The sequence below is a fragment of the Ranitomeya variabilis genome, chromosome 1, assembly GCF_051348905.1.
Source record: "Ranitomeya variabilis isolate aRanVar5 chromosome 1, aRanVar5.hap1, whole genome shotgun sequence".
Taxonomy (NCBI): domain Eukaryota; kingdom Metazoa; phylum Chordata; class Amphibia; order Anura; family Dendrobatidae; genus Ranitomeya; species Ranitomeya variabilis.
Genome location: NC_135232.1, coordinates 65271067 through 65343155, shown reverse-complemented (window position 1 = coordinate 65343155; position 72089 = coordinate 65271067). Strand labels below are relative to the sequence as shown.

The 72089-nt window shown below is 45.8% G+C and overlaps 1 protein-coding gene across 2 annotated transcripts; it reads left to right on the top strand.

Annotated features, from left to right (window-relative positions):
• Nucleotides 1-17241: 17241 nt before the first annotated feature.
• DCAF12 (DDB1 and CUL4 associated factor 12) lies at nucleotides 17242-45414 on the top strand. 2 transcript variants are annotated; one of them, XM_077284419.1, is made up of 9 exons: nucleotides 17242-17584; nucleotides 23144-23398; nucleotides 24460-24666; nucleotides 26209-26269; nucleotides 27654-27847; nucleotides 29006-29071; nucleotides 31942-32104; nucleotides 32423-32595; nucleotides 44387-45414. In XM_077284419.1, exons 1-9 carry the CDS (start codon nucleotides 17522-17524, stop codon nucleotides 44543-44545), a joined length of 1341 nt encoding a protein of 446 aa, XP_077140534.1. In that variant the 5' UTR covers nucleotides 17242-17521; the 3' UTR covers nucleotides 44546-45414. The 2 variants fall into 2 exon arrangements, with proteins under 2 accessions (XP_077140534.1, XP_077140526.1); XM_077284411.1 differs by having other exon boundaries at nucleotides 17320-17584; nucleotides 31939-32104.
• Nucleotides 45415-72089: the final 26675 nt, after the last annotated feature.

The window sequence follows — 72089 nt, the reverse complement described above, 5'->3', positions numbered from 1 at the left end:
ACCCCAAAAGTTGGATACAAGCCCCCAACAAATGGTGAGGTAAGAAGAAAAGACAAACGTAAGAATGAACTAGGTTTTTAGCAAAGAGAGGCCCACTGACTAATAGCAGAATATAGGAAGATGACTTATACGGTCAGCAAAAACCCTATCAAAATTTCCATGCTGAATATTCAAGAACCCCCGAACCGTCTAACGGTCCGGGGGGAGAATATCAGCCCCCTAGAGCTTCCAGCAAAATCAGGAATCACATTTAGTACAAGCTGGACAAAAATAAGAGCAATGCAAATAACCAAAAAATAAAAGGAAGCAGGACTTAGCTTATTTTGCAAGAACCAGGACCAGCAGACAGGAGCAAACAGAAAGGAACTGATTACAACGATGCCAGGCACCAGACTGAAAATCCAGGAAGCTTAAATAGCAACACCCCTGGACTAACGAGCCAGGTGGGTACCAAGCTGAGGAAAGAAACTCAAAGTGTCATGTCGCTAGTGACCACAAGAGGGAGCCAAAAATCCAATTCACAACAGTACCCCCCCCTTAAGGAGGGGTCACCGAAACCTCACCAAGACCACCAGGACGATCAGGATGAGCAGCGTGAAAGGCACGAACCAAATCGGCCGCATGAACATCAGAGGCGACCACCCAGGAATTATCCTCCTGACCATAGCCCTTCCACTTGACCAGATACTGAAGCCTCCGTCTGGAGAGACGAGAATCCAAGATCTTCTCCACCACGTACTCCAACTCGCCCTCAACCAACACCGGAGCAGGAGGCTCAACAGAAGGAACCACAGGCACAACGTAGCGCCGCAACAAAGACCTATGGAACACGTTGTGAATGGCAAACGACACCGGAAGATCCAAGCGAAAGGACACTGGATTAAGGATTTCCAAAATCTTATAAGGACCGATGAAGCGAGGCTTAAATTTAGGAGAGGATACCTTCATAGGAACAAACCGAGAAGACAGCCACACCAAATCCCCAACACGAAGTCGGGGACCCACACCGCGGCGGCGGTTGGCAAAACGCTGAGCCTTCTCCTGTGACAACTTTAAGTTGTCCACCACATGATTCCAGATCCGCTGCAACCTATCCACCACAGAATCCACCCCAGGACAGTCAGAGGGCTCAACATGTCCAGAGGAAAAACGAGGATGAAAACCAGAGTTGCAGAAAAATGGCGAAACCAAAGTAGCGGAACTAGCCCGATTATTAAGGGCAAACTCAGCCAATGGCAAGAAGGTCACCCAATCATCCTGATCTGCAGAAACAAAACACCTCAAATAAGCCTCCAGTGTCTGATTTGTTCGCTCCGTTTGGCCATTAGTCTGAGGATGAAAGGCAGACGAAAACGACAAATCAATGCCCATCTTAGCACAAAAGGATCGCCAGAACCTGGAAACAAACTGGGATCCTCTGTCAGACACGATATTCTCAGGAATGCCATGCAAACGAACCACATTCTGAAAGAATAAAGGAACCAGATCGGAAGAGGAAGGCAGCTTAGGCAAAGACACCAAATGGACCATCTTGGAAAAGCGATCACATACCACCCAGATGACAGACATGCCCTGAGACACCGGAAGATCAGAAATGAAATCCATGGAAATGTGTGTCCAAGGCCTCTTCGGGACAGGCAAGGGCAAGAGCAACCCGCTGGCACGAGAACAGCAAGGCTTAGCTCGAGCACAAGTCCCACAGGACTGCACAAATGACTGCACATCCCGTGACAAGGAAGGCCACCAAAAGGACCTAGCCACCAAATCTCTGGTGCCAAAAATCCCCGGATGCCCTGCCAACACCGAGGAATGAACCTCGGAAATGACTCTGCTGGTCCATTTATCAGGAACAAACAGTCTGTCAGGTGGACAAGAGTCAGACACAAAGCTCATTGAAAGAGCATCAGCTTTCACATTCTTTGAACCTGGTAAATACGAGACCACAAAGTCAAAACGGGAGAAAAACAATGACCAACGGGCCTGTCTAGGATTCAGGCGTTTAGCAGACTCGAGATACATCAGATTTTTGTGATCAGTCAAGACCACCACACGATGCTTAGCACCCTCGAGCCAATGACGCCACTCCTCAAATGCCCACTTCATGGCCAACAACTCCCGATTGCCAACATCATAATTCCGCTCAGCAGGCGAAAACTTCCTAGAAAAAAAAAGCACATGGTCTCATTACAGAGCAACCAGGGCCTCTCTGCGACAAAACGGCCCCTGCCCCGATCTCAGAAGCATCCACTTCAACCTGAAAGGGAAGTGAGACATCAGGCTGGCACAAAACAGGCACCGAAGTAAACCGGCGCTTCAGCTCTTGGAAAGCTTCCACGGCTGCAGGAGCCCAGTTAGCAACATCAGAACCTTTCTTGGTCATATCCGTCAAAGGTTTAACAACGCTAGAAAAGTTAGCGATAAAACGACGGTAGAAGTTAACAAAACCCAAGAACTTCTGAAGACTCTTAACTGACGTGGGTTGAGTCCAATCATGAATAGCTCGGACCTTGACTGGGTCCATCTCCACCGCAGAAGGGGAAAAAATAAAACCCAAAAAGGGAACCTTCTGTGTTGTGAATTCTGTTTGTGGGCTCCCCCGGTGGTGTTTTATGGTAGTGCCACTTATTTGCCTTCTTCTATCCCTGATCACCTGTTGCCACCCATTAGGGGAGTTTCCTATTTAAGGCTGCTTGGCTGTTAGTCCTATGCCGGCCAACAATGTATCAGTAGCATTCTGTTGCATTCTCCTGCCTCAAGTTCCTGTTCAGCTAAGTTGAATTTTGTTTCTAGTTTATGCTATTTCTTGTCCAGCTTGCTGCAATGTGACTCTCTGTAGCTGGAAGCTCTTGTGGACTGAAATTGCCAGTCCAGTGGCATGAGTTGTCACTGGAGTTTTAAAGTAATTTCAGGATGGTGTTTTTGAGTAGTGTTTTGAAGTTGACCGTGAAGTAACTCTTTCCTATCCTTCTGCTATCTAGAAAGCGGACCTCACTGTGCTAAATCTGCTGTTCATCCTACGTATGTCTTTTCCTCTTAACTCACCGTCAATATCTGTGGGGGGCTGCTATCTCCTTTTGGGGTTCATCTCTGGAGGTAAGGCAGGCCTGTATATTCCTCTGATAGGGGTAGTTAGATCTCCGGCTGGCGCGTGATGTCTAGGGCATCGTAGGAACACTCCCCGGCTACTTCCAGTGTTGTGTCAGGTTCAGGTCACGGTCACTTTAGTTTCCATCACCCGAGAGCTAGTCCGTTTTGTTATTTTTATTTCCCTGCCATTGGGGTAATCATGACAGTTTGGCCGGCCGCAATGTGTTAAAACTATGCACTAAAGCAGGAAAGGATGTGAAAAGGTTTTTTTTTTTTTTTCTGTGTTTGGAAAGTGCACCCTAGTTTGCTCATTTGTACTCCTTGCTTAAACTGCAGTCTTCAGCCTTTTTTTTTTCCTCTCCTCTTAATCTCTGAATGGCTTTGGTTACACCTGTTTGAATCATGGATCCACAGAGTTTGGTTGCAGGTCTGAATAACCTGGCTACAAAGGTCCAGAACTTACAAGATTTTGTTATACGTGCTCCAATGTCTGAACCTAAGATCCCTATGCCTGAATTTTTTACCGGAGACAGATCCCGTTTTTTGAATTTCAGAGAGAATTGTAAATTGTTTTTGTCTCTGAGATCTCACTCTGCTGGTGATCCTGCACAACAGGTTAAAATTGTTATTTCTCTACTGCGGGGTGACCCACAAAGTTGGGCATTTGCATTGTCGCCAGGGGATCCTGCGTTAGTAAATGTAGATGCGTTTTTTCTGGCTTTGGGGTTGCTTTATGAAGAACCTAATTTAGAGATTTTGGCTGAGAAAGCCTTGATAGCTCTTTCCCAAGGGCAAGATGAAGCTGAGATATATTGCCAAAAATTTCGTAAATGGTCGGTGCTTACTAAATGGAATGAGTGCGCTCTAGCAGCTAATTTCAGAGAAGGTCTCTCTGATGCCGTGAAGGATGTCATGGTGGGGTTCCCTGTGCCTACAGGTCTGAATGATGCCATGAAATTGGCTATCCAGATTGATCGGCGTTTACGGGAGCGCAAATCTGTGCACCATATGGCGGTATCTTCTGAGCAAAGACCTGTGCACCATTTGGCGGTGTCCTCTGAGCAAAAACCTGTGCACCATATGGCGGTATCTTCTGAGCAAAAACCTGTGCACCATTTGGCGGTGACCTCTGAAAAGGCACCAGAGCATATGCAATGCGATAGTGTTTTGTCTAGAGGCGAACGACAGAATTACAGACGCAAAAATGGGTTGTGCTTCTACTGTGGAGATCCAGCTCATGTTATATCAGCATGCTCTAAACGCATAAAAAAGGTTGATAAAAAGGTTGATAAATCTTTTTCTATGGGTACCTTGCAGTCTAAATTTCTTTTGTCCGTGACATTGATTTGTACTTTGTCATCTGTTACCGTGGATGTTTATGTGGATTCTGGCGCCGCTCTGAGTCTCATGGATTGGTCCTTTGCCAAGCGTTGTGGGTTTGATTTAGAGCCTCTGGAAGTTTCTATTCCCCTAAAGGGTATTGATTCTACACCTTTGGCTAGCAATAAACCACAATATTGGACACAAGTGACTATGCATCTTACCCCAGACCATCAGGAGATTATTCGTTTCCTTGTGTTATACAATCTACATGACGTTTTAGTACTTGGATTACCATGGTTACAAATTCATAATCCAGTCTTGGACTGGAGATCAATGTCTGTGTTGAGCTGGGGATGTCGGGGGATTCATGGGGATGCACCTTTGGTTCCCATTTCTTCATCTACTCCCTCTGAGATCCCAGCATTTCTGTCAGATTTTTATGATGTCTTTCAGGAGCCTAAGATTGATTCTCTCCCTCCTCACAGAGAGTGTGACTGCGCTATTGAGTTGATTCCCGGTAGTAAATTTCCTAAGGGTCGCTTGTTTAATTTGTCTGTACCTGAACATACTGCTATGCGGGAGTATATCAGAGAATCTTTGGAAAAGGGTCATATTCGCCCCTCGTTGTCTCCTCTAGGGGCAGGGTTTTTCTTTGTGGGTAAAAAGGATGGTTCATTGAGACCTTGTATCGACTATCGACTTCTGAATAAGATTACAGTTAAATACCAGTACCCGTTACCTTTACTGACTGATCTGTTTGCTCGCATAAAGGGGGCTAAGTGGTTCACTAAGATCGATCTACGTGGTGCGTATAATTTGGTGCGGATTAAGCAGGGGGATGAGTGGAAGACCGCATTTAATACGCCTGAAGGCCATTTTGAGTATTTGGTAATGCCTTTCGGTCTCGCGAATGCCCCTTCCGTTTTTCAGTCCTTTATGCACGATATTTTCCGTGAATATCTGGATAAATTTATGATTGTGTATTTGGATGATATTCAGATTTTTTCGGAGGACTGGGAATCTCATGTTCAACAGGTCAGGAGAGTTTTTCAGGTTTTGCGAGCTAATTCTCTTTTTGTAAAGGGCTCAAAGTGTATTTTTGGGGTTCAGAGAATTTCATTTCTGGGATATATTTTTTCCCCTTCATCTATGGAGATGGACCCTGTTAAGGTTCAGGCTATTTGTGATTGGATACAACCTACTTCTCTAAAGAGTCTTCAGAAATTCTTGGGATTTGCTAATTTCTATCGCCGATTCATAGCGGGTTTTTCTGCCATTGCTAAACCTTTGACTGATTTGACCAAAAAGGGTGCTGATGTTGCTAATTGGTCCTCTGCGGCTGTGGAGGCCTTTCGGGAGCTTAAGCGCCGCTTTTCTTCTGCTCCTGTGTTGCGCCAGCCTGATGTGTCGCTCCCTTTCCAGGTTGAAGTAGATGCTTCCGAGATCGGAGCAGGTGCAGTTTTGTCGCAGAAAGGTCCTGACTGCTCAGTGATGAGACCATGTGCGTTTTTCTCTCGAAAGTTTTCGCCCGCTGAGCGAAATTATGATGTTGGAAATCGGGAGCTCTTGGCCATGAAGTGGGCATTTGAGGAGTGGCGTCATTGGCTTGAGGGTGCTAGACACCAGGTGGTGGTCTTGACTGACCACAAGAATCTAATTTATCTTGAGTCAGCCAGGCGTCTGAATCCTAGACAGGCGCGCTGGTCGTTGTTTTTCTCCCGATTTAACTTTGTGGTTTCATATCTGCCTGGGTCTAAGAATGTGAGGGCGGATGCCCTCTCTAGGAGTTTTGAGCCTGACTCGCCTGGTGATTCCGAACCTACTGGCATCCTGAAGGATGGGGTGATATTGTCAGCTGTCTCCCCAGACCTGCGGCGCGCTTTGCAGGAGTTTCAGGTGGATAGGCCTGATCGCTGTCCGCCTGGTAGACTGTTTGTCCCTGATGACTGGACCAGTAGAGTTATCTCGGAGGTTCACTCTTCCGCGTTGGCAGGTCATCCTGGAATTTTTGGCACCAGGGATTTGGTGTCTAGGTCCTTCTGGTGGCCTTCCTTGTCTCGAGATGTGCGTATTTTTGTGCAGTCTTGTGATGTTTGTGCTCGGGCTAAGCCCTGCTGTTCTCGGGCCAGTGGGTTGTTGTTGCCCTTGCCTATTCCTAAGAGGCCTTGGACGCACATCTCTATGGACTTTATTTCTGACCTTCCTGTTTCTCGTAGGATGTCTGTCATCTGGGTGGTGTGTGACCGTTTTTCCAAGATGGTTCATTTGGTACCTTTGCCCAAATTGCCCTCCTCCTCTGAGCTGGTCCCTCTATTTTTTCAGAATGTGGTGCGTTTGCATGGTATTCCTGAGAATATAGTGTCTGACAGGGGTACTCAGTTTGTGTCTAGATTTTGGCGGGCGTTCTGTGCCAGGATGGGCATCGACTTGTCTTTTTCGTCTGCATTCCATCCTCAGACTAATGGCCAGACTGAGCGTACTAATCAGACTTTGGAGACTTACTTGAGGTGTTTTGTGTCCGCTGATCAGGACGATTGGCTTGATTTTTTGCCATTGGCAGAGTTTGCCCTTAACAATCGGGCCAGTTCTGCCACTTTGGTTTCTCCATTTTTTTGTAATTCAGGGTTTCACCCTCGCTTTTCGTCCGGTCAATTGGAGTCTTCGGATTGTCCTGGAGTAGATGCTGTGGTTGATAGAATGCATCAGATTTGGGGACAGGTTGTGGACAATCTGAAGTTGTCCCAGGAGAAGACTCAACAGTTTACTAATCGTCATCGGCGTGTTGGTCCTCGTCTTTGTGTTGGGGACCTGGTTTGGCTGTCTTCTCGATTTGTTCCTATGAAGGTCTCGTCTCCTAAGTTTAAGCCTCGGTTTATCGGCCCTTATAGGATTCTGGAGGTTCTCAATCCTGTGTCCTTTCGTTTGGACCTCCCAGCATCTTTTACTATTCATAATGTTTTTCATCGGTCATTATTGCGGAGGTATGAGGTACCGGTTGTTCCTTCTGCTGATCCTCCTGCTCCTGTGCTGGTTGAGGGTGAATTGGAGTATGTGGTGGAAAAGATCTTGGACTCCCGTGTTTCCAGACGGAAACTTCAGTATCTGGTTAAGTGGAAGGGCTATGGTCAGGAGGATAATTCTTGGGTGACAGCATCTGATGTTCATGCTCCTGATTTGGTTCGTGCATTTCATAGTGCTCATCCAGATCGCCCTGGTGGTTCTGGTGAGGGTTCGGTGCCCCCTCCTTAAGGGGGGGGTACTGTTGTGAATTCTGTTTGTGGGCTCCCCCGGTGGTGTTTTATGGTAGTGCCACTTATTTGCCTTCTTCTATCCCTGATCACCTGTTGCCACCCATTAGGGGAGTTTCCTATTTAAGGCTGCTTGGCTGTTAGTCCTATGCCGGCCAACAATGTATCAGTAGCATTCTGTTGCATTCTCCTGCCTCAAGTTCCTGTTCAGCTAAGTTGAATTTTGTTTCTAGTTTATGCTATTTCTTGTCCAGCTTGCTGCAATGTGACTCTGTAGCTGGAAGCTCTTGTGGACTGAAATTGCCACTCCAGTGGCATGAGTTGTCACTGGAGTTTTAAAGTAATTTCAGGATGGTGTTTTTGAGTAGTGTTTTGAAGTTGACCGTGAAGTAACTCTTTCCTATCCTTCTGCTATCTAGAAAGCGGACCTCACTGTGCTAAATCTGCTGTTCATCCTACGTATGTCTTTTCCTCTTAACTCACCGTCAATATCTGTGGGGGGCTGCTATCTCCTTTTGGGGTTCATCTCTGGAGGTAAGGCAGGCCTGTATATTCCTCTGATAGGGGTAGTTAGATCTCCGGCTGGCGCGTGGTGTCTAGGGCATCGTAGGAACACTCCCCGGCTACTTCCAGTGTTGTGTCAGGTTCAGGTCACGGTCAACTTTAGTTTCCATCACCCGAGAGCTAGTCCGTTTTGTTATTTTTATTTCCCTGCCATTGGGGTAATCATGACACTTCTGTACTCCAAAGAGACACTTTGAGCCCTTAACAAACAAAGCATTCTCACGCAAAACCTGAAACACCATCCTGACCTGCTTTACATGGGAGTCCCAATCATCAGAAAAAAACAGAATATCATCCAGATAAACAATCATAAATTTATCCAGATACTTCCGGAAGACATCATGCATAAAGGACTGAAACACTGAAGGAGCATTAGAGAGCCCAAAAGGCATCACCAAGTACTCAAAATGACCTTCGGGCGTATTAAATGCAGTTTTCCATTCATCTCCTTGCTTAATGCGCACAAGGTTGTACGCACCACGAAGATCTATCTTGGTGAACCACTTGGCACCCTTAATCCGGGCAAACAAGTCCGACAACAGAGGCAAAGGATACTGAAATTTAACAGTGATTTTATTCAGAAGCCGATAGTCTATACAAGGTCTCAAAGATCCGTCCTTCTTGGCCACAAAAAAGAATCCCGCACCAAGAGGGGAAGAGGATGGACGGATATGCCCCTTCTCCAGAGACTCCTTGATATACGAACGCATTGCGGTATGCTCAGGTACAGACAGATTAAATAATCTTCCCTTAGGAAATTTACTACCTGGAATCAAATCTATAGCGCAGTCACAGTCCCTATGAGGAGGAAGAGCACTGGACCTGGACTGGCTGAATACATCCTGATAATCAGACAAATACTCAGGAACTTCCGAAGGAGTAGAGGAAGCAATAGACACCGGCGGGGAATCACCATGAATTCCCTGACAGCCCCAACTTGACACAGACATTGCCTTCCAATCCAAGACTGGATTATGGGTCTGTAACCATGGCAGACCCAAAACGACCAAATCATGCATTTTATGCAGAACAAGAAAACGAATCACCTCCCGATGTTCAGGAGTCATGCACATGGTTACCTGTGTCCAAAACTGCGGCTTATTTTCCGCCAATGGCGTAGCATCAATACCTCTAAAAGGGATAGGATTTACCAACGGCTCAAGAACAAAACCACAGCGCTTGGCAAATGACAGATCCATAAGACTCAGGGCAGCACCTGAATCCACAAACGCCATAACAGGGTAGGAAGACAATGAGCAAATTAAAGTCACAGACAAAATAAATTTAGGTTGCAAATTACCAATGGCGACAGGACTAACAACCCTTGTTAGGCGTTTAGAGCATGCTGATATAACATGTGTAGAATCACCACAGTAAAAACACAACCCATTCTGACGTCTATGATTTTTCCGTTCATTTCTAGTCTGAAGTCTACCACATTGCATTAAATCAGGTGTTTGTTCAGACAACACCACCAGAGGATTAGCGGCTTTGCGCTCCCGCAAACGCCGGTCAATTTGAATAGCCAGCGCCATGGAATCATTCAGACTTGTAGGAATGGAGAAACCCACCATCACATTCTTAATGGCTTCAGAAAGGCCATTTCTGAAATTTGTGGCCAGAGCACACTCATTCCACTGAGTAAGCACAGACCATTTCCGAAATTTTTGGCAATACACTTCAGCTTCATCCTGGCCCTGAGAGATAGCCAGCGAGGCTTTTTCTGCCTGAATTTCAAGATTGGGTTCCTCGTAAAGCAACCCGAGCGACAGAAAAAACGCATCAATATTTGCCAATGCCGGATCTCCTGGCGCTAACGAGAAGGCCCAATCCTGAGGGTCGCCCCGCAAGAAAGAGATAACAATTTTAACTTGCTGAGCTGAGTCTCCAGACGAACGGGGTCTCAGAGATAGAAACAATTTACAATTATTCCTGAAATTCCTAAACTTAAATCGGTCTCCAGAGAACAGTTCAGGAATAGGTATTTTAGGTTCAGACATAGGACTACTGGTAACAAAATTTTGAATGCCCTGCAGACGAGCAGCAAGCTGATCCACACTAGTAATCAAAGTCTGGACATTCATGTCTGCAGCAAGCTCAAGCCACTCAGAGGTAAAGGGGAGGAAGAAAGAGAAAAAGAAAAAAAAAAAAAACAACTCAGAATTTCCTTTCTTATTATCCCACTTCTGCAATGCATTAAACATTCACCTTCGGCCTGGCATACTGTTATGACCCCAATGGCAGAGGGTCTCAGAAGTTATTACCAAGTCTGCAAACACAAAAACCAGCTCATAGGGCAGTGGTAACTAGGCTGACCGTATACCTGATCCTAGCACCACAAATAGCAGCAGCCGGGGAACGTACCTACGTTGGTTCTAGACGTCTCGCGCCAGCCGGAGAACTAACTAAGCTAAAAGCACAAAAAGAGGATTCAGAGATCCTCCAAAAATGAGAAAAAACAGCAAAACATGGCAGAGATGCTTACCTGCCTAGGCCTCCAAACAAATGCACTATCAGGATGCAGTGGACCCATGTGGTTAAGATGAAAAAAACAGGAGAACTAACTAACCCTAGAAGGGAAAAGATAGACCTTTCTTGCCTCCAGAGAAAAGACCCCAAAAGTTGGATACAAGCCCCCAACAAATAATAACGGTGAGGTAAGAAGAAAAGACAAACGTAAGAATGAACTAGGTTTTTAGCAAAGAGAGGCCCACTGACTAATAGCAGAATATAGGAAGATGACTTATACGGTCAGCAAAAACCCTATCAAAATTTCCACGCTGAATATTCAAGAACCCCCGAACCGTCTAACGGCCCGGGGGGAGAATATCAGCCCCCTAGAGCTTCCAGCAAAATCAGGAATCACATTTAGTACAAGCTGGACAAAAATAAGAGCAATGCAAATAACCAAAAAATAAGGAAGCAGGACTTAGCTTATTTTGCAAGAACCAGGACCAGCAGACAGGAGCAAACAGAAAGGAACTGATTACAACGATGCCAGGCACCAGACTGAAAATCCAGGAAGCTTAAATAGCAACACCCCTGGACTAACGAGCCAGGTGGGTACCAAGCTGAGGAAAGAAACTCAAAGTGTCATGTCGCTAGTGACCACAAGAGGGAGCCAAAAAATCCAATTCACAACACTAGCCCCCTTAATCCTGGGAAACAAATCGGAAAGCAAAGGTAAAGGGTATTGAAACTTGACCGTGATCTTATTCAAGAGGCGATAATCAATACAGGGTCTCAAGGAGCCATCCTTCTTAGCAACAAAAAAAAATCCCGCTCCCAACAGTGAAGAAGATGGCCGAATATGCCCTTTCTCCAAAGACTCCTTAACATAACTCCGCATGGCGGTATGTTCTGGCACAGACAGGTTGAAAAGTCGGCCCTTAGGAAACTTACAGCCTGGAATCAAGTCAATAGCACAATCACAGTCCCTATGCGGTGGAAGGGAACTGGACTTGGGCTCATCGAATACATCCTGAAAATCAGACAAAAACTCTGGAACTTCAGAAGAGGAGGAAGAGGAGATTGACATCACAGGAACGTCATTATGAACCCCCTGAGAACCCCAACTAGTCACAGACATAGACTTCCAATCCAACACAGGATTATGTATCTGCAACCATGGAAAACCCAGCACAATAGCATCATGCAAATTATGCAACACCAGAAAACGACAATCTTCCTGATGGGCTGGCGCCATGCACATGGTCACCTGTGTCCAAAACTGGGGTTTATTTTTAGCCAAAAGGTGTAGCATCAATGCCCCTTAAAGGAATAGTGTTCTGCAAAGACTGCAAGGGGAAACCACAACGCCTGGCAAATTCAAAGTCCATTAAGTTCAAAGCGGCGCCTGAATCCACAAACGCCATGACAGAAAATGACGACAATGAGCAGATCAAGGTCACAGATAACAGAAATTTAGGTTGTACAGTTCCAATGGTAACTGAACTAGTGATTCTTTTTGTACGCTTTGGGCAGACTGAAATGACATGAGAAGCATCACCATAATAAAAACACAACCTATTCTGACGTCTGACTCCTTGTTGTTCCGTTCTAGACAGAATCCTATCACACTGCATTGGCTCAGGCATCCGTTCTGAGGACAACGCCACAGCACGCACAGTTCTGCGCTCCCGCAAGCGCCAATCAATCTGAATGGCCAGAGACATAGAATCACTCAGACCAACAGGCGTGGGAAACCCCACCATAACATCTTTAACAGATTCAGAAAGACCCTTTCTGAAAATTGCCGCCAAAGCATCCTCATTCCATTTAGTCAGCACAGACCATCTTCTAAATTTCTGACAATACAATTCTGCCGCTTCTTGACCCTGAGACAGGGCCAACAAGGTCTTCTCCGTTTGATACTAAAAAGAAATGTGGCACTCACCCCAATGCGCTGCTGAGTTAATGTCCTTTATTCATTTTTAAGATAAAACAAACGTCATGCGGAGAGGCGGCTGGGGTTGGGAGACGGTGTGAGGAGGAGAGGACGACGGCCGTTTCGCTTCCACGGGTGGACCCGTGGAAGCGCATCGGCGCGAAACGGCCATCGTCCTCTCCTTTCCTCCTCACACCGTCTCCCGACCCCAGCCGCCTCTCCGCATGACGTTTGTTTTATCTTAAAAATGAATAAAGGACATTAACTCAGCAGCGCATTGGGGTGAGTGCCACATTTCTTTTTAGTATCTATGGACATTTACCGCTATTTCATGTTGAGCACCCCCGTTTATGCCTGCGATTTTACTTACTACATGAGACCAAACGAACTCCGGTGCTAACTTAAAAAGAAAAAGTCTGTATTAATATAGCCTAGTGCCGTCCGCACGCCTCATAACTTTTCTTCTCCGTTTGATCCACAGAATTTGGTTCATCATATAATAACCCTAGAGCCTGAAAAAAGGCATCTACATTAAGCAAGGCCGGATTCCCAGATTCCAGGGAAAATGCCCAATCTTGAGGGTCGCCACGCAGCAGGGAGATGACAATTTTAACCTGCTGAATGGGATCACCAGAGGAACGAGGCTTCAGAGCAAAAAACAGTTTACAATTGTTTTTAAAACTCAAAAATTTGGACGTGTCCCCAAAAAACAAATCAGGAGTAGGAATCCTAGGCTCTAAAAGCGGAGTCTGAACAATATAATCAGAAATACCCTGTACCCTAGCAGCAAGCTGGTCTACACGAGAAACTAATCCCTGAACATCCATGCTAGCACAAGACTCCTCAATCACCCAGAGGAAAAGAGGGAAGAAAAGACAAAGCAGGCTACAGAAAAAAAAATGGCTCTTTCTTCCCTTCTTCTGAGATGCATTTAACTCATTGTTGGCCAGTTGTACTGTTATAATCCGGTGACCTTGGAGCCGCATGAGACTTTCTCAGGAGTAGGTGGTACCTGTACTGACCGCAAACCCTAAACTAACACCACAACTAGAAGTAGCCATGGGATGTACCTAACACGTCCTAGACACCTCGACACAGCCGGAGGACTAAATACCCCTATAGATGGAAATGGGAATTCTATCTTGCCTCAGAGCAGAACCCCAAAGGATAGGCAGCCCCCCACAAATATTGACTGTGAGTATAAGAGGAAAGACACACGCAGGCAGAAAAACAGGATTTAGCAAAAGAGGCACTTCTAGCTAAATAGAAAAGGATAGGACAGAATTCTAAGCGGTCAGTATTAAAATCCTAAAAATATCCACAGCAGATAATACAAATATTCTACATCTAACTAAAGACATAGAAAGTATATCTGCATCTCCTGAGAATCCAGCATGACTGAAAAATCCAAACAAAATCTAAGCTGGACAAAAACACAATGAATTGCAAAGCACACAGCATGTGTGCACAGAGACAAAAAAACAGACACTTATCTTAGCTGAATTGGCAGCAGGTCATGAGGAATCAGAGAGAGATGCAATCCCTCCAAGAACAATGGACAACTGGCAAGGACTCATGGATCCTGCACAGCTAAATACCTAATAGAGCTGCAATCAGCAGAAACACCTGCCCTGGATTACAACCCCAAGACAACTGCACTACCACCAACAACCACCGGAGGGGGCCCAAGAGCAGAATTCACAACAGGTCAGGTATCCTCCCGTCAGAGGTCACAGGGGTTCATGCGGTCACCGGCAACGCTGTGAGAAAATTCTCACACAGCAGTGCCATAAAGTGACAGCATGAACTCCAGTGAACCCTAAGTGATAACACTGTAGGAGACATTAACTCCTGTCAGTGTGTCACTGGAGGCCTATAGTGCGGTCACATTTCATGATGTGACTGCTCTATAGGGGAGATCGTCATCGGACACTCGATATTAAATGGACTAAGCCGGAACAGGGAGTATTTGTGTTGGTTTATTATTTTTTTTTTTTTACAGGTAATCGAGGGCGTCACATGGATTAGGCGTAATAATAAAGATGGGAAACTGTGTTTATTGTTTTATTTCATTAAAATACTTTATTCTGGCTGTCTTTATTTAACCCCTTAACTAAAGGATTAGTAATGGATAGGTGTCTTATTGACTAAGCCGGCTTGATGACACCTTACAATACAAAGGTGAAATCAACCCCACAAATATTACCCCATAAGCCACCACTACAGGGCAGTGGGAAGAGAGAGGCTAAGTGCCGGAATTGGCGCATCATAGAGACATTTCTGGGGCAGCTGTGAGCTGGTGTTTGAAGCCGGGAAGGGGCAATATCCATGGTGCCTTCCTAGGCTATTAATATCAGACTGCAGCTGTCTGCATAGCCTTTTCTGGCTATTAATTATAGGGGGACCCCACGTCATTTTTTGCAGGGTCCCCCTATTTTAATAGCCAGTAAGGGCTAAATTTACAGCTGCGGGCTGATATACAAAGCCTGGGAAGATCCATGGGTATTATCCCCTTCCTAGGCTATAAACATCGGCCCCCAGTTGCTGGCTTTCCCTCTCTGGCGCAGAAAATTGCACGGGAGTCCACATTTTTTTTTTTAATTAAACAGATATTGCGTTTAAGGCCGGGGTCACACTTATGAGAAACTCACATGAGTCTTGCACCTCAATACCCGGCACTGCAGCCTGCACTCGGGACCGGAGTGTGCGGCAGCATGTATTTCTATGTACTTGAACGCTCTGGTCCGAGTGCCGGGTATTGAGGTGCGAGACTTGTGCGAGTTTCTTGCGTGACCCCCACCTAATGCAGATTTTGTGCATGTGTGTCTTTATCTCTTTATGTACCATTTTATGATGTTTATTACTAAACATCGGACTTGGTATTATCTATCTATAGATCTATCTATCTATTCTATCATCAATCTAGCTGTGTGTGGAAACATTCTTCTTCAATGGAGTATGTAAAAGAAGAGGTTGGACAAGAAATGACATCACAATTCTTTTTGTGTTAAATAACAGATCTTTATTTAGCGTACAAAAGCGCATACAATCCGCATGAAAAAAATACGCATGAAAATCTGCATCAAAAACGCATCATATCCGCGGGGATTCTTACCTGCGTTTTCTGCCACGAGATGCGGAATCGGCTCAGAAAATTCCACAGGCAAATCTGCAACGTGTGCACATATCACTATTCAAAATCCCCCCATAAGGACATGGGAAGAATTGAGGCAACAACCAAAATGAGCATATGATATAAAATTTAATGATTTATTTCACATACAAAAATTTTAATAACAAAGGGAATATCACAAACAAACAGCTGAGGGTAGTACAGTGACCAGGAATTGGATGTAAGCAAGCATATGTAATATTAACCAGTATTACTGCACCAAACTGCCTTAATATCTACTGCCAACAACTATGTACCTACTTTGCACAAAGCACTGCCACTTTCCAACTAGGATCCTGACATAGAGCAGTTTCCATTTTGAGTTGTTGGCAGTAGATATTAAGGCAGTTTGGTGCAGTACTACTGGTTAATATTGCATATGCCTGCCTACACCCTAATCCTGGTCACTGTACTACCCTCAGGTGTTTGTTTGTGATATTCCCTTTGTTATTTTAAGTTTTGTATGTGAAATAAATAATACAATTTTATATGACATGCTCATTTTGGTTGTTGCCTGAGGTCTTCCCATGTCCTTATGGGGGGATTTGGAATAGTGATATTTGGTTGGAGGTATTGCCTCACAGTTTGGAGTTTTGATATGTATAACGTGTGCACATAGCCTTAACCCGATCAGTAAACACCATGAATAGAAAAAGTTTCACAAACTACAAAATGTTATTTTTACAGACTTTTGAAAAAAAAAAAATCACCATTAAAATAAAAAATAAATCTTCACGTCTTTGGTTCGGCCATAGTCGTTCCGGAGATTCGCGTTTCTGGGGCCTTTTTTACCGTAAGGGTATGTGCACACGTCCGGAAAGTATGCAGAAATTTCCGGAGAAAACCCTGAGGTTTTGAGCAGGAATTCTGCACTCGTTTTTGTTGCGTATTTTTCTAGAAGTTCCCAATGCAATAATATAGTGGGAAATCTGCAAAATGAATGAACATGCTGCGCATTTTTCCGCATTCATTTTCTTCTGCGGAAAAATACGCAACATGTGCACAAAAATTGCGGAAACCATTATAAATGATGGGATGCACATGTATGCTTTTTTAAGCTTTTTTTTAAGCGTTTTGGTTGTGAATAAACGCGCAAAAAACGCGAAAAATCCGGAACGTGTACACACAGCCTAAAGTGTATGCCGTAAAACAAATAAAGAAAAACAATGGCGGAATCATATTTTTCTTCTCCATTTCACCGTATCTGGAATTTTCTTTCATGTTTTTCAGCAAAAAGAAAATTACAACTCGTCCAGGAAAAAAAAAACCCTCGTATGGCGACGGCAATAGAAAAAATACAAAGTTATGGCTCTTGGAGGAAGGACAGTAAGAATGCAAACAGGAAAAAAGGAAAACCAGCTGCATCCCTCAGAACTGGAAGCCAATGGTTTATCACTAGTCGTGCTCCGCTCTTCCGTTATCTTCACATACAAAACGGACACAACACCCGCAGGAAAAGCGCCACACTTACGTCACAGCAGAGCGCGGACACGCCCACTACTACAATTACCATATCTCCGCCTCCTCGCCGTTGCCAGGAGACGCAGGCGTGGCCAGCTTATTGCGTGTTATGACGTGGGCGCCGCTCGGGGTGAGAGGTCACGTGGCGTCCGTCGCTGTTTTTTTTTATGTTGCTGGATGTGCTCTGTGCGGCTCTCGGTTCCTCCTCCCGTTATATGAGAGATCTTCCGGCTGCCCGGGCCTTCCCCATGCGGGCGCGGGAGCTGTGCGGGCGAGAGCATGACCCGAAGAGCAGCTAGCAGGAAGAGGAGGGCGGCGCCGGGAGCAGGCCCCGGGGAACCGGTAGGTGAGGGGACGGCGGGAGGAGGGGATGTCCGGTATACAACCGAGGGGAGAGCTGCAACAGACAGAGGGGGAGCAACGGAGACCGGGCGGACTGGCGGTGTATAGAGATGGCTCTGTAGGGAGCTGCTCACTATGGAGGCGGCACTGCGGGCAAAGCTCATGTGTGCACACAGCACCGAGCCTGCGTTATACCCCAGAGCTGCACTCCCTATTCTGCTGGTGCAGTCACTGTGTACATACATTACTGATCCTGAGTTACATCCTGTATTATACCCCAGAGCTGCACTCACTATTCTGCTGGTGCAGTCACTGTGTACATACATTACATTACTGATCCTGAGTTACATCCTGTATTATACCCCAGAGCTGTACTCACTATTCTGCTGGTGCAGTCACTGTGTACATACATTACATTACTGATTCTGTACTGATCCTGAGTTACATCCTGTATTATACCCCAGAGCTGCACTCACTATTCTGCTGGTGCAGTCACTCTGTACATACATTACATTACTGATCCTGAGTTACATCCTGTATTATACCCCAGAGCTGCACTCACTATTCTGCTGGTGCAGTCACTGTGTACATACATTACATTACTGATCCTGAGTTACATCCTGTATTATACCCCAGAGCTGCACTCACTATTCTGCTGGTGCAGTCACTGTGTACATACATTACATTACTGATCCTGAGTTACATCCTGTATTATACCCCAGAGCTGCACTCACTATTCTGCTGGTGCACTCACTGTGTACATACATTACATTACTGATCCTGAGTTACCTCCTGTATTATACTCCAGAGCTGCACTCACTATTCTGCTGGTGCACTCACTGTGTACAATAATTACATTACTGATCCTGAGTTACATCCTGTATTAGGCTAGGTTCACATTGCGTTAGTGGGTGATCGCTAACGGACAGCGTTGCACGGCGAAAATGTCGCAATTAACGCCGTGCAACGGGTCCGTTAGCGCACCCATTGACAGCAATGTAAATTTCGCCTGCAGCGCATCACTAGCGCGTGCCTTTTTCGGCTCGCGCTAGTGATGTGCCGTTCTTCTGTGACGCGCCTCGGACGCTGCTTGCAGCGTCCACGGCGCGCCCGAGGTCCGTTCCCTGCTCTCGCAGATCGGGGATCTGCGAGAGCGGGGACGTTAACGCGACCCCTGAACGCGGCCCCTACAAAAACATTGCGTTAGCGCAATCCGCTAGCGCTAAACGGATTGCCCTAACGCAATGTGAACCTAGCCTTATACTCCAGAGCTGCACTCACTATTCTGCTGGTGCAGTCACTGTGTGCATACATTACATTACTGATCCTGAGTTACATCCTGTATTATAGCCCAGAGCTGCACTCACTATTCTGCTGGTGCAGTCACTGTGTGCATACATTACATTACTGATCCTGAGTTACATCCTGTATTATAGCCCAGAGCTGCACTCACTATTCTGCTGGTGCAGTCTTTGTGTACATACATTACATTACTGATCCTGTACTGATCCTGAGTTACATCCTGTATTATACCCCAGAGCTGCACTCACTATTCTGCTGGTGCAGTCACTGTGTACATACATTACATTACTGATCCTGAGTTACCTCCTGTATTATACCCCAGAGCTGCACTCGCTATTCTGCTGGTGCAGTCACTGTGTACATACATTACACTATATGGTGGCCCGATTCTAACGCATCGGGTATTCTAGAATATGTATGTCCATGTAGTATATTGCCCAGTTACATTGTGTATTGCCCAGCCACGTAGTATATTGCCCAGTTACATTGTATATTGCCCAGTGACGTAGTATATTGCCCAGCCACGTATGACACAGGTTAAAAAAATAAACATATACTCACCTTCCGCAGGCGTGTTGTAGCTCTGTCGCCTGTGTGCGGTGCAGGCGGCAGCTTCTGGTCCCAGGGTATGATGACGTCGCGGTCACGTGACCATGTCGTTACGGCAGGTCCTTGTCGCGCAGGACCTGTGATGACGTCGCGGTCACATGACCATGTAGCGGTCACATGACCGTGACATCACGGCAGGTCCTTTCCGCGCAGGACTTGTGATGACGTCGCGGTCACATGACCGTGTAGTCATGGCAGGTCCTTCTGCCAGACCATCCTTGCCACCGGAACGTGCCGCTTGCATCGCGTGGAGCGGGAAAGGCCGCGTAGGTGAGTATATAATCATTTTTTATTTTTTTTTAACATTAGATGTTTTTACTATTGACGCTGCATAGGCTGCGTCAATAGTAAAAAACTTGGTCACACAGGGTTAATAGCAGCGGTAACGGAGTGCGTTACCCGCGGCATAACGTGGTCCGTTACCGCTGGCATTAACCCTGTGTGAGCGGTGACCGGAGGGGAGTATGCGGGCGCCGGGCAGTGAGTGCGGGGAGTAAGGAGCTGCCATTTTCTTCCGGACTGTGCGCGTCTCTGATTGGTCGTGGCAATGGTCGTGGGCGTTTTGCCACGACCAATCAGCGACTTGGATTCCATGACAGACAGAGGCCACGACCAATGAATATCCGTGACAGACAGACATACATTACATTACTGATCCTGAGTTACATCAGGGCAGCACGGTGGCACAGTGGTTAGCATTGCAGCCTTGCAGCGCTGGAGTCCTGGGTTCTAATCCCACCTTGGACAACATCTGCAAAGAGTTTGTATGTTCTCTCCGTGTTTGCGTGGGTTTCTTCCAGGCACTCCGGTTTCCTCCCACATTCCAAAGACATACTGATAGGGAATTTAGATTGTGAGCCCCAATGGGGACAGTGATGGTAATGTGTGCAAACTGTAAAGCGCTGCGGAATATGTTAACGCTGTATAAAAATAAAGATTATTATTATTATTATTATTATTACATCCTGTATTATACCCCAGAGCTGCAATCACTATTTTACTGGTGCAGTCACTGTGTACATACATTACATTACTGATCCTGAGTTACATCCTGTATTATACTCCAGAGCTGCACTCACTATTCTGCTGGTGCAGTCACTGTATACATGCATTACTGATCCTGAGTTACATCCTGTCTTATACTCCAGAGCTGCACTCACTATTCTGCTGGTGCAGTCACTGTATACATACATTACTGATCCTGAGTTACATCCTGTATTATACTCCAGAGCTGCACTCACTGTTCTGCTGGTGCAGTCACTGTATACATACATTACTGATCCTGAGTTACATCCTGTCTTATACTCCAGAGCTGCACTCACTATTCTGCTGGTGCAGTCACTGTGTGTCTGTTACTTTGTTCTACGCCTTGGTTCTGCTCCATTTTGTCCCTTTAATGGCAGTGACCTGATGGGTCTCATGTCAGTCTTCGTTAAATAAACTCCTGGTTTGTCCCCCTCCATCCAATTAATCACTACTTGGCTATAAACATAATGAATGAGGTTTTCCTTTTTCGAAGTGTAATACCGTAAATGCTTTGCTCCATTGTTTCACTTTCAGTCATTACGTACCTGCTGCCCCTCCAGCGATGTCTCTCCACTGCTGCATGGCGGTGTCACTGATGTCACGACTACAGCGAACTTACGTTAGCCAATGACTGTACTTGCAGTCTCTTGCACGACTACTGAGCCCAGTGATTGTCTGGAGCAGTCACATCCTGTATTTGTGACGGTGGAATGGCCACGCTGCAAATAATGATTGTTGTGTTATTTTCATTGGGATCAAGCATTTGGGGTGTTTGAGAACAGAACGACCCCCGTTAAGAACATGCAGTAAGGTTTGCTCCGCTGCGTTACTTGCCAAACTTGCAGCTTTATCTGAGATGATACTGCGGCGGAGATAATCGCCTCCACCTACGCACTATAAGGCCCAACTGAAAAGCAGAACTTAATACTGAACTTGATCAATGATAACCCCCAGATGCAGACTTTGGCCAGTAATTAGTCATTTTATAGGTTGTCAATAAGTGATTTATTTTTTTTAATTTTTATATTATAAGTCATAGGATAAACAGAATGTCTGACCTCATTAAAGGGCTAGTCCGCTTAGGTAATATGGTGTTTATAGTAGGGGGATATGTTTTATCATCCGCTCCTGTCATTCAGTTTGCAGAGCTGCTGCAAATATCTGCTCTGTCCCCCCAGCAGTGCCAAGTATTGCTGCTTCTTTCCTGCATTACTTGTGGTGACACAACTTTCCTTCATGATAAAGAAAGTAAAGAAAAATAATAAAACTTATATAATGTGGTTGCATAAGTGTGAACACCCTCTTATAATCGTATGTTTGGCCAATTCTGACCACACCAATCACATTGACATTTGATACGTAGTCAGTACACATGGCCGTCTTTGTTTAGTGATTCAAATTCGCCCCATATAAAGTTTTGTTCTAGTAGGATTTTCTTGACATTTCTTAGTTGCATTTTACTTCAGAAGCCATGGTTTGTAAACAGCTGACAACACAGCAAAGGAAACTCATTATTGATCTTGATCAGTCAGGAGGAGGATACAAAAAATGCAGTGGATATACCATGTAACACTGTGAAGTGGCTTAAATTTGGCACAGGAAGCCTTTATATAGAACAAAAATTGATGAAAAGCAAAGAAGAAAATTGGTCTGGAAGGCTGGCAAGAGGCCTATAGAAACAATAAAGAAGCTGCATCAATGTCCCATATTCTCCATGTGTCTGGTCTGTGGGGTAGGGTGGAAAGACTGAAGCTTTTTTTTACTAAGAACAACAACCAATCCCTGCTATGTTTTGCCAAAACCTACATAAAGTCCTCCAAATGCATGTAGAAAAACGTGTCCTAGTCTGATGAGACCAAGGTTGAACTTTTTGGCCATCATTTCAAAACGTTTGACACACAGCCAACATTACACATCACAAAAAAAAAAATCATACCCTCAGTGAAGCATGGTGGAGCCAGCATAATGCTCTGTGGCTGTACTTCACCGGCTGGAACTGAGTCTTTAGTCAAGGTTGAGGGAATTATAAACCGTTCCAATATCACTCAATTTTGCAACAAAACCTTCAGGTCTGTGTTAGAAATATAAAAAGGAATGTCACCTTTCAGTGACAACGATCCTAAGCATACCTCCAAATCAACAAAATAATGGCGATGTCTGAAGATCAAAGATTTGGGTGGCCCTGGCCAAACCCAGACCTGAATCCAGTTGAAAATGTGGGTGTCCTGAAGAGGGCGCTGTACACAGGAGATGCCCCCGCAGTCTGACAGATTTGGAGCTATTGCAAGGAAGTGCTGGTAAATATGGCCAATTCTAGATGTGCTGTGCTGATAGACTGCTAACCCAAAAAGACTGAATGCTGTCGTAAATTCAAAGGGGACTTCCACGAAGTATTAGTTTAAGGGTGTGTATATTTATGCAACCACTTTATATATTTTCCACCTGAAAAAGATTTTTATCACTATGGATTTGCACAGATTATGGGTGACATTAAAGGTGGAAAAAGTTCTGAAACAATTCTTCATGGTATTTGTTATATTTTTACATGGCAAATGCCTGGCAAGTTAGATCGCTGCTATCCGCTCCCGATATCTTAGCTTCTTGTGCTTAATTATTTTGCAGGCTAGTTGGGATGCTGTGGCTCAGAAGCGCAGGCGGCTTCCTCCAGAGAAGAAGTCTGTGGTGTTTTATCTGAAAACCAGGGAGCTGAAGGCCCAGGATGACCCCAGTTACCACCGCCTGTTACGGGGCTGCGCGGCCCAAGCACTGCCTGGCATCCTGAAGGAGAGGGAGTTCGAGCTTGGAAACCTCAATAAAGTGTTCGCGTCGCAGTGGCTGAACCATCGGCAAGTCGTCTGCGGTACCAAATGCAATACAGTAAGTTAATTGAATTTTTCCTCGTCACATTGGTACATATGAAGAGTATGGCACTTCTACATTCTTTTGCTAAACAATTTTCATAGGTGGAAAATCCCTTTTGCGCAATAGAACATGTAGTAGGAAAATGGTCACTATTGAGAAAAATAATATGCCTATGAGATTGTATATGTAGACTCGATGGATGGGGTAGTGAATGTTTTAATTTTAATTTTTTTGTTTAAAAATTGCTCTAAGGCTATGTTCACACACACCGCTGTTTTATAGAAATAAAACCGCAAAAGCTATGAGATTTCAGAAATCTCATGCACTCACTTGTTTTGTTTTTCGGGAAGGTGGCCGGACACGTTCCTAACACTACTAACCTGTAAGTAAGTTTGGATCTAATACCATCTAGACACATCGCTCTGCTCCGCCGGCTCCATGCCATGCAGGAACTGCGCAGTTTGTATCTGCTGCTTGGACTATGATTGGGGGGGACACAATTTCTCTGTATACAACTCCACGTCCCCTCCATGAGATCTGACCGGGCGCTGCTCCCATGGTGTGGACCTAAGTCTGGAGTCGTGCACAACCTGATGTCATTGATAAATTGTGCTGATAATTTACTATATATTATAAAAGAGCTGATCAGATATGTTGTTTGGAGTAATGAGTTGGGCTATCCTTTTGTGTTATTACACTGTTTTGAATAGCAGCCATACTGTAAGTGAGAATTGTGTAGTATATCCTTATGTCTATTGCATTTTTACCCTTTTTTGTGTAGAACATCTCTTTATTTGGTCTCTGACATGGGGATGCTGTGTGGGGTATAGCAAGGGCTGTGGCTTCTTTGCCCACCTATTTCTGTTACCTTATAGGTTTTGTTAACAATAGAAAAAATCTTTACTCTGTTCCTGGATAGGACAACTGTTATTTCACTGAGGTTTTATTTCTGGATATCGGGGGTGGATTGTCTTCGTATTGAGCTTTTCCTAAAATAAGTCTCCTGATAAATCTGTGAACGTGTATTGTTTTCCAAACTTAATTCCCTCTGCTTTTGTTTTGTTCTTTTTTATTAGTTATTTGTGGTGGATGTGCAGACGGGACAGATTACAAAGATCCCCATCCTAAAAGATCGTGAACCAGCCAATACGACGCCTCAGAGCTGTGGAATCCATGCCATCGAGATCAACCCTTCACGGACGCTGCTGGCTACCGGGGGAGATAACCCCAACAGTCTGGCAGTGTATCGACTGCCAACCCTGGATCCCGTCTGTGTGGGAGATGTGAGCTTTAGTTTTTACTTTGACTCCAGATATAAATAATGTAGGTTCACCACCAGCCTCCCCCAGATCTTATGCAGGGTCATCTTATCCTCCCCGGGCATGATCGGGGCAGTAATGTGTACTGTGATGAAGCCGGGCACAGCACGCCCTGTGTCTCTACGTGCGCCCATGTTTTGGAGAAGCCCGGTGGTGACTACAGCATTTGTGGGAATGTGAACCAATACTAAAGGAACAATATTGGCCACTGGACACATTTTGAGCGCTTGGTTGCTCACTGGCGTGCAGTATTTAAAAAATTAATTTTATCTGTTATAGAATCATAGAATGGTAGAGTTGGAAGGGACCTCCATGGTCATCGTGTCTAACCCCCTGCTCTAAGCAGGAGTCACTAAATCATCCCAGACAGATGTCTGTCCAGCCTCTGTTTGAAGACTTCCATTGAAGGAGAACTCGCCACCTCTCGTGGCAGCCTGTTCCACTCATTGATCACCCTAACTGTCGAAAAGTTATTTCTAATATCCAATCTGTCTCCCATTCAGTTTCATCCCATTGCTTCTCGTGTTTCCATGTACAAGTGAGAATAAGGATGATTCCTCTACACTGTGACAGCCCCCCAGATATTTGTAGACATCTATTCTCCTCTTAACCTTTTGTACAAGCTAAACATTACCAGATCCTTTAACAGTTCCACGTAGGACATACTTTGCAGTCCATTCATCATCCTGGTAGCTCTTCGCGGAATTTGCTCCAGTTTCTTAATGTGTTTTTTTAAAATGTGATGCCCATAACTGGACACAGTATTCTCGATGAGGCCTGACCAAGGAGGAGTAGATTCATGTGATCTAGACTATGCTTCTCTTAATACATCCTAGAACTGTTTGCCTTTTTTGCTGCTGTATCACACTGTTACTATATTTGAGAAAAACAAAACAGACAGGATAGCATGGAAAAATAACGAGGTCATCAGGTATGTCATTGTGGCGATGAAGGGTGGCAAAATTACCATAGCAGTTCATTTTTTTTTTTTAAATGATACATTTCTAGTTTCCTACAGTCCCCACTAGAGGGAGATCACTGCCTACTGTTGTATACATTAACCTCAATAATGGGAAAGCTCCATCTAGTGAGGGCTGCAGACAAGCCAATTTATATTTTGAGCTTTAAAGTTAACCTGACTGTGTGATGTCAGCCATGTAGGTTTGATTCTGAAATGCGGCGGCGCATCAGAGGAGCAAAACATGCTTTAACAGCCGCGATGGAGACTAGTTGGGCAGGCGGGTACCTGGTAGCTTCTCGTTGCCCTGGAGTGACAGGTCTCTTCCTATACGCTCACGTAGGAAGACAATTCAGGGCAGTGGGCAGGAGGAAGCTGCCGGGGACCCATCTGTCCGACTGGAGAACTGTTATTGAACTCTGTGGTTAACATCTGCCCCCTACATTAGTGCTTCTTAGAAATTCTCTCTGCTGCTTAGGTTCTACTATCAGAAGCATCTATACATCTTGTGTGTCTTGCCCTAATTATATTTTATTTTTTCATTAAAGGAGGGTCACAATGACTGGATCTTCTCTATTGCATGGATTAGTGACACCTTGGTTGTGTCAGGTAAGTTGTTATGAGGACACGAGTTTCCAATTAGTTTTCTACATTTAGGCCCTGATTCATTAAGACCAATGGTTTGCCTTAATAAATGAAGCATTGGCGTACGAGGCGTGCACCTCCAACAAAACAGATGGAAAGCGATGCTTTACTCACCTCTAACGCCCCCATATCATGGGGATCCAAGCGTTGTCATCGCAGCTGGCGGTCACATGATGGACTCCGGGTCTGCCAGCTACGGTGGAGGATAAGATACTGAGAGAGAGAGCTAGTGGCAGCGCTCCTACCCAGGTCCTGCGTCCCAGCCACGAGAATCCCACTCCGCGTCGCTATCCGGGCAAGCAGGAGGCTTCCGGAGGCCCTGTCAGCTTGCGACAGGGTGTAGGAAGATGGCCAACGAGATTTCATGGACAACTCTCGTTCAGAACGAGAAGCGCCGGAAAAGTGGGCGAGACCGCCAGAACGCGTCATGGTGGGGGCGATGCTTAGGCCTGTACTACATTTTTACCCAGGCCCGAAAAACAGAAAATTGTCTGCCTGTGCCTGGACTGCTCACAGCCCTCCCTTCTCAGCCCTTACCCGGAGAGGCTGGAGATGTCTTTTGGACCTCCGTTGTGCAGCTGCTGTCTCTGGTGATTTTGTGGATGGTGCAGGGATAAGGTTAAAAACCCTCAATCCACTCTCCCTTGGAGAGGGAGATGGAGAGGAATCGTCCGCCTCCTTACTTCATCCGCTACACAGTGGTGGAGCATTGGAGGCTGCATGGATGCCAAAACGAAAGGTGCCTCTGTACATCCAAGGGCTTAAGTCCTGGTGGACAGGGCTGAATGTTCGGCATTAGGCCTGGCTGCAGAAGAGGATACATGAGGCGACACTCCATGTGCTCGTCTTTGATGGTGCAGGGAGGTTGGTGCCCTTTAAGGGACCTGTCGCCCCTAAAGATCAGCCCAGGCGTCGCAGGAGGGGATACGTGGAGGTGACACTCGCAGTGCTCGCCTGTTGTTGTTTCGGGGAGATCGGAGCCTTGAAAGGATCTGTCGCCCCTTCATCCAAGTAAAAAAATCTTAAGAATTAAAGAGTTTTTGGTCTGAATAGCAGACCCGTGTGCCTCCTACGGACACTAAGCATGAACTGGTTCTCTATGAGCCAGCAGGAGGGTGTATACTGCAGAGAGGAGCGAACTGTCTTTGTAATACTTAGTGTCAGCCTCCTGGTGGCAGCAGCATACACCCACGGTCTGTGTCCCCCAGTGAGGTGAAGGAGAATAAAGTACAGTATACCATGTAGGAGTGCGGATGTCACTGCTGCAGCCAAAGAGATATACACTTTTTATTACAGAAAAAAAAATGACCTTTTATCCAGATTGGTCTGAACCCCCTTCTTGTTTCAGGCTCCCGTGATGGATCGATGGCTCTTTGGGAGATTAATGACGAGGTGCTGAATGAATGCAACTTCCAGCAAAGCCACTCCCGGGTACCAGTCTATGCTCATATTTACCACAAAGCATTGAAGGACATCCCCAAAGAGAGCAGCAACTCCTCAAACTGCAAGGTCCGCGCCCTGGCATTCAACAGCAGGAAGAAGGTAACGTGTGCCCATACCTCGTCTGCTGCTCCACCGCTACTGAGCTCCTGTCTTGTGCAGAAAATTCCAGGAAACCTTCCCCTCCAGGCTGTGACGGCCAAACCTCCTGTCTAATGGAGATCAGTGGAAGCTCTCCGCTTTTGTTGGGACTCCTGTTACTTATAACATCCTAAAGAAGGGATGTCGAGCTCCATTATAGAGATGGCCAACTCTGAATATAATGTAGTTTTAGATAATTGGATGTTATATGCTAAGATCCCTGACTGAGGCAAAGAAAAGTTTATAAGCAATAATAAGCGACAGGACTGTGAGATGCAAACTTTGGTCAGTATTTTACATCAGTATTTGTAGGCCAAAATCAGAAGAGAACAATAAGAGGAAAAGTATAATAGAAACACGTCGCCACTTCTGTATTTATCACCCAGTCCTGGTTTTGACTACTTACAAATACTAAGATCAAATACTGAACATGTGAATGCGGCCTAAGGAGCATCCTGGTTCTTTAAGGAGCACTAAACAAACACGCATATAAAAAAAAAAAATCCTAGTGCTTTCCCTTTATTTCCTTACGGTTTTTGTTTTTGTCTCGTGTAACAATTTGAGCTGATAAATACGTATCAGCTGTGCCCCTACCACCACCCCCTCCTCCCCAGTATCCTGCTGTAAGGGGAGCGGAGCATTTTTGCCTTAGTACTAACATGTTAAAGAGTTGTCCAGGCATGGGGCTCAAGTCTGCAGTCACTCTGACTGCAGACTTGTGAATCCTCGCAGCACGCACAATGTGCGCTGTCAAGATTTTCCTGTGCAGGCGCCGGGAGTAGGAAGTCGTGACCGCAAGTATGCAATTAGTATACTGCCTGCCACATTCTGGCTAGATGTGTCCAGCCTTGCTTAATTCGTTTGTATTGATCAAGGCTGCGCCCATTTTGTCAGCAAGTTTGTGATATGCATGCATGCAGTCATGTGCCCTCCTGGCACTGGAAAATCCTGACAGTGCACACTGTGCGCGCGCTGTGAGAGTTCACAAGTCTGCAGTCACATAGAAGAATCATAAACCAGTGTTCTATAAAGTGTCTACATTCTATTAATATCTGGTTATATCATTGTGGGTTATTCATCTTTTAGATAATTATATAAAAAAAAATTGTTTATTTGCAGGAGCTGGGAGCCGTGTCTCTGGATGGTTATTTCCACTTGTGGACAGCAGAATACAGTTTAGCCAAGGTATCGGAGTATGGCGCTGAAGGGAGATAGGAAAACTTAGCCAAGTAGTTGGAGGGCTAATACCTTGGATACAATTTATTTTTTATTATTTTCTTAAATGGATATATTTGGGGCAAAAAAAAAATTATAATTGAGTTTTATGAAAAAAAAAAAAAAAAACAACAACAACTTTTCACCATTTGGCTTTTACAGACTTGGCTGTTAACTCAAAGGTACAACCAGTGAGGAAACCACAGGAAAGTTGAGTTAATAAAGGTTGTCCAGTATTTTGTCACTGATGACCTATCCATGGAATCGGTCATCAATGTCTGATCGGTAGGGGTCCGACACCTGTCGCCCCCTCCGATTAGCTGTTACGGATGTCGGCGACGGTCAGAAGTACTCTCGGAGCTTGGCAGCCTTCTGAAAGTGGCCGCAGCGGGGTGCTACACATCCGTTTCCTATTCAAATCAATAGGCCGGCAGCCACCAATGCCGATAACAGCTGAGCGGCGGGGGTGCTGAGTGTCGGACCACGACCGATCGGTCATTGATGACTGTCCCGGACCCCTACTCCGTGGTGTAACTAATTCGTCACGTGCCCGCTCTCAGCATGTGACTTAGATTAACCCTTGCAGGCACAATCCCATCTCCCCTCTCTCAGTCCAGCATTCAACCTCTGTCCTATGCAGTAATGGGAGCATAAATAACACACCGACCCAGGCGACACACCCGCTCATACACGCTGCCGCCACTCACCGAATACATGGACGATGAGTCCCGGAAATATCAATACTAATAATGTCTACCACTTATAAGGCTCACACACAGGTTTCTAGAACAGCCCCTCAGGTTAATATCACAATTGCTAAGTTTTTGATTGGACCATGGCCGCGCCCCCCCAATGAATATATTATTTTCTCTTGAGATCCTTTGTGTAACAGCTCTCCCATAAATACTATCAGTCCGTAATTAACATCTCTCTTCCAAGAGCTAGGAGGTGTCAAATGTTACCTTTCTTCTCGGCTTCCAGCAGGACCACCTGGTGAGATTGGAGACAGAATTCTACTTGTCCCAGGAAAATGCATATTAACACCTGGGTGCGACATGCAGCCCCTCAAGACAGATGTTACATTATTGCCAGTGACACAATAAATCTATACATAGTCCACTGCACACATATATACACATACACATATTTCACCACAATGACCTATCATAAGGAAAAAGACAAACGAGTTATCTGCTGGATATTTCAGCTGAGCCTGTTTCCATTTTTTGGGGACCATAAAAAAAAAAAAAGAAAGGAAATGGACCTGTAGAGGACCCACTCATTTATATGGTAACAGGAGTGTCACAAAACATCATTCATTTGCTTTCCAGCAGCTTTTTTTTTTTTTGCTTGTATGAAAAAAACAGTGTAGGTGTCTCTTTTAGAGGAGAAAAAAAGCCCAGCACTAATCACAAATGTGCCTTGGATTGTAATAAAATTCTCATTTCTGCTTTTAATCCTCTGTGTTCCTACTTTTTTAGTCCATGAAAGAAGATGGCTGAGCAGGAACCTCCCTCCTGTGCTGCTCACTTAAGAGTGAACTTTGGATGTAGTCCAAGCAGGTCACAGCTAGTGATGAGCGAACGTGCAGGGATAAGGTGTTATCTGGGCATGCTCCGGTGCTAACCGAGTTTCTTCAGCGTTCTCGAATAATATATCCGAGTCTCTGCAGCTGCAACACATTCAGGGATTGGCTGTTTGTTGGGCAATCCCTGCATGTGTTGTGGCTGTCGAACAGCCGGGAAACATGCAGCCTCAGGGATCCGAACATATTATTCGAGCATGCTGAAGACACTCTGTTAGTACCTGAGCATGCTCAGATAACACCTTATCCCAGCACTTTCGTTCATCACTGGTCACAGCCAATCCTTTGGCCCATCTCCAGGCAGTACAGCACTAGCAATAGTTACGGTATATTGCATGCAATCACATGTTGCATTTTTTTGACGCAGTAAAAATTGACCATTTTAAAAAATCACAGCAAAATGTTGCTGGTTTACTTATGGTTTATTTCTTCATAAACAATTTTTTCTCTTCTATTTTTGCACCCATTTTGGTCCATATAATTTACATTTTGGCAGCTGGACATATGAGCAAAGCCTTACAAGCTCTGCTATCAGACCGAGCTTACTGTCGTATTTTTACGTAACTCATTCTGTAGGGAAACAAAGAGCCTGTGAAAGCCAAACTGCAAAATTTGTAATGACTAGACTGCAAAACTAATTTTTTTGCCTCCCAAATGATTTTACTAAAACAATAGCCTATAACCTGAAAACGAATTTACCATTCACTTTGAAGCATGCTATGTATGCGGGGAGCTCGCCCTAGTGGTGGGTTAATTTGAATACGATTGAATCCTATTACTATAAAGAGATCTTGTTAGAGCTCTGCATACTTACGGAAAGTCTAGTGATCAATAGACCTAATCTAGACAGGAACTTCCATGGTATAATAGCGGGCATTACGGTTTTACTGCTTTGATATCAGATGGGAAAAAAATTGTACTAATCAATGTTCCCTAATGGTAATATGCAGTTAAATAATTAGATGGTATCCGAGACATACAATGCAAAGAAGTTGCTTGAACCAGTATGGATAACACGAGCTAGGAAAACAGCAGGAGAAAAGTGTGTATAAAGAGAACTGATACCTCCTGTGGGATGTGGTGCCAAGCCCCCCACTCCGACGCGCGTTTCGGCGCATTGCCTTCTTCTGGGAGTTTTACTGCTTTGTAGTATTACTGCTTCTCTAAAGATAGGAACAACTTAATGGTTAAACTTGACATCCGATTTAATTACACTTTTTTTTTTTTTTTCCTCTCCTTTTCTGGTCTCAAGCAGCTGCTGTCTACAAAGTTACCCTATTACAGAGAGAACGTCTGTCTGGCCTATGGCCTGGAGTGGTCCGTCTATGCTGTAGGATCACAGGCGCACGTGTCTTTTCTTGATCCTCGGCAGCCTCCTGAGAGCGCCAGGTCCGTGTACTGCAAAGAACAAGGCAGTGGTGAGTCTACGGGCTTTAGTAGTTGAACAGAGTGTTGTAGAGAAGTATTATTTACCCATTTTAGGAACTGAGCACAACTTAACTAGTGCTTCATACTAAACAAGAGTCAATATTGATTGATCCACATTCTCCCCAGCAGCAAAATGGTGATTGAAGTAATGGTGGAATAAGCTGGAGGTCTTCTAGATCTGAGCTATGATTTCATGTCTGACTAGATCAGAAGCGGGGCTATTAACCATGTATATACTGTATGGCTGCTGCAGACGGAGAGGATGCTCTTTCTTGGTTTGCTCACATATAATCTGTATTTGTGTGCAGGTATCCGCTCTGTGAGCTTCTATGAGCATATTATCACTGTGGGCACCGGTCAGGGCTCACTCTTATTCTATGACATCCGGGCGCAGAGGTTTTTGGATGATTCCACCAGTTATTTTAATAGTTCAAAGTCCAAAGGAGACCTCCTCAAACTGACAACCGGGAAAGGCTGGCTGGTGAGTACATACGAAGGAGATAAAGGGATGCGCTTTGGCTTAATAAGCAAGATGGATGCTAATGTACCTTTTTGTATCGACTTGCATGGATAAATTATTAGAAAATAGCCGACAGCACAACTGATATAGGGATGCCCGTCCTAGTTCCTCTGGACCCAAATGGAAAAGTACATACCGCAGCAAAGTGAAGTACAGCATCCAATCCAGGTGAAGTATAAAAAGTCCTTTATTGTGCAACGTTTCAACCATATACCGTATATACTAGAGTATAAGCTGAGAATTTCAGCCCATTTTTTTAGGCTGAAAGTCTCTCTCGGCTTATAATCGAGTCATACCCAGGGGTCGGCAGGGGAGGGGGAGCAGCAGCTGTGAAATCAAACTCACCTGCTCCTGGCGCGGTCCCTGGTTCTCCGGGTGCCGGCAGCTTCTTCCTGTATTGAGCGATCACATGGTACCACTCATTACAGTAATGAATATGGACCCGGCTCCACTCCCATAGGGGTGGAGCCTTATATTCATTACTGTAATGAGCGGTACCATGTGCTCAATACAGGAAGAAGCTGCCGGCACCCGGAGAACCAGGGACTGCACCGCGCCAGGAGCAGGTAAGTATAACGCAGTGCGCAATATTCACCTGCTCCCCGTTCCACCGACGGCCGTCGCTGTGTCTTCTGCGTGACGCTTAAGTCGGAGGGCGCGGTGACGCGATTAATGTGCGCGCCGCCCTCTGCCTCAGAGTCAGTGCGGAGGACGGGGAAGACACAGCGACTGCCGTCGGTGGAACGCGGACGGGTGAATATAGCAAGTGCCCGGGAGCCTGAGAGGTGAGTATGTCATTTATTTTTTTTTTAATCGCAGCAACAGCATATGGGGCAAATGTCTGTATGGAGCATCTTATGGGTCCATAATCAGCATTTGTGGAGTATTGTATGGGGCAAATGTCTGTATGGAGCATCTTATGGGGCCATAATCAACATTTGTGCAGCATTATATGGGGCATATTTTTATATGGAGCATCTTATGGGGCCATCCTTAACTATATGGAGCATTATATGGGGCGTATTTTGTATGGAGCATCTTATGGGGCCCATCATGAACTGTATGGAGCATTATATGGGGCTCCTGATTCAATATGGATATTCAAAAACACTTAACCTACTGATTTCGCAATTAATTTTACTTTTATTGGTACCTATTTTTATTTTTGAAATTTACCAGTAGCTGCTGCATTTTCCACCCTAGGCTTATACTCGAGTCATTAAGTTTTCCCAGTTTTTTTGTGGCAAAATTAGGGGTGGTCGGCTTATACTCTAGTATATATGGTAGGTCTTTTTCAAGCATCATGCTTGAAAAAGACCTATATGGTTGAAACGTTGCATTTGGCACAATAAAGGACTTTTTATACTTCACCTGGATTGGATGCTGTCCTTCACTTAGCTGCTGCATGGATAAATTAATTGTATAGCAATTCAGTATCTATTGGGCTTACATCAAGATTCCTATGAATAGGAGATGTTTGCCGATTACCGGGAATCTTACTGATGGGAGCGCCTCCCATCCTGAGAATAGGGCGCTACACAGCCCCGTTTGTATGGCGTGGCATTTGACCATGGAGCGGTGGTGTGCATGCTCAACCTCCAGTGATCGGCAACTTATCAAGTGTCCTATAAATAGGTGATAATGTGAAAAAATTGTATAATCCCCAGTTTTCTGTAGTTTATAAATTTGGAGTTTTTAACTGCATGTAGTGCCACTTTTAAAGTAGCCCCACGAAAGTGCCCTTTTGCAGAGGAAATGTCCCTTATCCTGCGGATAGGTGATAAATGTTTTTCTCGCTACATTGGGGGGCCACATGTACCATGGGTGTATGCTGTTGTCACTAGGAGGCTGACACTGTGCAAATAAAGAAAAATATCTCCTCCCCGGCAGTATACACCCTCCGACAGGCACCAGGCAACTCAGTTTTTGCTTAGTGTCTGTATGAGGCGGACCTGGATCTAACACCAGATCAGCATTTCTTTTTCTCTCCGGGATTGTGTGTTTTTATTAATCTTTTTCCCTTTCATTTCGGATACACTTCTGGGGGTTACAGGGTGCAGTTCTTCTCACCCTGATTCACCGCATTAAGCGACCGAGAGAGCAGTGTGGTATCACCCACATCGCACCCTCTCTGATCTGCTGGGCAGGACTTTGTTTCATGTCACCCGGGGGTGTTCATGTTTACTTTCGGTGGCCAGTCCTTGCCTCCTCCCCCCCCTCATCCCTCTCCTCGGAGTGGGCTGAGAGGAAGACTGTGGTCACCTGCGGTGACCCCCCCCTTTTTAAGGGGTTGACGCCATCTTTGCCCGTTGATATAGCGCGAGAGGGAGGACCACATCTCTCAGGACCCTTTCTGCCATCAAGGGATCCTGATGCGTTCCTCATCTTCAGGTAGGAAGATCTTCAAGCAACAGCAGCCGCCATACCCCCCCCAGTCCCTGCATCATCGCAATCTCCATGCAGGGGCACTTAACCTTATTATCCAACAGCACTCGCCGCTGCACGGGCGCTCCGTTACCGGGCTAGGGGATTCGGGGCCATCGGGCGCTCTTTTATTTAAATCTCGCGCCTCTTTCCTCGCAGCGCGCTCTTTCCATATTCCTTACCGGCAAGTCTCTGCCCCGGGAGGCTGCGCCCCTTCTTCTTCCTCGTCCCCAGCTCTGGACACACCTCGCTTGCAGCCCAGTGCTGGTATTGGCCGCGCTCCGGCGGGCCACACCCCTCTTTTTCCCTGCCGGCCTATCGGCCGCTTGGTTTCTCTTCAGCGGCCACGCCCCACTGTTTGGCGCGTTCTCTGCTCGAGCAGATGCTCGCAGCAGACGCTCGCAGCCTGCGCTTTCCTGGCCAGCTGCCTCCTGTGCATCACGTACTCTGGAAATGTCCGTCTCTCAGGAGGCCCCTAATGCTCGGGATGAGTGCACTCCCCCTTCCCCGGAGTGGGCTGTTGCAATGTCTGTCAGTCTCCGAACTGACTAAAGTGTCTCAGTCCCTGGTTCAGGTACTAGAACGTATTCCACTGCTGACTACTGCCACCAGTGCCACGAACGCTTCTCACAGCGATTCGCTCGCACCTGTTCAAGACCCTCACAGGGGCAGACTTGGGAAAAGAACCAGAAAGCGTTTTCTGTCTAGTTCTCCATCCACTTCTCCAGATCCAACTGCGTCAGCCGGAATACCGCTCTCTACCCGTTCCCCTCTTCGCAGGCGGACGTCGGGTCGGATATATCCTCTCAGTCAGATTCTGACTCAGATGCAGATCAGACTTCTGCAACGCAGGATATGGTTGACAGACAGCCTTATCTCAGCCATTATTCAAACACTTGAGCTTAAGGAGGAAGAGGCAGCTTCTAGGACATCTCCTTTTCTTTCAAACGGATGAAGCGTCCTTCTAGAGTTTTTCCCAATCATAAGGAATTTGATAACACTACGTCTAGACACTGGGAACACCCTGGTAAACGTTTTCCAGGGAGGGAACGTTTAGACATTTTATACCCGTTTGCTGCAGACCTTGTTAGCAAATGGTCCGAATCTCCTAAGGTAGATCCACCTGTGTCTAGATTATCCTCCCAGACAGTGCTGTCCATTCCTGACGCGGCGTCTCTAAAGGACCCCACGGACAGACAAATTGAGGCTCTAAGGGTACCGTCACATTAAGCGACGCTGCAGCGATATAGACAACGATGCCGATCGCTGCAGCGTCGCTGTTTCGTCGTTGTGTGGTTGCTGGAGAGCTGTCACACAGACAGCTCTCCAGCGACCAACGATGCCGAAGTCCCCGGGTAACCAGGGTAAACATCGGGTTACTAAGCGCAGGGCTGCGCTTAGTAACCCGATGTTTACCCTGGTTACCATTGTAAATGTAAAAAAACCCAAACACTACATACTTACTTACATTCCAGTGTCTGTCGGCGTTCCCCGGCGTCCGCTTCCCTGCACTGTGTAAGCGCCGGCCGTAAATCAGAGCGGTGACGTCACCGCTGTGCTCTGCTTTACGGCCGGCCGGCGCTGACACAGTGCAGGGAAGCGGACGCCGGGGGACGCGACAGACACCGGAATGTAAGTATGTAGTGGTTTTTTTTTTTTACATTTACAATGGTAACGAGGGTAAATATCGGGTTACTAAGCGCGGCCCTGCTCTTAGTAACCCGATGTTTACCCTGGTTACCAGTGAAGACATCGCTGAATCGGTGTCACACACGCCGACTCAGCAATGTCAGTGGGTGATCCAGCGACGAAATAAGGTGCTGGCCTTCTAGCTCAGACCAACGATGTCACAGCAGGATCAAGATCGCTGCTGCGTGTCAAACACAATGATATCGCTATCCATGACGCTGCAACGTCACGGATCGCTATCGTTATTGTTAAGTTGTTCAGTGTGACTGTACCTTAACAAAATCAGCCTTTGAAGCTTCTGGTACCTCTCTCTGCCCCAATTTTGCCTCTACCTGGGTGGCAAAAGCGGTGTCTGCCTGAGCCAAAACTCTACGCAGAGGTATTGTAGCTTCGGCTCCCGCACAGGAGCTAGCGGATTTAGCAGATCGGATTTCACTGGCTGGAAAGTACCTTCTGAATGCTTCTCTGGATGCGGCTGCTTGCTCTGCAAGGGCAAACAGCAATATTGTCGACGTTCGCCGTGTCCTCTGGCTGAAAGCGTGGAACGCAGATCCCCCTTCCAAAAAATCTCTCACAGGTTTGCCTTTTTCAGGGATCCAGGCTCTTTGGAGCGCAGCTAGCCCAAATGATCTCGGACGCCACGGGCGGTAAGAGCACTTCTCTTCCACAATCTAAGCCTAGGCCTCCCTTCAATAGAAAGGGACCCCATTCCTTTTGCTCCTTTGGCTCCTCAGGTGGTGGCTCTCAGAATGACCGGTCTTCCAGTCAAAGGGACCGAAGGAAGCCTTCTTTCAGGCCTACCCCTCACTGGAGAGCTAAAGGCCGCTCCTCCAAATCTTCTGGTTCTCGCGACCACAGATTTTCTTCCAAATGACGGGTCACCCCCACCTGGAAATCTTTCCAGGGTGGGAGGCAGGCTTCTTCTGTTCACAGAGCCTTGGTTATCGGTGGTCGACGATGCCTGGGTCAGGGAGATTGTCACGTCAGGTACAAAATAGAATTTTCGTCGCCCCCAGGAAGACGTTTTTTTCCTCTCCCGCCCACCCAAACAGCCCTCCCATGTCCCAGGGCTTTTTCAGGCGGTCGATTCCCTTCTCGCCTCAGGGGTAATCGTCCCAGTACCTTCCAACCAGCGGTTTTCCGGTTTTTACTCAAATCTATTTGTAGTTCCGAAAAAGACGTCTCTCTTCTCCCGATTTTGGACCTCAAACGGTTGAACCGCCACCTCTGGATTCGGCACTTCAAGATGGAGTCCTTGCGCTCGGTGATCGCCTCCATGGATCTGGAGAATTTCTGTGCTCTGTGGACATTCGGGATGCGTATCTGCACATTCCGATTTGTGTTCAGCATCAGAGGTTCCTTCATTTCGGGATCCTGGACCAACATTTCCAATTCACGGCTCTTCCTTTCGGCTTGGCTTCCGCCCCCAGAGTCTTTACAAAGGTAATGGCGGTGGTCATGGCCATCTTTCGGTCGAAGGGGATTACAAGAATCCCCTATCTCGATGATCTCCTCGTAAAGGGTCCGTCTCGCCGCGACTGCTGTCGCAGTCTCCAGATCACTCTGGACACGTTAACCCGCCTCGGTTGGATAATCAACGAACAAATGTCCACCTTGATTCCGACCCAGCGTCTAGAATTCCTGGGCATGGAATTCGACACCATTCAGGCTCAGGTCTTCCTCCCAAGGGAGAAATTCCTCTCCCTTCGGAGGGGCATCAAAGTCCTAAAGCGTCCTGCCCCTCTACCTCTACGGCTCAGCATGAGGGTTCTGGGCAAGATGGTCGCTTCCATGGAAGCGGTCCCTTATGCTCAGTTCCGCTCTCGCCCTCTCCAACTGGCCCTTCTGTCAGTTTGGGACAGGAATCCACTCTCTTTAGACCGCCCAGTTCGCCTCCCTCTCGATGTTAGACAGTCTCTCACTTGGTGGACGCTATCCACTTCCATTCTGTTCGGGAGATCGTTTCTCCCCCTCCGCTGGCAGGTGATCACCACTGATGCCAGTCTCCAGGGGTGGGGTGCGGTCTTTCTCCACCTCACAGCCCATGGGCGCTGGACTGCTCAAGAGGCACGCCTCCCGATCAATCTCTTGGAAATCAGAGCTATTTTTCTAGCGCTCCTCCGCTGGCAGCCCCTCCTCTCAGGAAAACCAGTCTGCATTCAGTCGGACAACACCACAGCTGTGGCTTACATAAACCATCAGGGAGGGACTTGCAGCAAGCAAGTCATGACGGAGGTAGCAAAAATTCTGCGGTGGGCGGAGAACCACGTTCCCTATATATCAGCTGTCCACATCCCAGGGGTGGACAATTTGGAAGCCGACTTTCTCAGCCGTCAGGGGCTCATGTCAGGCGCTGTCTTCGACCAGATTTGCCAAAGGTGGGGTGTGCCGGACGTCGACCTAATGGCCTCCCGAGCAAACCACAAGGTTCCCCAGTACGTATCCAGATCCCGGGATCCGAGGGCCGTCGGCTGCGACGCTCTCGTGGGCCCAGTTTCAGATGCCTTACCTGTTCCCGCCTTTTCCCTTGCTTCCAAGGGTCGTAAAGAAGATAGTCAGAGGAGGTTCCCGTTCTCTTAGTAGCTCCAGATTGGCCCCACAGGGCCTGGTATGCGGAGCTAGTGAACATGTTATCGGACGTACCTTGGAGGCTCCCAGACCGTCTGGATCTTCTATTGCAGGGTCCCCTCTTCCACCCGAGTTCTCGGTCTCTGAATTTAATGGTATGGCCGTTGAGGCCGCGATCCTGAAGGACACAGGTTTTTCTCAACGTGTCATACAAACCATAAGAGCTAGGAAACCGGCATCTTCCCATATCTACCATAGATGTTGGAAGGCCTTTTTTCCAATGGTGTGACGTCAACTGTCTATCCCCTATAGTTTTTTTCCCTTCCTTCGCTTCTCGGATTTCTTCAGTCGTGTCTAGATTCGAACCTCTCCCTGAGCACGTCAGGTTTCTGCCTTGTCAATTCTCTTTCAAAGAGACCTTGCTTCTCTCCCCCAGGTGAGAACCTTCCTTCACGGGGTTGCTCATGTTGCACCTCCTTACCATCCTCCGGTCGCTCCTTGGGACCTCAACCTTGTGCTCGGCGCCCTCCAGTGTACGCCTTTTGAACCGATTCGGGACATCTTTTTCGCTTCTTTCCTGGAAAGTAGCTTTTTTTGGTCGCCATCACCTCGATCAGGAGAGTTTCCGAGTTGGCGGCGTTGTCCTGTCGTTCTTCCTTTCTGGTCCTTCATCAGGACAAAGTTGTCCTTCGGCCTATCCCTTCTTTTCTGCCAAAGGTGGTTTCGGCTTTTCACATCAATGAAGACATCGTCCTTCTTTGTGCCCTTCCCCAGTTCATCCTTTGGAGAAATCTCTCCACAATTTGGATGTGGTCAGGGCTATCCGAGTCTACCTTGCCAGAACTGCTCCTTTTCGTCAGTCAGACCCTCTGTTTGTCGTCTCGGAAGGTCGTCAGAAGGGGCTCCCCGCCTCTAAGCCCACAATTGCTCAGTGGATCCGTTCGGCGGTCCTGGAGGCATACCGTGTTCAAGACAAACAGCCTCCCCCGGGGGTGAGGGCTCACTCTACCCGGGCTGTGGGAGCTTCTTGGGCAGTTCGTCACCAAGCTACGGCCTCGCAGGTTTGCAAGGCCGCAACTTGGTCGTCCATCCACGCCTTTGTCAAATTCTACAAGGTGCACACTCAGGCTTCTGCGGATGCAGGCCTGGGTAGGAAGATTCTGCAGGCGGCGGTTTCTCAACGGCCGACCTAGTTCTCTATTCTTAACCCGCCCTGGGGACTGCTTTTGGACGTCCCATGGTTACCTGTGTCCCCTAATGAAGCGAGAAAGAAAGGGATTTTTGGTCCTTACCGTAAAATCTTTCTTGGAGCCTTCATTGGGGGACACAGTGCCGTTGTTATGGGTTGGTACATAGGTTGAGTTGTTTATACTTGTTCCTAGTACTGCTTTTGCACCAACTGAGTTGCCTGGTGGCTGTCGAAGGGTGTATACTGCCGGGAGGAGTTATTTATTTTTTTTATTAGCATAGCGTCAGCCTCCTAGAGACAGCAACATACACCCATGGTTACCTGTGTCCCCCAATGAAAGCTCCAAGAAAGATTTTACGGTAAGAACCAAAAATCCCTCTTTTAGACAACCGCCTTTGACTAAGGCCCCTTTCACACTTCCGTCTTTCTTTTTCCGTCACAATGCGTCGTTTTGTGAAAAAAAAACAAAAAAACTGATCCAGCAAATGTTTCTGCTGGATCCTTTTTTTTTTTTTTTTCTCATAGACTTGTATTAGCGACGGATTGTGACGGATGGCCTTCTGTTTCATCCATCCTGCGCTGGATCCGTTTTAAAATTGCTGTCCGTCGGGCGGAGACAACGCACAGAAGAGCGTTTTTTCTGTACTTCAGAAAATCGCTCAGTGACGGATCCTGCACTGCTTGTCATTGGCTATAATTGAAGCCTATGGACGCAGGATCCGTCACTGACTGTCAAAAGCAGGAATCCAGCGACGGATGCCGTCTCTTGCAACTGACCATGGGTGGAAGAATTTCCCGTCAGGGAAATTCTCTCTCGCTCTCTCTTTTTACTATTGATGCTGCCTATGCAGCATCAATGGTAAAAAGATATAATGTTAAAAATAATAAAAAAAAAAAAAAAATCGTGATATTCTTACCTTCCGGCGTCCCCCGCAGCCTTCCCCATGCTGCCGGCAGCTCCCGTTCCCAGTAATGCCTTGCGAAATGACCCGATGACGTAGAAATCTCGCGAGACCGCTGCATCATCACAGGTCATTGCTCGCAAGGCATTATTGGGAACGGGAGTTGCTGGCAGCATCGTGAGCATCGGGAAGGTAAGAATATCACGATTTTTTTTAATTTTTTTTTTTTATTATTTTTAACATGCGTTGTGTATGCATTTTCGCAGTGGAAAAACGCAGCGAAGACGCATACGCAACGTGTGCACATAGCCTCGACGGGTCCGTCAAAAAAACGGACCCAGTGCACCCGTTTTTTTCAATCTGCACAGGATCCGTCTTTTCAACATTTTGACGGATTGTGACTAATTGTAAAAAACGGAAGGGTGAAAGAGGCCTAACAGGAAAGGGAATTCTCCCGTGCTGCTTGATGATGGTCCTTCACCCCCCTCCCTTTACCAACGTCCCCTTCTCCCTTTAACCCATTCGTAACGTCAATTTTCCAATTTTGCACTATTTCCCCCCCCCCTTCAGAGTCACAACTTTTATCATTTTTGCGTCGACATTGGGGGTGAAATGGTGAAGGGGAAAAAAAATAAAAACAAAACGCAATTATAATTTTTTTTACACTTGTTTGTTTGGGCTTTGTTTTTATAATCGCAATGTTTAAAAAAAAATAATAATAATAATTACTGGTACAGCGATAACAAAGTTGTGGTTTTCTTTCTTTTTTTTTTTTTTTTTGTCAGTGTTGGAATTTTCTGAGACCCAAAGGAGCAGTGTGAGCACAGAGGGCTATGGGTGCCCAGTGGTTCTATCATACTCCATAAATGTCCTGGTCAGAGAGACAGCAACATTTAAGAGGTTAATAGCGTCAGTCAGAGCTGAATAACCCAGCCAGCTTCTACCATACAGTGAGAAAAATAAGTACCGTATTTGATACTGTCGATTTTGCCACCTAAATAGAATGGAGAGATCTGTAATTTTTATCGTGGGTACACTTCAACGGAGACCGAATCTAAAAATAAAATCCAGAAAAATATTGTATGATTTTTAAATTATTAAATTGCATGAAATACCGTATAAGCCGAGACCCCTAATTTTGCCACAAAAAACTGGGAAAACTTAATGACTCGAGTATAAGCCTAGGGTGGAAAATGCTGCAGCTACCGGTAAATGTCAAAAATAAAAATAGGTACCAATAAAAGTAAAATTAATTGAGACATCAGTAGGTTAAGTATTATTTGAATATCCATATTGAATCGGGAGCCCCATATAATGCTCCATACAGTTCATTATGGCCCCATATAATGCAGCACGGGCAGCACGGTGGCTTAGTGGTTAGCACTGCAGCCTTGCAGCGCTGGAGTCCTGGGTTCAAATCCCACCAAGGACAACATCTGCAAAGAGTTTGTATGTTCTCTCCGTGTTTGCGTGGGTTTCCTCCGGGCACTCCGGTTTCCTCCCACATTCCAAAGACATACTGATAGGGAATTTAGATTGTGAGCCCCATTGGGGACAGCGATGATAATGTCTGTAAAGCGCTGCGGAATATGTTAGCGCTATATAAAAATAAAGATGATTATTATTATTATTAATGCTCCATACAAAATACGCCCCATATAATGCTCCATACTGTTTATAATGGGCCCCATAAGATGCTCCTTATTAAAATATGCCCCATATAATGCTGCACAAATGCTGATTATGACCCCATAAGATGCTCCATACAGACATTTGCCCCATACAATGCTGCACAAATGCTGATTATGGCCCCATAAGATGCTCCATAGAGATATTTGCCCCCATATAATGCTGCACAAATGCTGATTATGGCCCCATAAGATGCTCCATAGAGATATTTGCCCCCATATAATGCTGCACAAATGCTGATTATGGCCCCATAAGATGCTCCATAGAGATATTTGCCCCCATATAATGCTGCACAAATGCTGATTATGGCCCCATAAGATGCTCCATAGAGATATTTGCCCCCATATAATGCTGCACAAATGCTGATTATGGCCATATAAGATGCTCAATAGAGATATTTGCCCCATATGCTCACATCACATACTCGCCTCTCGTCGCTCAGGCACCCTGCACTTGCTATATTCACCTGTCCCACGTTTCACCGCCAAGCGCCGATGTGTCTTCCGCGTCCTCTGCACTGACTGTTCAGGCAGAGGGCGGCGCGCACACTAATCGCGCCCTCTGACCTGAGCGTCACTGCAGAGGATGCGGAAGACGGAGCGGCGCTGACAGTGGGACAGGCGAATATGCCCCTGTTATACTCACCTGCTCCTGGCGCCGTCCCTGCAGGTCCCTGGTTCTCCGGGCGCCGGCAGCTTCTTCCTGTATTAAGCGGTCACATGGTACCGCTCATTACAGTAATGAATATACGACTCCACCCCTATGGGAGTGGAGTCGGGTCCATATTCATGTTGTATTGTAATACTTAATTCATGCAATAAAATGCAAATTAATTATGTAAAAATCATACAATGCGATTTTCTGTTTATTTTTAGATTGTCTCTCACAGGTGAAGTGTACCTATGATAAACATTAAAGACCTCTCCATTCTTTGTAGGTGGGAAAACTTGAAAAATCGGCAGTGTATCAAATACTTATTATCCCCACTGTATTTGGTACAGGATCAGCTCCATGGCCTTCTCCTTGGTCCTGTTACATTTCAGAAAGGGGTTAATAAATGACTCCACCAGTTGCAAAATATTTATAATATTTGGGGAACCTTGGCTTCTCTGTCTCAGCTAGTTGTCTCCCTTGAGCTCTTTCTCCCACTCCTCTCCATAGACTTTTATAGGCAGCAGATTTCATCTGAATTCTCACTGTAGACTGCTGCCGTAGCTCCTGCTTTTTCTCAAATATTGGGTTCTTATTATGCCAGGAAGGTAACTTTTAGCTTTTTCCTGTCTCTTTATAGAATCACAATGATATGTGGAGGAATTACTTCTCAGATATTGACTGCTGCCCCAACGCTGTTTACACCCACTGCTACGACTCGTCCGGAACAAAACTCTTTGTGGCTGGCGGTCCTTTACCAACTGGACTCCATGGAAACTATGCCGGCCTGTGGAGATAGGAAAAGGGGCCCGAGAGGAGGTGGCGAAATGTCGTTAACCCATTCTCTCCTAATGTGCAATGTATCAAAAGACCCTTTGGCAGCCACTACATTGTCTGCTGCTCTTTTATTTTATTTTTTTTGTCCATTCTGTTTTTATTTAGTGAAATTAGGCGCTTTCTTCAATAACCCTTCCTAGCCGATCCATCAAAAGTAACTTGTGATTTTACACTTTTTTGCTTCTTTTAAGAAGTTTTTTTTGTTTTTTTTTTTAATAAACTTCCCAAACTATTTCTTTTCCTCCAGAAATGACAAAATAATCTGGAGAACACCGTCAAGGTTAGAAGTGTCCGTTCTTCAAAGTGCAAGTGCTGCCTGAGATCCTCACGTATGTGGTTGTCTGACCCTTCTTTAACGCTCTTCTATATCGATTTTTTTTTTTTTTTTTTTTTTTTTTTTTAAAGCACTTAGTTTGTGTCTCCACCTCCTGAAATCATGGATATTTTCGTGCACATTCCAGCAAGAAGACACATATGGTGGCCACTTAAATTGCCCGCTGTTGGGGTTTTGCTGGACTTCAGCTGTAATTAGCTCTGGACAGATACATGTAATATTTTGGTGGACGGTTCCAGGTTTTCTGTGAAAATCTGGGAAACTCTTATATTGTATGTGCGTGTGTGCGTGAAGGGTACTTTTTTGTGTCAAGTACAAGCCATTTAAGTCACTTGGAGCGAAAAACCTACGTCATTAACATCGCTTATACAAAAGAGGCTTTACCCAGTAGGTCCTGATTGCGGGACTTATGTTATCATTTTTTTTTTGTGTGTGTGTAAAAGACTCTAACATCTGTATATTGAGAGAATTAAGACAATAAATTGTAACTAAACAGATTAGATGGTGTTCATTTAGGTCATGGGCACAAAACACTGAATAAAATATGATGCTCAAAGACTGATCTTAATGGGGTATCCCAGGAACTGGAAAAATAAATCTCTGGAGTAATGCACATTCTTTTCTTTAATGCTTCATTGGGGGACACTGGTAAACATGGGTGTAAGCTGCTGTCGCTAGGAGGCTGACACTATGCAAAAAAGGAAAATAGCTCCTCAGCAGTATACAAAGCTCCTCAGTTTTTGCATAGTGTCAGGAAGAGGACCTGGATCTGATCCTAGATCCACATTTTCAGGTTTCCTGTCATGTTTATTAATGTTTTTCCATTGTTTTTCAGGTTTATTTTTCTTAGGGTAACAGGGTGTAGTTTCTCACCCTGTTTTCCCGTATCAATGCGACCGAGAGAGCAGTGTGGTGTCACCCACATCGCACACTTTCGGACCCGCAAGGCAGGACCTGATACCCTGTCACCTTCACGGGTGCTTCAGGGTGATTCCTGGTTGGCCCGGTCCTAGCCTTTCCCCACACCTCTCCTCGGAGACATAGTAACATGGTTAGCAAGGCCGAAAAAAAAACATTTGTCCATCCAGTTCAGCCTAAATTCCGTCAGAATAAATCCCCAGACAGCTGGGAGGAAGACTGTGGTGGCCTTCCCCCTTCTATAAGGGGTTGACGCTGTCTTCTGCACAGTTTGGAAATGGTGTGGGAAGGAGGATTTCTCATACCAGTGTCCCTCATCCACCCGATGGCATCCTCATTGGTGAAGAGGGACAGGGACTCGCCTTGCAGGTATGTATGTTTCCCTCCCCACAGCTGCGCGCAGCGGGCTGGAAAGCTTTACTGTCCCTACACCACATGGGGCCGGGCGGCTTTAGTGCAGTAATCCTCGCACAGCCACGACCATTTTCTCCCTGGCCAGTCTCAGACTTTGGGCCACACGCCTCCTTTTTTCCTGGCCGCGCCTCCTCCCCGCTTCCCCTGGCCACTCACCACCGCGCTTTTAAATCCGGTGTTCTTTTCAGCCCAATAGGGGGTCTCGCCCTTTCCTCCTCTCTCCTGATTGGATCTGGCCACGCCCCCCACTTCACAGCGCGCGTTTAAGCTCCTATCACGGAGCTTCCTTTCACTGCCGGTACACACCCCTGGCGATTCAACCAATCGGAGGGGTACTTTCATTTCTCACCAGCCGGCATATCAGTCACGCCCACCGCAGTGCATCCTGCTTGCTGTAACGCCTCACAGCCAATGCTCTGTCAGAGCTTGTGCCTCACCAGATTGGAATCCTGTCTGAGACACTGCCTTTATCTGCACCTGTCCTCTGCCATCTCCTGCGCCCTCAGCATCGGACCTCTCTGCATCTAACCTGCTGACATCTGTCACAGGGGGACACAGCCAGCCACACAGTCACTGTTGATCATTGCTGATATCGGTTAGGCTTTGCGCTCTCTCCTTTTTCTGTCCTATATAGCCCTTCACCGCAGTATTACCAAGGCTAGACTTAAACCCAACCCTAGAGAGGCTTCTTTTTGCCCATCTAAGCCTACTGTGATCCATTACACCTGTGCCCTCTGCAAAAGAAAGTGGTCTTCAGGTCAGCCTTCTCCTTTCTTCCTATCCTGCAGCCCTTCTACCATATCTGCCGCACAGGAGCCTCCTATCACTGGGGATGAGGGCAAACCCCTTCCTCCGGACTGGGTTGATGCTATGTCATAGTTGACCTGATATAAGTATCACAGTCTCAGGTCCAGGTCCTAGAGCGACTTCCACACTTGTCCACCGGCACCAGTGCTCCGAACGCCTCTCATGGTGATTCGCATGCACGTGGCCACGACCTTCACATGGACAGATCGTGTACAAAGTCAAGGAAGTGGGCTCTCTCCAATTCTCCGGGTCCCTCTGCATCCTCCAGGGTGCCTTCCTTATCCCATGCCCCCTCCTCAGAGATGGCTTTTGGATCAGATGTGTATTCCCAGTCTGAGTCTGATACAGACCAGGTCTCAAAAAATGCAGGATATGGTCAATAGCCTTATCTTGGCTATGAGCCAAACTCTTCATCTGAAGGAGGACAAGGTTCCTACGCAGGAGCACTCAATTTCTTTCAAACGAGTGAAACGTCCTTCCCGGACCTTTCCCAGTCACAGGGAATTTCAAGCAGTCATGTCTAAACACTGGGAACACCACGAAAAGCGCTTCCTGGGAAGGAAGCAGCTAGACATCCTTTAGCCCAGACCTCGTTAGTAGATGGACAGAGTCCCCTAATGTAGACCTGCCGGTTTCTCTTCTGTCTTCCAAGACAGTCTTGTCTCTACCGGACAGTGCATCTCTTAAGGACTCAACGGCTAAGTCAGCCTTTGAAGCGGCTGGCGTCTCCCTCTGTCCCAGTTTTGCCTCCACATGGGTGGCAAAGTCCATGTCTGCCTGGGCACGAATGCTTTGTCAGGGTATTCTAGCGGGAGCCTCTCCGGATTTGCTGGCCGACTTGGCAGACCAGATTGCCCATTCCAGCAAATATCTTCTGAATGCCTCCTTGGATGCGCCCAGTTGTTCCAGCAGGGCTACCAGCAACATTGTTGCAATATGCCGCATTCTCTGGTTGAATGCATGGAATGCGGATCCACCGTCAAAAAATTCCCTTACTAACCTTTCCTTCCAAGGCTTAAGACTGTTTGGGTCCAAGCTGGATCAAATAATCACGGATGCTACCGGCGGGAGGAGCACTTCTCCTCCCCAGTCCAAACTTAAACGTCCTTTCAATAGGAAGAGATCACTCCAATTTCGTTCCTTTTGGCCCTTCTCTCTATCAGGGTCTTCCTCCTAGCAGGACCACTCTTCCGTCCAAAGGGAAAGGAAGAAGCCGTCCTTCAGACCTGCACTTCACTGGAGGCCAAAGGGTCACTCCTCCAAGCCCTCAGGGTCCCGCACCAACAGGTTCTCCTCGGCGTGACGGGTCACCCCCACATGGGAATCTCTCCAGGGTGGGATGCCGGCTTCTCTTCCAGAACTCCTGGTTGTCGGTGGTTTGACCATGCCTGGGTCAGAGATTGTGACTTCTGGCTACAAAATCGACTTTTCTCCCTCCCCCCCCCAGGAAGATGTTTCTTTGTTTCGACCGCCAAGACTCCCAGCTCAGGCCCCCAGGTATTCTTAAGGCCTTCTCTTCCCTAGTACGCGCACACGTCGTTTTCAGGGCTCTACTCCAATCTTTATCTAGTCCTGTAGAAAGACGGGTCTCTCAGTCTGATTTTGGACCTCAAGAGATTGAACCGTCACGTTCGGATCATTCATTTCAGGATGGAGTCCCTACATTTGGTAAACGCCTTCATGGAACCAGGGGAATTTCTTTGATCTGTAGACATTCAGGATGCCAGGATGCTTATCTCCACATTCCTGTTTATGTTCAGCATCAGAGATTCCTCCGGTTTGGGATACAGGAGGACCACTATCAGTTCACGAAGGTCATGGCTATCCTTCGTTCCAAGGGGATTCTCATAATCCCTTACTTGAACGATCAAAGGGCCATCCCGTATAGACTGAAACCAGAGTCTTCAGATCACCCTGGACACTCTGGTCTGTCTCGGCTGGATAGTCAACAGGGAGAAGTCCTCCCCTGACTCCAGCGCAGCGCCTGCTGTTTCTGGGCATGAGATTCAACACGGTCCAAACCCGTGTCTTCCTTCCAGGGGAGAAGTTCTCTCTTTCAGGGAGTCCATGCCCTAAGGCAATCATCTTCACTCCCCCCTACGGTTCTGTATGAGAGTTCTCTGGAAATTGATTGCTGCAATGGAGGCCATGCCCTTTGCCAAGTTCCATACCTGTCCTCTTAAGTTGGCCCTCTTGTCTGCTTGGGACACGAAGACTGCTTTCCTGGTGGCAGGTCATCACCACCGACGCCAGTCTCCTCAGTTGGGGAGCTGTTTTTCATCATCACACAGCGCAGGGTTGCTGGAAATCCCAAGAAGTCGCTCTCCCCATCAATCACCTGGAGATCAGGGCAATTTTATTTGCCCTTCGCTACTAGCAGACCCTCCTCGCAGGCCAGCTGGTCCAGACAACGCCACTGCCATGGCTTACATAAACCATCAAGGCTCGCAGCAAACGGGTCATGGGGGAGGTAGCAAGGATTCTATTATGGGCGGAGCGTCACATTCCCGCCATATCAACCGTGTATATTCCGGGGATGGAAAATTGGGCAGCCAAATTTCTAAGTTGTCAGGGCCTCGCATCAAGCAAGTGGTCTCTCAACCCCGCCGTCTTCAACCAGATATGCCAAAGATGGGGCACCCTGGACGTCGACATGATGGCGTCTTGGGTGAACCACAAGGTTCCTCAGTTTGTAGTCAGGTCCCAGATCCGTTAGCCATCGGTTTCGATGCTCTAGTAATCCTGTGGTCCAAATTCCAGCTGCCTTATCTTTTTCTGCCTCTCCCCTTAATGCCGAGAGTCATGAAAAAGATAAAGGTGGAGGGAATTCCTGTAATTCGCATGGCTCCAGACTGGCCAAGAAGGGCCTGGTACGCGGAGCTGGTGAACTTGCTCATGGATGTCCCCTGAAAGCTTCCAGACAATCTAGATCTCCTCTCTCAAGGTCCCCTCTTCCAACAGAGTTCAGCTCTCAGCTTAACGGCATGGCCGTTGAGGCCGCAGTCCTAAAGGACACCGTTTTTTCCCATCGGGTCATTCAGCCCATGATTAGGGTGAGAAAACCAGCATTCTCGCGTATCTATCACAGATACTGGAAGGCCTTCTTTCGGTGGAATGAGGACAACAATTTGGTCTCTGTCCTTTTCCCTTAACTCCATCCTGGGTTTTCTCCAAGCAGGTCTTGACTCTGGCTATCACGTAGTACTAGTGATGAGCGAGTGTACTCTTTGCTCGGGTTTTCCCGAGCATGCTTGGGTGACCTCCGAGTATTTGTTAGTGTTGGGAGATTGTTTGTTTTCATCACGGCAGCTGAATGATTTACAGCTATTAGCCAGGCTGAGTACATGTGGGGGTTGCCTGGTTGCTAAGTAATCCCCACATGTAATCAAGCTGGCTAATAGCTGTAAATCATGCTGCTGAGGCGATGAAAACTTAATCTCTGAACAGTCATAAATACTCGGAGAGCGAGTACACTCGCTCATCACTACTTAGTACCCTTAAGAGTCAAGTTTCTGCATTGTCTATCCTTTTCCAACCAAATCTAGGTTCTCGTCTCTGAGTTAGCAGCATTATCCTGCCGTTCTTCGTTCCTGATTCTACATCAGGACAAGGTAGTTCTCAGACCCATTCCTTCTTTCTTGCCTAAGGTGGTCTCTTCATTTCATAAAGAAGAAATTGGCCTTCCTTCTCCATGTCCCTCTCTGGTCCATCCCCTGGAGAAGTCCCTCCAGAAGTTGGATCTGGTCAGAGCTATTCGAGCCTACCTTTCAAGGACTGCTCCCTTTCGCCACTCTGATGCCCTATTTGTCATCTCTGAAAGTCGTCGTAAGTGGCTTCCTAGTCCACTACTGCCTGTTGGATTTGTTTGGCAATATTGGAGGCATATCGCGTTCAGGACAAACAGCCTCTTCCGGGGTAAAGATTCCCTCCACCCAGGAGGTGGGAGCTTCCTGGGTAGTTTATCACCAGGCCTCTGCTTAACAGATATGTAAGGCCACGACCTGGTCATCTTTGCACACCTTCGTGAGGTTTTACAGGGTTTCATACCCATGCCTCGTCTGATGCAGGCCTGGGTAGGAAGGTGCTGCAGGCGGCGGTTACGCATCGGCCGAACTAAATCAGTTTTTCTTTGCATTCTTTGTTTTCCTTCCCTTGGTCCTGCTTAGGATGTCCCTTGGCTACCTGTGTTCCCCCAATGAAGCGATAAAGAAAGCGGGTTTTTTGGTGCTCACTGTAAAATCTCTCTTGGCGCCTTCATTGGGGAACACAGCACCCTCCCTAACTGTTTTGTACCTCTATTGGGCTTATGTGCCTTAGTTGTTATTGGTACATATGTTGAGTGTTGGTTGCTTCTCCTACTGCTTTAACTAACTGAGGTGCTTTGTGCCAGTCGGCGGGTGTATACTGCTGAGGAGCTTTTTTCCTTTTTTTTTCCCTTTTGTGTCCCCCACTTAAAGGGACTCTGTCACCTGAATTTGGAGGGAACAATTTTCAGCCATAGAGGCGGGGTTTTCGGGTATTTGAATCACCCTTTCCTTACTCGCTGGCTGCATGCTGGCTGCAATATTGGATTGAAGTTCATTCTCTGTCCTCCATAGTACACGCCTGCGTAAGGCAAGATTGCTTTGTGCAGGCATGTACTACGGAGGACAGAGAATGAACTTCAATCCAATATTGCAGCCAGCGGGTGAGGAAAGGGTGAATCAAACACCCGAAAACCCCGCCTCTATGGCTGAAAATTGTTCCCTCCAAATTCAGGTGACAGTCCCTTTAAGGCTCCAAGAAAAAGATTTTACAGTGCGTACCAAAAATCTCTATTTTAAAGGGAATCTATCAACTCATTTTTCGTGTATAAGCTGTGGCCACCGCCATTAGGGGCTTATCTACAGCATTCTGTAATGCTGTAGATAAGCCCCGACGTAACTTGAAAGATAAGAAAAATAAGTTAGATTGTACTCACCCAGGGGCGGTCTGGTGCGGTCCGGGTCTGATGTGCAGCAGTGCAGGTCCGGATCCACGCTCTCATCTTCATGCGATGACGTCCTGTTACTTGCTTCTGTCGTGGCTCATGAATGTCTACTGAATGCTGTAGATAAGTCCCTAATGGCGGTGGCTGCAGCTAGTATGCGAGAAATGAGGTGACAGATTCCCTTTAACCACATCGGTGCACATCACCTGTCTTCAGCTTTGGTCTCTTCACTTTCTGCGGACGGCCAGCAGCTCGTCCCATGTGATCAGGAAGTGGCTACATTTTCCAGGAGTTCTCTCACATATACTGTATATACTGTGTCAATAAAGCAGCTATAACTTAAGATTAACCAAAATATCAGCCTCTCCGTAAAATCGGGAGGCGCTACACAATTGATAATGTCATGTCAATACAAAACCACACACTCTTATGTTATACAGCCAAAGAGCCGCCGCTTACAGCAACCAGAGCATGCTCCAATTGCTGCTGTTAAACCCCAAGCCTATTTTTTCACCTTCCTGACCAGGCCCACTTTTTCAATTCTGACCAGTGTCATTTTATGGGGTAATAACTCTGGAACACTTCAACGTATCCCAGTTATGGTGAAATTTTTATTTTTTTTCAGGACATACTGTACTTTATGTTAGTGGTACATTGTGTTCCATATGATTTGCATTTCTTTAAAAATGAATGCCCTTAAACCAGATGGTTATACCGCACAAAATAGTTAATAAATAACATTTACCACAAGTCTACTTTACATCAGAATAATTTTTGAAACCTAATTTTCTAAAATCACCCTCCACAACAGCACTACTGGAGGATGTCACCACACCCTAATAGGGACAGGAAACAGGTCAAACAGCTCCTCCCACATCCTGTCTCCAGTGGTTTTTCCGGCCCTAATTGGGATAAAGAGGGCATTCTGCGGTGCTCTGTGCCGGCGGCAGAGACTGCTAAGTTTATCTGGAAAAGCTGGGAGGCGGAGAATTATTGCTTCGCCTCTCCTCTCCATGCTGATCCTGTTTGTCCGGACTCGGGTCTTCCCATTCTTCCTGCGCCATCCGGTAGTTGTATGGTGTTAGGCTGGGAGCGTCCCTGAGCTCCCCAGCCTTGCTCTTCCTCTCCTTTGTGCTGGCGTGCAGCTGGTGATGTCTGATGCCCTGGTCTGGTTGCATTCCACTATGGAACGCATGTTTGATGCACGTTTGAATTACCGGAAGTGACGTCAGACACCGGGTGCTCCCTTATAGTGTCACTTCCAGTTGTGTTCCACTCTGTAATGCATATTCCACTATGGCGCCAGTTACAGACTCGGGCGTCGGCGGAGGATAACCGCCAGTGATTACAAGGGCCCCCACCCCTCGTTTTCAGACCTGGATCCAAGGGAGGAGTCTCATCTAATGAGATGAAGCGGCAGGGTGTGGTCACTTGTATCTAAGTGCCCTGGACAGAGGAAACTTTAAGGTAGCACTGATCCTTTCTGATACCATGGAGGGTTTATGTTTTTCCAACTTCACATTGGCAGAGCCCGAACGTCCGAGTACGTTTTTCTGGCATTGATGAGTCCCTCTCCTTGGTGCAGGTCAAATGATATACTAGCCTTATTTCTCCTTCTCCCCTGTCTTTCACTGGGGCAAGGATCCTGCACCAAAGCGTAAAACTAAAGTGACAAGCCGTAAATGTGGAAAGAAGCTTTATCTCCCCATAGAAAACCACTATGCCAGGGATGCACAGATAAAACTATTGAGGAGCAGGCTTCCTTTTCCCAGTCCACATCTGAGATCCCTTCAAAGGCAAAGTAAACAAAAATTAGGCTAGAGGAGAAATAGACTCAAATTCCCAGGAGGATCACATGTCTATACCGGGAGAACCGTTAGAAAAGGAGGAGTTAACCTTAGCCCCAGTTGTAACCCAGGAAAATAAAAAATATTATTTACTCGGACTCCCATGACAGCACGACGAGAGAGGGGATCCGCCCATTAGGAACAGGAAACACAGATACAAAAGGGCGGCACCTCTCCCCTGCATCAGTTGGTTTCCTGTTCCTAAAGGGACGGGTGCCTACAGATGAACTAAAGGAGCCCAGGCCGGCCGGACCGAATCTGGTAGCGGGGGGGTCTCCTACCTCGGCCGGTGCGGAGAACCCTGGAGACGCCACGGTGGTCCTGGCTGGACTGCACGCGGTGGCGTTCGCAGCAGGGAGCGGAGTCCGGAGGATTTCCTGCCTCCATCAGCGTCGGCGCCGGTAAGTATACCCATTGGTGGTGCAGCGGTGCGGTGAATGTGTGGTGCCGGCGTCAGGGCTGTCTGGGTGAACTCCCGGAGCACTGCGGTCCGTCCCCGGCGTCCTGCACCGCTCTCAGCGTGTGCTGGAGCATTTCCGAGTGCGGTGACGTGAGGGGGCGGAGTTAACAGCCGCTTCCGGGTCGCCGGGTGTCTGCGCATGCGCAGTCGATCCAAGATGGCGGCGCCCATAGCATCCTGATGCTGGTTTTCTCCCACATGGTTTCCTGCCTCCCTGCTGTATCCTGAGCCAATGGGGCTGACCTATCTGCTGACCGGATCCAAGGGGGATTTAAGCAGGTGACAACTGCAGAACCCTGCTTTTGGTCGCAAGTCATCATGGAGAGTGGTGGTGAGCAGCAGCAGCAGCTGGATGAGGTGCGTCAGAAGCCCAAAGACAAGGACAGAAGCGACCAGTCCAGTCGAAGAAGCTCATCCGCAAAAGGATCCAGAGCTTTGGCTAGGAAAGAACCCCCTCGTATTCCGGTACTTACTTTGGCGCACGGGTAAGTGATCTACGTGAAAGTTCACTCTGTGACGCAGGCCCCCTATACTTTATCATTCTAGGGGAAGAAAAGCACGGACAAGTCAAAGCATAAGGAATGTGCCCTCTGTGGGGTCCCCTTACCTGATTCTTGTCCCAAAAAATTATGTGCCCCCTGTATACAACAGACGGTGAGGTCTACAGGAGTGGTTGGGTGGAAGTGACATTAGGTCAGATAGTAGTTATCACCTATATTGTCCTCCCCTAGGTAGCGTAAGAATCTGTGAGTGCGGCTAACCTGAAAGAAATGATCCGTTTGGAAGTAAGGGAATCCCTACGGTCCCTGTCCCAAGCGGGAGGTTCAAAACATAGGACCCCCCTGGACTCTAATTCTTCGGAGGAAGAAAGAGAAGAGGGTGCCTATCACTCAAGTCCTTCCTCCTCTTCTTCAGATGAGGAGTCTGGACGATTCTGTCTACCCCTGGATAGAATTGACAAAGTCGTCAAGTCTGTTAGAGGCACAATGGGGATAGAAGAGCCCAAGACGCAGCCCTCAAAGCAGGATATGATGTTCAGCGGATTGGATCGTAAAAAACATAGATCTTTCCCGGTGAATGAAAAAATCCAAGACTTGATTCTCCGAGAATGGAAGAAACCCGAGAAAAAGGGTTCCTTTCTGCCAGCGTTGAAACGCAGGTACCCTTTCGATGATCCGGTTGTGGAAACATGGGATAAAGCCCCTAAGCTGGATGCGGCGGTGGCAAAAGCGTCAAAGAAAGCCTCATTGCCATTTGAGGATATGGGGACCCTCAAGGACCCCCTTGACAGAAAGGCAGATACTTTCCTTAAAGGAACCTGGGAGACGGCGGCGGGATCTCTAAGACCAGCAGTTGCCGCGACATGTACAGCCAGGTCTTTAATGGTCTGGCTGGATCAGTTAGAGTCCCAGCTCAAGGACGGCGCTTCCAGAGATTCCATTCTGAAGGCTTTACCAACAATGCAGAATGCTGCGGCCTTTCTGTCAGACGCATCTGTGGACTCAGTCAGGATGGCGGCTAGAGCGGCAGGACTCTCCAACGCGGCTCGTAGAGCTTTATGGTTGAAGTGCTGGTCTGGCGACATTCAATCCAGAACTAAGCTCTGCGCCATCCCGTGTAAAGGAGAATATCTCTTTGGACCAACTCTGGATGAGTTGCTGGAGAAAGCGGGGGATGATAAGAAGAAATTTCCTAATCCGTCTTCAGCATCCTACCGCAGGCCCTTCATTAAGAGGAGATTTGGTCGCGGGAAAAAACGCGGATCCTCACCCTCTAGAGAGAGTTTTAGATGGGAGGATAGACGCGGAAGAGGTACGGGCTATATGTTCCCGCCGTTCCTCGAAAGAACAGAAAAAACCGGACCAATGACTAGCAATCCCTGTGGGGGGTAGACTGTCAGCATTCTCCTCAGCTTGGTTTGACATTACGAACAGTAAATGGGTCCGAGGCATCATAGCGAAAGGTCTAAGACTTGACTTTGATCACTGGCCTCGAGATAAATTTAAATTAACCCCTTTACGTTCCTCCCCCCTTGAGCAAGCAGCCTTAGAAGCAGAGGTCACGAACTTATGCTTCAAGAATGTTTTGGTTGAAATCCCAGTATCAGAAAGAGGGAGGGGATTTTACTCTCCTCTCTTTCTGATCAAGAAGCCGGATGGATCGTTTAGAACGATCATAAATCTTAAAGACCTTAATAATTTTCTGACCAATGAATCGTTCAAAATGGAATCAATTGGTTCAGCAATAAAAATGTTGTTTAAACACTGCTTCATGGTAGTTGTAGATCTAAAGGACGCGTACTATCATGTCCCAATACATGAAGACTTCCAGAGATTCCTGAGGGTAGCTGTGTCAATGGGGGGACAAATTCGTCATTTCCAGTTTAGAGCTCTTCCCTTTGGCTTATCAGCGGCTCCTAGGGTGTTTACCAAGTTAGTGGCCGAAGTCATGGCGCACTTACGAGAGTCTGACATCTTAATTGTCCCCTATTTGGATGATTTCCTTATAGTTGGGAATTCAGCAGACCATTGCCTCTCTCAGCTAAAAACAACCACAACCAAACTTGAGCAGCTGGGGTGGATTGTGAATTATGAAAAATCCCGATTACAGCCCCAGAAAATACAGAGATTCTTAGGACTATTGTTAAATTCAGAGACCCAACAGTGTTGTCTTCCGCCCGACAAGTTATTACACATCCAACAACAGGTGTCTAGAGCAACTGATAATCTATCCATGACACTTAGACAGGCTATGTCACTGTTAGGATCTCTAACCTCGTGCATTCCCACTGTCCGTTGGGCCCAATTTCACACCAGACCTTTACAATCCGAGGTACTGGTTAATGACAGAATCTTACAAGGGTCCTTGCAAAGTCAGATTACTTTGGGTCCAGAAGCACTGACATCTCTTAGATGGTGGCTAATCAATGACAATTTATCGTCAGGAGTTCCCTGGGTGACACAGGCGACACGTATTGTAACGACAGACGCTAGCCCTTCAGGTTGGGGAGCACACATGGATGACATGATAGTTCAGGGTCTATGGGACCCCCTAACATCAGCCTCCTCCAACCAAAAAGAATTAATGGCGGTTGAACTTTCAGTTAAAAAATTACTCTCATATCTGCAGGGTCATCACGTCAAGATCCTCTCGGACAACCAGGTGGCGGTCGCATACATAAATCACCAGGGTGGAACTCATTCCGAATCACTGATGAGTGACAGATCGTCTATTCCAGACTGCGGAAGACCATTTTCTATCTTTAACCGCACTGCACATAAGAGGAAAAGAAAATGTAAAAGCGGATTTTCTAAGCCGCAGCACCCTGAGACAAGGGGAGTGGTCTCTAAACGGTCTTGTGTTCGACCAGATTGTCCACAAATGGGGACATCCAGAGGTGGATTTATTTGCCACCAGGGACAATCGAAAGACAGTAAAATTCTGTTCCCTAAATCCCAGGGAGAATCCTCTAGAGGTAGACTCCTTTCTGATCAGTTGGAACTTTCGGCTGGCTTATGCGTTCCCCCCGCTGGCCTTGATACCTCTGGTAATCAGGAAGATAAGAGAGGATCGGGCAAGAGTTATTTTGATTGCCCCATTTTGGCCCAGAAGGGCCTGGTTCACCTGGCTCAGGATCATGTCAGTGGAGGACCCCTGGGTGCTTCCGGACATTCCAGATTTACTCTACCAGGGTCCAATCAGCCATCCTCAAGTAAAGAATCTCCATTTAACGGCATGGAGTTTGAGAGGGCGTTACTGAAGGACAAAGGGTTCTCCCCAAATTTGATTGAAACCCTTATGAAAAGTAGAAAGCAGATTACAACAACAATCTATGCTAGAACCTGGCGGAAATTCCTAGCCTCTTCTGACTTTAATTTAGAAGAGGGAATTCCTATAAAACAGATCTTAGAATTCCTGCAAAGGGGCTTAGAGCTAGATCTATCCACTAGTACCCTAAAGGTACAAGTCGCGGCCCTAGGGGCCTTGTTTTCCTGTAACATCACCAATAATTATTGGATCTCAAGGTTCATTAAAGCTTCTAGTAGGGCTAGACCCATACATAAGGATAGATCTATGCCTTGGGATCTTAATCTAGTCCTGTCAGCATTGACTAAAGAGCCGTTTGAACCATTACAATCAGCTTCAATTAAGGCCTTATCCCTTAAAACAGCATTTCTGGTAGCGATAACATCTGCCCGTAGGGTAGGGGACATACAAGCTCTCTCCAGAATTTCCCCTTACACAGAGTTTCTGCCAGATAGGGTAGTCCTCAGACCGGACCCAGCCTATTTACCAAAAGTGTCATCACGGTTTCACAGGTCACAGGAGATAGTTTTACCATCTTTCCTTCCCAATCCCTCCAACCCTAAAGAAGAGCTACTCCATACACTAGACGTTAGGAGATGCCTGTTAGAATACATCTCTGTTACTGATACATGGAAGAAAGATAATGCGTTATTTTTATCTTTCCAAAATCCTAGAAAGGGACTCAGGGTATCAAAGTACACACTAGCGAAGTGGATTAGGGAGGCTATCTCTTTGGCTTATACTGCAGGTGGGGGTCCGACTCCGCAGAATCTGAGGGCGCATTCCACCAGAGCCATGGCTACATCCTGGGCGGAAAAATCTGGAGTATCAATCGACCAGATATGTAAGGCGGCCACATGGTCATCCCCGTCCACCTTCTTTAAACACTATAGGTTGGATTTAGGGGCCTCCTCTGATCTCACCTTCGGGTTAAGGGTGCTGCAAGCTATAGTACCTCCCTAAGGTAGTGTTACATCTCTGTAAATCTCTCGTCGTGCTGTCATGGGAGTCCGAGTAAAGCATTAAGCTACTTACGGGTAGCGGCGTTTCTCGGAGGCCCATGACAGCACCCTTAGTTCCCTCCCTATTTCACGTGGGGGTTGCACCTCCTATAATGTATATATCTCACGTATGATACCCAGTTCCAATATATGGGTTATAATATTGTATATAAACTGTATATAATGTATATTTTTGTGTGCCACTAACCACGGTAGTCCTCTCAAGGCTCTGAAATACAACTGATGCAGGGGAGAGGTGCCGCCCTTTTGTATCTGTAGGTTTCCTGTTCCTAATGGGCGGATCCCCTCTCTCGTCGTGCTGTCATGGGCCTCCGAGAAACGCCGCTACCCGTAAGTAGCTTAATGCTTTTTCTTCCAAAAATAAGGAAGAACTCCTAACTGTGGTAAGGAGTACCATGGAAGTAGAGGAGGAGAAGACCATCCAAACGGTTCAGGAAAATATGCTTGGGGGCCTCCCATAAAAAAAATAAAATGGAATTTCCCATACACGAAAACATCCAAAATCTAACAATGGAGGAGTGGGAATCTCCTGAGAAATGGCTAAGTATTCGTGGCTAACTAAGACAAGTTCCCAGTAGATGAAGACATTTCTAAATGTTGGTCTCAAATAACAAAGGTCGACATACAGGTAGCTAGAGTGGCTAGGAAAACCATTTTCCATTAGAAGATTCATTAGAAGATTCAGAGAGTTTGCTGAATTTCTTTTGGCGGGTGAGGAGCTATTTTGCTTTTCCAGAGCCTTTGTACTACCAGTAACGTGGAAGCCCCCTATATTTCCGTTAACAGATGACAGATCTGAGTGAGGATTTGCTTTTCTTGTGGATTGAGTTGAAGCTTTTATTGGGAACATTTTACATAACGTTTGGGATCACATTTATGTGGCGCTGTACACCTTGCACTTTGGGGTTTCCATCTAAATCTTCGAGTGACGTGATTCAGATGAAACCCCGAGGGATCCTTTCACTATAATGGGGCAGCAGTTACTCTGTACTTTATCTGGCCTCTGTTCAGTGGTGACCTCCTTTTCAGAAGTGCACAAAACTGTGCCCGGCTGCACTTTTATGCAATCCTAAAAAGATGGACACTGCCGGATCACAGGTCGGACGGCGTCCTCGTTGCCTCCATCTGCCTCACTGTAGGGAATCTTCTGCCGGGGGTTCCAACTGAATCATGTATTTCAGAGATTTATATGGAAACACCAATGCAAGTGCTCAGCGCAGAGTGCAGGGTAAATGTGCGCCGAGCCTTACTGCGGTCTTTGGGAGGCAGAATTAAAAAAAAAAAAAAAAAAAAAATGAACAGCAGGTGAAGAATTGGTTTTATAAATTTTTTTACACACCAAAAACAGGCAGAGATGATTACCTGTCTGAATAGGCCTCAATACAAATGCACAAGCAGGGTGCAACCAATACCTTACATATATTTATATGTTTTGTTTTGCACGTATATTTTTTTGCAGGGTGCAGTTGGGCCCAAATGGTTCTGTACACTGTGGCCTCTGTTCACACAGGATGCATTTTAGCACTGGGCAGCCCGCCATAGGGCGTCATTAATAGGCTGGAGCCAGATGCTGGCATTCCTTGTGTGAACACGCCACATACAGTTTTTATCTTAGTGCATTGGTGTACCACACGGCCAATCCCTGATTGAAGGCTGGCTGTTTCATTAGGTATTGCACCTGTGCATTTGCTATTTTATTTGGGTCCGCTGCACCCTGCTTGTGCATTTGTATTGAGGCCTATTCAGACAGGTAAGCATCTCTGCCTGTTTTTGGTGTGTTTTCTTGAATTGTTCCTTTTTTGGTGTTTTATAAAATTTTTTACGCAGTATAAGTGATTGGCGACTTCATTCTTTCCATAGTTTGGCGCACAGTCACGTCATGGCTTGTTTTTTGCGGTGCGAGTCGACATTTCTATTGGTACTATTTTCAGACACATGACGTTTTTTGATCGCTCTCTATTCAGATTTTTGGGAGACAGAATGAACAAAAACCAGCAACTTAGGATTTTTTTTTTTTTTTTTTTTTGGGGGGGGGGGGATCGTTTGTCATTCCGCGTGTGGTAAAATTGATAAGGCAGTTTTATTCTTCGGATCAGTATGATTACAGCGATACCTAATTTTTTAAAAATGTTTTGGTGCTTTTACTTAATAAAAATGTATAGAAATAATTATTTTTGCATCCCTTTATTCTGAGAATTATAACTTTTTTTTAATTTTTCCGCTGATGGAGCTGTATGGCATCTTGGTTTTTGCAGGACAAGTTGACATTTTCAGCGGTACCATGTTTAATTATACCCTTTTTTATTGCATTTTATTCCACTTTTTGCTCAGCTGTATGATGAGGCATTTTTTATTTTTCTATGGTGTTCACTAAAGGGGTTAACTAGTGGGATAGTTTTATAGCGCAGGTCGGTGTGAACAAAGCGATACCAAATATGTGAACTTTTTTATTTTTTTCATACAAATATTTATTTATGAATACAATATCTTGATTTTTTTATATTTTGACAATTATTTAAAAAGCCTTTTTTGTTTTTTATTTTGTCCCACTATGGGGCTATCTTTTTTTTGCTGGCTGATCACTTGTATAGCATGGGGATGCAGCAGCATCCCCATACTATGCAAACTGTCAGCTCTGCACTGTCAGAGAAAGTTGCTGATCGTGCTCTGAGCATTATCAAGCAACTTTCCTAGCTCTGGTGACCTGGATGTCGTCATGATGACATTGGGTCACAATGGCAACCATCGGGACCAGTGTCACTCAACAGGGTCTCCGATCCAAGGGCAGATGGGCTGTCATCCCTCTGCCATTTCCTGAAATGCTGCGATTGCAGCATGTAGGGGGTTAAAGTGACAGAATGAGCTGACACCGATCCCGCACACACAGCCTGTGTGCGGGTACGATCGTGTAGACCAGGGGTCTCAAACTGTATTCCTCGAGGGCCGCGAACCGTGCGTGTCTTCAAGATTTCCTTAGCATTGCACAAGGTGCTGGAATCATTATCCGTGCAGGTGATTAAATTATCACCTGTGCAATACAAGGAAATCCGGAAAACATGACCTGTTTGCACTCCTTGAGGAATGCAGTGTGAGACCCCTGTTGTAGACATAAAAACCATCCCGCGTTAGTATATACCAGGACACGTGAACGTATTATTACTGCAAACGTCGGAAAGGGGTTAAAAGAGACTAATGTTATTCTAATAGTATACTATGATTAAGGGCGTCTTAGACGCCAGAAAAGTCTTCGTTTTTTTAAACCCTGTATTACTTTTTTATGGCTTGCTAAATAAAATCCATGTTTTAGTCCAAGTAAGAAAAAATGAAAGTGCACTCACCGGCCCTGAAAAAACAACGATCCTTTTATTTTAACATGTGCAGGACACAACAGGGAGAACGTGGACAAAAGAGGACGACGGCCGTTTCGCGCTGCCGCGCTTCTATGGGTCCTGCCTGCTGCTAAAATCCATGTTTTATTGAGCCCCTGGAAGTGCCGCTCTCCTTCCTTTTACTCCTGAAGAGAGTAAGCCTTGTAGGCTGGATATCAGGGCGCTGCAGAATTTCATAGAAGAAAGGCGAGTTATTCTCAGCCTTTGCGGAGGATAGGAGAATCTTTACTTCTCGGACTTTAAAATCCATGGGCTTGAGCAAATTGTGTGCCACTGAGGGAGGAACTCTGAAATACGACCTCTTATCCTTTGTTCTGTCAGAGACAACGGTTTCTCTCCCATCCCCATTTGAGGTAACTCCACTGGCCTGACTTTCCTTTCCCTCTGTATTAAAGGGGTTGTTCTTGGGATCTTTTCCTGAAGTTCTTTGGCTCAGACAAAGCTTTCTTGTTTGAGGCCTTCTCCAGTATGTCATCCAGAGCTGGCCTGTACATGTTCTCTCCCTGGAAGGGAATGGAACAAAGCTCAAAGGGAACCTGTCAGCAGGATTGTGCACAGTAACCTACACAGTGTCAGGTCGGTGCCGTTATACTGATTACAATGATATCTTGGTTGATGAAATCCGTCTAGTGTTTGTTCTTTAATCTTTATTTTCAGTTTTGTGTTAATGATACAGTTCTGGCAAAAATTAAAGAGACCACTCCAAAATGTTCTGTTTATCCGATTTTTCTCTTTGTAGGTATATTTTTGAGTAAAGTGTAAATTGTTATTTTATTCTATAAACTTCTGACCTGTCTCCGAATTTCCAAGCAATAAACTTTGTATTTTTTTTCTGAAAAGGTCAAAATAAAAAAGACCCAGTGCTTTCAGACCTCAAATAATGCAAAGAAAACAAGTTCATAATCATTTACAAACAACAATATTAATGTTTTAACTCAGGAAGAGTTCAGAAATCAATATTTTGTGGAATAACCGTGATTTTTAATCACAGCTTTAATGAGTCTTGGCATGCTTTCCACCAGTCTTTCACACTGCTTCTGGCGCAAAACTTAAGCAGTTCTTCTTTGTTTGATGGCTTGTGACTATCCATCATCCTCTTGATTACATTCCAGAGATTTTCAATGGGGTTCAGGTCTGGAGATTGGGCTGCCCATGACAGGGTTTTGATGTGGTGGGTCTCTTAATGTTTGCCATTGCTGTATGCTTGTGCCCCAGGGCGCCTGATGGGGGGGGTCTTCATGTGGTGCTCTGATTAGGTATTCATAATGCAGACTGCTGACAGGTCACTGATCCGTTACTGACCTGACCCCTACTTTGCATAATGAGTATCTGTACATACTAAAAAAAAAAATGTGAAAATGGTGCCCGCCGTGCTTGCACAGTAGCAGCTATTGGTGTATATAGCTGAGATCTGATAACTGCTACTGCGCATGCACCGGCGGCACCATCTTGGAAGAATTTTTTTTTCCTCTCTCGTAAGATGGCGCTGCTGTAGAAGCTATCAGATCAAGCTATATACACAGATAGCTGATACTGCGCAGGCGCGGCGGGTGCCATTTTCAAATTGATTTTTTCCCTAGCTGAATAACATGAACAGTTATTATTGGCACATAAAACATGGCACCTACCTGCAGAATCTTTTATTTCTTTTTTTATGTATGTACAGATATTCTTTATGCAAACTAGGGGGCAGGTCAGTGAAGGATCAGTGACCTGTCAGCAGTCTGCATTATGAATGCCTAGTCAGAGCACCACATGAAGACCCCCCACAGTCCGCCCTGGGACACAAACATACCATTAACTAAAAATTGAAAATTAAGATTTAACAACCACAAGATGGATTTCATCAACAAAGGTATCATTTTAATCAGCATAAGGGTGCCGACCTGACACTGTCTGTAGGTTACTGTGAACCATCCTGCTGACAGGTTCCCTTTAACTTTAGAAGCAACATCTCTGCTCCTTGATTTTAACCAGAGTGCACGTCTTGCAGAGTTAGACAGAACTGAGGATCTTGCCGTCACTCTCACCGATTCTGCTGATGCATCGGCCAGGAACCAATGGCCTTATGGAGAAGAGGTAAGGAAGCCAGTATGTCCTCTCTGGGAGTTCCCATACTAAGATGATCTTCTAGCCATGGGAACATAGACCGTGCCACACACACACGGAGACATTTGTCTTCAGCAGGGTTGCCGCTCTAAAGGATCCCCCTCTCCCTTCTGAGACCCACAGTGTACCTAAACCACATATAGCATCCACATATTTGGCATTTCCGAAGCGATGAGAGCCTGCCTAACTTACTGAAACATGTCTCCAGAAGTAGGGGCTGGGCATAACATACTGGTCACTACAGCCTACTCATCACTACAATGGCAGTTTGCAATTTTCACTCGGCAACATTAATTGCCGCTTGTTTCTGGAAAATACCCATGGAGTCAAAATTGGCACTACACCTGTAGATAAATTCCCTAAGAGGTATAATTTCCAAAATGGGGTCACTTGAGGGGGGATTCTGCTCTTCTAGCAATTAGGGGCTCTGTAAATGGAGTCCGCAAACTATTCAAGAAAATTGATGGTGCAGTCAACAAGGATTCAGATTCCAGGACCACGGTGTGAATTACCTGTACGATGGACTCCTTGCTAGAGATGGACTACACCTCAACAAACCTGGGAAACACACTTGCCAGAAGACTCGCTACACTCATCAGGAGGATTTAAACTAGAAGAAGAGGGGATGTGAAGAAAAACCTTAGACTCGAACATGAAGCCAGAAAATATACTGATGAAGGATATGAGGTGCGGCAAAGAAGACCCAAGACAACATACTCGGAAGGGAGGTAAGAACATTTCTAAAACAATCCACAGGGAGGAGATTGGAGCAGAACAAAATCCTCTAAACTGCATGCTAGCAAACGCCAGAAGCCTGACAAACACAAGAAGGAAGAACTAGAAGCTGAAATATCTACAGGTAACTATGACATAGTGGGAATAACCGAGACCTGGTTAGATGAAAGCTATTACTGGGGTTACAGTCTGTTTAGAAAGGATTGTAGAGGAGGAGGGGTTTGTCTTTATGTAAAGTCTTGTCTAAAGTCCACTTTAAGGGAGGATGTTAGCGAAGGGAATGAGGATGTCGAGTCCATATGGGTCGAAATACATGGAGGGAAGAATAGTAACAAAATTCTCATTGGGGTCTGCTACAACCCCCCAAATATAACAGAAATCATGGAAAGTCTACTACGAAGGCAGATAGATGAAGCTGCAACCAATAATGAGGTCCTTGTTATGGGGGACTTTAGCTACCCGGATATTAACTGGGAAACAGAGACCTGCGAAACCCATAAAGCCAACAGATTTCTGCTAATAACCAAGAAAAATTATCTTTCACAATTGGTGCAGAATCCAACCAGAGGAGCAGCACTTTTAGCCCTAATACTATCTAATAGACCTGACAGAATAACAAATCTGCAGCTTGTCGGGCATCTAGGAAATAGTGACCGTAATATTGTACAGTTTCACTTGCCTTTTGCTAGGGGGACTTGTCAGGGAGTCACAAAAACACTGAACTTTAGGAAGGCAAAGTCTGACCAGCTTAGAGATGCCCTTAATTTGGTTGACTGGGAAAATGTCCTCAGAAATAAGAATACAGATAATAAATGAGAAATGTTTAAGAACATCCTAAATAGGCACTGTAAGTGGTTTATGCCTTGAGGAAATAAAAGGACAAGAAATAGGAAAAACCCAATGTGGCTAAACAAAGAAGTAAGAGGGGCAATTAACAGTAAAAAGAAAGCTTTTAAACTACTAAAGCAGGATGGCACCATTGAAGCTCTAAAAAACCATAGGGAGAAAAATATTTTATCTAAAAAACTAATTAAAGCTGCCAAAAAGGAAACAGAGAAGCACATTGCTAAGGAGAGTAAAACTAATCCCAAACTGTTCTTCAACTATATCAATAGTAAAATAATCAAAAGTGAAAGTGTAGGTAGGCCCCTTAAAAAATTGTGAGGAAAGAATGGTTGTAGATGATGAGGAAAAAGCTAATATATTTAACATCTTCTCCACGATATTCATGGTGGAAAATGAAATGCCGAGAGAAAGAAAACCATATATTAAGGGTCACCAATCTAATCCAAGAAGACGTGGGAAACTGGGTAAATAAGATTAAAATAGATAAATCTCCGGGTCCAGATGGCGAACACCCACGAGTACTAAGAGAACGAAGTAATGTAATAGACAAGCCCTTATTTCTTATATTTAGCGACGCGGACTGGTGCATAGCAAATGTGGTTCCGATATTAAAAAAGGGCTCTAAAAGAGAACCTGGAAATTATAGGCCAGTAAGGCTACTTTCACACTAGCGTCGTGCACTGCACGCCGCAATGCGTCGTTGTGGAGAAAAAACGCATCCTGCAAAGTTGTCTGCAGGATGCGTTTTTTCTCTATAGACTTATTAGCGACGCAGTGCCACACGTCGCAACCGTCGTGCGATGGTTGCGTCGTGTTTTGGCGCACCGCTGCCACAAAAAAACGTTACATGTAACAGAATCCCGGAGTGTCTATCAGCCATATCCTCCTCTCGCTTCCTCAAACTCAATGTGGACAAATCTGAACTCATCATCTTTCCTCTATCTCACAGATCTTTCTTACCTGATCTATCTATCACTATTAATGACATAACGCTTTCCCCCTGTACCAGAAGTCCGCTGCCTCGGAGTAACACTTGACTCTGCCCTGTCCTTCAAACCGTACATCCAAGCTCTTTCCACCTCCTGTCGCCTCCAGCTCAAAAATATCTCCAGAATCCGTCCTTTCCTCAACCCTCAATCTACTAAAATACTTGTGCATGCCCTCATCATCTCCTGCCTCGACTACTGCAACATTCTTTTCTGTGGCCTCCCTACTAACACTCTCGCACCTCTCCAGTCCATCCTTAACTCTGCTGCCCGACTAATTCATCTCCCTCCTCGCTACTCCATCACTTCTCTCTCCCCACTACAAATCTCTTCACTGGCTCCCATTCACTCAGTGTATCCAGTTCAAATGACTAATAATGACCTACAAAGCCATCCATAACTTGTCTCCTCCATATATCTCTGACCTAATCTCCCGATATCTTCTCTTACGTAATCTCCGGTTCTCCCAAGACCTCCTTCTCAACCTCCACACTTACTCGCTCCTCACCTAGTAGCTTCTCAGACTTCTCCTGAATATCCCCCATCTTCTGGAGTTCTGTGCCCCAACACATCCGACTATGAACCACATTTGGATCCTTCAGACGGAACCTGAAAACCCATCTCTTCAGGAAAGCCTACAGCCTGCACTGACCCCGCTGCCTCCTCACAACCACTGGAGATACCCCCTCACCAACACCGGAGCTGCTGCAACCCCTAACCTGTTATCTCCTTCCCCACCATCCTGTAGAATGTAAGCCCGCAAGTGCAAGGTCCTCGCCCCTCTGTATCAGTCTGTCATTGTTAGTTTGCTTACTGTAAGTGATGTCTGTAATTTGTATGTAACCCCTCCTCATGTACAGCACCATGGAATCAATGGTGCTATATAAATAAATAATAATAATAATAATTCCATGTCAGCATGGGTTTATGAGGAATTGCTCCTGTCAAACCAATCTAATCAGTTTTTATGAATAGGTAAGCTATAGGCTGGACCAAGGTGAGTCATTGGAGGTGGTATATCTTGATTTCTCCAAAGCGTTTGATACCGTGCCACACAAGAGGTTGGTACACAAAATGAGAATGCTGGGTCTGGGGGAAAATGTGTGTAAATGGGTAAATAACTGGCTTAGTGATAGAAAGCAGAGGGTGGTTATAAATATATATTCTCTAACTGGGTCGCTGTGACCAGTGCGGTACCGCAGGGGTCGGTGTTGGGACCTGTTCTCTTCAACGTATTTATTAACGATCTGGTAGAAGGTTTACACAGTAAAATATCGATATTTGCAGATGATACAAAACTATGTAAAACAGTCAATACAAGAGTAGATAGTATTCTGCTACAGATGGATCTGGATAAGTTGGAAACTTGGGCCGAAAGGTGGCAGATGTGGTTTACCAATGATAAATGTAAGGTTATACACATGGGAATAATGAATCAATATCCTCATTACACACTGAATGGGAAACCACTGGGTAAATCTGACAGGGAGAAGGACTTGGGGATCCTAGTTAATGATAAACTTACCTGGAGCAGCCAGTGCCAGGCAGCAGCTGCCAAGGCAAACAGGATCATGGGGTGCATTAAAAGAGGTCTGGATACACATGATGAGAGCATTATACTGCCTCTGTACAAAGCCCTGGTTAGACCGCACATGGAGTACTGTGTACAGTTTTGGGCACCGGTGCTCAGGAAGGATGTAATGGAACTAGAGCGATTACAAAGGAAGGCTACAAAATTAATAAAGGGGATGGGGGAACTACAATACCCAGAGAGATTAGCAAAATTAGGGTTATTTAGTATAGAAAAAAGACAACTGAGGGGAGATCTAATAACCATGTATAAGTATATAAGGGGACAATACAAATATCTCTCCGAGGATCTGTTTATACCAAGGAAGGTGACGGTCACAAGGGGGCATTCTCTGCATCTGGAGGAGAGAAGGTTTTTCCACCAACATAGAAGAGGATTCTTTACTGTTAGGGCAGTGAGAATCTGGAATTCCTTGCCTGAGGAGGTGGTGATGGCGAACTCAGTCGAGGGGTTCAAGAGAGGCCTGGATGTCTTCCTGGAGCCTAACAATATTGAATCTTACAGTTATTAGGTTCTTTAGAAGGACGTAGATCTGGGGATTTATTCTGATGGAATATAGGCTGAACGGGATGGACAAATGTCTTTTTTGGCCTTGCTAACTGTGCTGCAGGAGGCAAATAGCGCTCCATGCCTTCAGAGTCGCTCCATATGGCTAAGTAGTACTGTACAGCCACATATGGGGTATCACCACATTCAGTAGAAATTGTGGGACAAATTTTGCTACATTTTTACTCACTTCTTGTGTGAAAATGTAAAATCCTGGTTCAAAAACAAAATTTTGGTGGTGAAAATGTAAATATTTTTTTCTTCACTGCCCAATGGTATAAAATTCTGTGATACACCTGTGGTGTCAATATGATCACTGCACCCCTAGATTAATTCATTCATTGAGAGGTGTTGTCTGTAAAATCAGGTCACTTATGGGTAGGGGGAGTTCTGCTGTTCTTCCAGTGGGTCATGGCACTTGTAAACCATAACAGTAAAATCTTGCACTCCTTCCCTTCTGAGCTTTGCACTGTGCCTGAAAAATATTTCCCAATTACATGTAGGGTATTGGCGCACTCAGGAAAAAATGGACCTCAGTTTGTTGTGAAAAAAAATTAATTCCTATTAGCCGTTAGAAAATTTAAAAACTTGGGGCTAAAAACAACAATGGTATAAAATTCTGTGAGGCACATGTGGTGTCAATATGATCACTGCACCCCTAGATGAATTCATTGTGGAGTGTAGTATGTAAAATGAGCTCACATATAGGAGGTTTCTGTTGTTCTGGTACCCCAGGGGCTCTGCCAATGTGACATGGCACCCTCAAACCATTCCAGCAAAATCTGAACTCCGATATGGCGCCTCTTCCTTTCTGAGCAAACTTTGCCTTTTAAATGTAATAATCCCCTACATATGGGGTATCGGCGTACTCAGAAGAAATTGTATAACAAATTGCATGGAGCAATTTCTCCTGTTAACCTTATGAAAATGCAATATTTGGGGCTAAAATAATATTTTTGTGGGGAATTGTTTTTTTGTTCTTTTTTAACGGCTCAACGTTGTAAACTTTTGTGAAGCAGCTTGCCGGGTCAAGGTGCTTACCACACATCTAAATACATTCCTTGAGTGTCCCCTGTAGGGGATTTTCACTGTTTAGGCACATCAGAGGCTCTCCAAATGCGACATGGCGTCCGCCAATTGTTCCAGCAAATTTTGCATTCAAAAAGCCAAATGGTTGTTCTTCCCTTCCGAGCTCTGCCGTGCGCCCAAGTAGTAGTTTTCTCCTTCATATGGGGCATCGGCATGCTCAGGAGAAATTACACAAAACATTTTTGGGTCCATTTTTTCCTGTTACCCTTCTCAAAATAAAAAAAAATAGATCTGGAGTAAATTTTTGGTGAAAAGTTAAATGCTAATTTTTTATTTTTTTACACATTCCAAAAATCATGTGAAGCATGATTAATAAACTTCTTGAATGTGGTTTTAAGCACCTTGAGCAGTGCAGTTTTTAGAATGGTGTCACTTTTGGGTATTTTCTGTCACCCCTCAAAGTAACTTCAAATGTGATTGTGGTCCTTAAAAAAAAAAAAAAAAATGTAAATTTTGTTGGAAAAATGAAAACTCGCTGCTCAACCGTTATAACTTCCAAACAATAATGGTTGGTTCCAAAATTGTGCTGATGTAAAGTAAACATGTGGGAAGTGTTACTTATCAACTAGTTTGTGTGACACATCTCTATGATTTAAGGGCATGAAAATTAAAAGTTTGAAAATTGCAAAAATGTATGCCAATTTTTTTTTCACAAATGCAAGTCATATCAAATAAATTTTAACACTTTCATGAAGTACAACATGTTACGAAAGAACATTTTTGGAATCACCGGGATCCGTTGAAGCGTTCCAGAGTTATAACCACATAAAGTGACAGTGGTCAGAATTTTAAAAATTGGCCTGGTCATTAACATGAAAAACCACCTTTGGGGGGGTAAATGGGTTCAACTAGCCAGAACCAATCACAGAAACATGATTAAGGAAAGATGCATACCAGGTGTGTAAGGAAAACGGACCTATTAATCTATTGGCAAAGGTAACAATACAGATAGTGTATTGTATCTCAGGGCTGTAGATTTGTGGCAAAGAGGGGTTGTACCCTACCTTGTTCCACAATATCCCTAAAAGGACAAGTTGGTTGAAACGAAAAGTTTTATTTAAAGGTGGAAAATGCTGCAACATGTGCGTCTTTGCTATAGATAAAACAAAAAGATTTTTTTCCATCTTAAAGAGACATGCATCATATTGATGATTTTATTAACCCTGATACTCATCACTTAGTGTATTCATATATTTTGCAGATTATAGGATGCACTATAAGAAAATTAAAACAAATATATTTGGAACATCTAAACAATATTGTCAAGAAAAATGGGTCCTATACTGGTGCAGCTAAGCATTTTGTTGCCGAACATGATGGTGATTTGTCGCACTTCAAATTTTTGGGAATAGAAAAAGTCGTTACAGCCTTATGCTATGGGAGGCATATTGGAAACAGGGATCATTACTCTTGGCTTTTCCTGGTAGTAGTGGTGTCTACAGAATCATCATAAACTTAAAGCCTCTGAACAAATACATTATGTTCAAGTTGGAGTCCATAAAGTCTACGGTTCCCCTGATAGGGCAGAACATCCTGGCAACCATTGATTTTCAGGGTGCCTATTATCATGTCCCAATCCATCCAGTCTACCAAAAATTTATTTCCATTCAGTCTACCGAAATTTTCTAAGATTTGTG

Excerpts from the sequence above, each read along its gene's own strand:
- DCAF12 (XM_077284411.1), top strand. The coding sequence starts at position 17,522 with ATGACCCGAAGAGCAGCTAGCAGGAAGAGGAGGGCGGCGCCGGGAGCA. Across the intron at positions 27,848-29,005 it reads CATTCAACAGCAGGAAGAAG|GAGCTGGGAGCCGTGTCTCT; the intron begins GTAACGTGTGCC and ends GTTTATTTGCAG. Across the intron at positions 32,105-32,422 it reads CTGCAAAGAACAAGGCAGTG|GTATCCGCTCTGTGAGCTTC; the intron begins GTGAGTCTACGG and ends ATTTGTGTGCAG.